Genomic DNA, 72089 nt, shown 5'->3' on the forward strand with positions numbered 1-72089 from the left:
ACTTGGAGCCTATTACTTCAATATGGTTTCCCTGCCTCAGCCCCATCTGACCTCATTGAGTTATCCTTACTAGATGGTGTCTGCCCCTACCCTTATCTCCCCCTCCTCTCAAGCTAGGCGCTGCAGTATCTCTGCACCACTGGATGGCACCCCATCCATGACTCCTACATCTCCCTCCTCATGGATTTTCTACCACCCTACTCCGCATGCAACATATACTCTTCTTGGATGTCTTCTATCCAATCTTTATGCACTTCTGTGATGGTAAGCAATGTACAAGCCCACATTCTTGCGAGTGAATCAATCACCACATTATCCTTCCCCTTTGTATAAGTGATCTTAAGATCATAATTTTGAAGGGCTAGCAACCATCTCCTTTGCTTAAGTGAGAGATTTGGTTGAGAAAGGAAATACTTGAGAACCCTATGGTCACTTCTCACATAAAACTTGCTCCCATAGAGACTCGTGATTCTATTTCTTGATCGCATGTAATATAACACTCATTTCTTGATTATAAATGTGCATCTCTTTCTCTTTGTAATCAAGTTTACGGCTTTCAAAAGAAATTACCCCGGTGGCCTTAATATAACATGGCACCAATCCCTCTTCCACATGCATCCGCTCTAAATGTGAAAGGCTTGGTGAAATTAGGGCATACCAAAATTAGGGTGGAAGTAGGCATTCTCTTTAACTCTTCAAAGATTTTATGAGTCGTTGCATCCCAAAAGAATGCCTTCTTCTTCAACTTATCAGTTCAATGGAGTCACTATGTGGTGACAACCTCTAATTTTGGCACCAAAATTAGCAAAATCAACAAAGTGTTCTTCATATTTTTATCAGGCAGCTTTTCTTGCTCCAATGTCTATCTCTTTCAAGAATACACAGGAATAGAACAACACACACACCAAATTTTCTTCCAATTCTTGCAGATTCCATGGCTAGCCTGGTCGTCCGACAAACAGAACCAAAATGAACATGCTCTCTCCCATCTCTCACAATAGACACAAAACCAAGGTACCAAGGCAACAAAATATATGCTTAGGGCTTAGCCCCTCACCATGAAACCTGCAAAATTTTCTCTATTACCAAGAAAATTATCCCCACTCACTCACAAGAACAATAGCACACAAGAGAAAAAGAGAATTGTGCCAAAATGAGAGAAAGAAGAGTGGAAGAAGCATGCACATAAGGACTAGTCGTGCATAATCTCCTCAACAACCTCCCACTACTTTTCTTGATATTATAAAGAATTGACTACATCTTTGGCCTAAGGTTCATAAGACCTTTCATTTTTTGTAGAATAAAGAACTAAAAAGTATCCCACAACCTTCCACCAAAAGTTGGAAACTCAGATAATGCACAAAAAGAGGGGTTATCATGTGGACATACTTCTCAATGAACCTTCGATAGAATGAAGAAAGCTCCAAAAGTCCTCTTAGTTGAGTGATGTTAATTGGTATAGGCCAATTCTTCACACACTCTACCTTCTTTGGGTCCACTCTAATGCCATTTTCACTGATAATATGACCAAGATACTCGACTTCATTTTCCATGAAAGTACACTTACTCTCGTGAGCATATAATTGTTTGGCTCTAAGTGCATTAAACACCTTGCGTATATGAACCAACGCTCCTCTTCACTTTTTCTATACACCAAAATGTCATCGAAGAAGACCAAAACAAACTTGACGAGATATGGTTGTAGCATCTTGTTCATCAAAGCTTGAAAAGTGGTGGGTGCATTACATAGCCCAAACGGCATCACCATGTAATGATACAATCCCCTTTTAGTTCTAAATATCGTCTTAATCTCATCACCACTCTTCATTTTTATTTGATGATAGCCGGACCTCAAGTTAATCTTTGTGAAGAACTTGGCACATAGATCATCAATCCTAGGGAAAGGATACCTATTTCTGATTGTGATCTTATTCAAATCTCTATAATCAATGCACATTCGAAAGGTACCATCCTTCTTCTTCACACCAACAACACCGGAGATGTAAATGGCGATTGACTTGGTTCCATCCATCCCATATCCATTAACTCTTGAACTTTCTTGGCCACCTCATCTTTCTCCACTTTTAACAATCTATATGGTGGATTGTTGATAGGCCTAGAGTTAGGCTCAAGCTCTTTTCCTTGATCAATCTCACATAGGTGGCAAGAATTTTGGCATTTTACATATATCTTTATACTCTTCCAAGAACTTTGCCATTCCTTCATATGTGACCTTACTTTCATTGCCAATGTTGTTCTCTTTGCAAATCTATAACACATATACTATACTTAAATTCTTGAGTGCCCTTTTAAATTGATTGCAATTGATAAGATTCAGCTTTGGTGTATGGTTGCCCCATAAGGTTACACTCCTTCCATCATGCATACACTCCACATAACCCCTTGCAAGTTCATGGTTATGCATCTAAGAGTAGATAACCAATCATACCCCAAGATTATATCAATGGGATCCATGTCAAGCATCAACAAATCCACTTTGCAAGTGTAATCATGTGAAATCACCAATGCCACATCATGACATACCATTTTGCAATCCATATTAGCTGCATTTTCCACTTTTACTTCATGCAAATTTGTGAAACACATGGGCTGTAATTTGAGACTCCATATGGATTTTGTAATCACAAAGCTATGTGTACTTCTGCTATCCACCAACACATGAGAAATTCTTCAATTGATGTATGCCTTAATCCTCAAAGTATTTTATCCTTTGCACCCGCCATACAGATCATTGGACAATGTGCATAAATTTGGCTCCATGTAAGTATCCTCCAAAGTACACATATGTAATAAGCCATCATCATATTCAACTTGTGAGACCAATGTCTAGTGCCGTCAGGGTTGAAAGGAAATTCACCATCCGGCTCATAATCATGGTCAAAACTCTCCTCAAATTCCTGACAACAATCATTGAAGATCTCAACCTCTTTGTCATTATCATCCTCCACAACTTCCGAGTACACCATAATAATCTTGACATTCCTTGCTTTACAAACTTTCTAATGCTCCTTGTTTCATTTTTCTCCACATTGGAAGCAAAATTCTTGGCTCCTCAATTCATTCATGTGGTCCTCCCTTATGAACTTGCTCTTGGTAACACCATTAGTACCACCATTAGGAGGCTTCCCATCAGCATTTGTAGATTCTTGAGCACGAGAAACATTGCCAAATCTGTAATTTGATCTTCCTCCATTTCCATACACTGTTGGAAACTTGGGCACAAAAGAAGTGGGTTTGGCATCTCTCATTGACTTGTTGAAATATACAAGTGAATGGGTGTGTGCGAGAACAAGCCCTTAACAAGAGGCTGTAAAAGAGAGTCTGTAAATGAGTGGATAGCAGTGAAGAGGTGAGTGGTATCTATTGGGAGAGAATAAAGGGTAGCATGAGAAGCTCTAGGATGTGTGGAGATATTCTGGGAAAAGTGAAGAGGTGGAGAGAATCAAGAAAAAGAGGTGGAGTGAATCAAGGAGAGATCAGTGGGATTATATGCTTGGCATCTTAGCATTAGCCTAATGAGTATTGGCTGGTTTTTGAGTATCCATACGTACATTAAACTATCAGCTAATTGCTCACTAATCTTATTTTAATTATCATCTAATCACTTTGCTAATGATGTGGATTCTTGCATTTGATCCACCATAGCTCATCACTTTGATTGCATTTTAACATGGTATCAAACCCTAGCTTAGGATCCATCCACTTTATGAGCTTATTTATCTTGATAATCACCCTATTAATTAGGATTAAGAGATAATCACTTTTTTAGTCTTTTTCAGCAAGCTCTCTGCACCCCCAGCTAGTGGAGGGGCTTGATCTCTGTCTAGCCTCAACATTAGGCAAGGAGGTCTTAGGCACACATAGCCAGCTCATCCATGCTTAAGTCCATTGCGTCAGATCATCAAACCGTCGTGCGGGCTGTTCCTGATTTTCATGAATTTCCAAGCGCCTCCTTTCTGAAGAAAATCTCAGATCTAGACTTATATAGAAGCAATTGGTCTAATTCCTCTTGGCCCTAGGGGTTTTCAAGGGTGCTCTACATGCAAGTGATATCAGATTTGTGAAATTCTTCAAGGAGAAGTGGCATCAAGCTCTGCATCAAATCTGCAAGTGACTTTGGTAAAGCAAAGATTAAGCATTCAATGTTTGGTTAAATCTTTTGTTTCTTGGCTTGATCCTCTACTAGACTAACTGCTATTGATGCCTTTTAAAGGAGTTGAGCTCATTTTAACTCTAAGGTCCCAAATCTTGCCTCCCTACACACTCTGTTTTTTGCACACAAAACAAGGGATTATTTTACTAATCAATTGATTAATCAGCACTTATCACTATATTTTGGTACAATTGATGGTTCAAATTTACCATTAGGTATTTGATACAGATCCTTAAAACTTCAAATTACAATTCGGAGATGGTTTGATACTTTAACCATTCAGTAAAGTTTTGTTACCCCTGGCTTTATGTAATTTTTGGTGAATTTATGCTCATAAATCTGGTAAACATCATTTAAACACCAAATTTGAGTTGTAAAAGGGTAGAAACTGCCCTTGAATCTTGAATTAGATCAAGAGGTAAGAATCCCTTCACATCATCATGAGCACGGCACAAGAAATAGCTAAATTTAATGGGGAGCAGTTTTATACATGGCAAACAAAAACCATGTATTTGCTTATGAGGAAAAATCTATGGGGGCTAGTTGAGGGAAGAGATGAATGCCCAGAGGTGATTGAGAAAAATGAGTGGAAGAGCAGGAATGAGAAAGCATTAGGACTCATTGCACTTAGTTTAAATGATGAAATCATTCACTACATCACAGGGATACAATGGGCAAAAGATGATGGGATGAACTCAATAAAGTATTTGGCACTCAAGCAAAAATTCAAAGATAAATCTGTTAATTCAATTCTACAAACTTGACATGAAGGAAAGTGAATCTCTAATCACAACTTGAACAAATACAAAAGCATTAAGCAACAATTGGTAGCCATTGGTAAGAAGGTAGAGGATGATGAGGCACTAGCAGTGCTTCTGAAGAGTGTGGACAAAGGTGAATATAAAAATATCGTGGCAACCTTAAAGAATGTACCTGAATTGAAGCTGCATGAGATAGAGGGATCTCTACTAGAGCAAGAGACCAAGGTCAAAGAGAAGAAAGGGGTGGACTCAACAATTGGAGAGGAAAAAACATTCTTCACTCGAGGAGGATTCTCATGAGGATGAGGATGAGGAAGAGGTAGGGGAGGAGGAAGGACCTTCACTTGCCACAACTGTGGGAAGCCATGACACTTGGCAAGAGATTGCTTCTACAGCAAACCCAGTGGAGAAGGAACGACAGTGGCAAACTTCATGGAGACTCCTAAAGGAAGTTGAGTCATATCATCTTTTCTGAGAGAGAAAGAGAGAGAAACCCCACAACCCAATGTAGCCTGCCCCAACAGAGTAAAACCACCTCTAAGCCACCGATGATGTAGGCCATGTGGTAGATGTATGTGTGAGAACTTTAGTCAAGGTCATGGGCACTTATAGTAAGCCTTGGACACATAGAGAGAGAGAGAGAGAGAGAGAGTGTCAAGGACTATGAGTTAGGCACCTGAGGATCTGGTCGCGGGCTACCAAGTAAGAGGGAAACTTGGTATAGGGTCCAGGTGTGCTAGAATTATTCACTTGAGGGGAGGTGTTGAAATATATAAGTGAATGGGTGTGTGCGGGAACAAGCCCTTAGCAAGAGGCTGTAAAAGAGAGTCTGTGAATGAGTGGGTAGTAGTGAAAAGGTGAGTGGTATCTACTCGGAAACGTCCTCGTCGCTCGCGAACACTTGGAAAGAAGAAGAAGAAGAAGAAGAATACTTTTTCTTTGAAATAAGAACCTCTAACATGTTGATTAAGAAACCACAATCACTTCTCTTCTTCTTGGAGCACCACTTGGTGGATTACGATGTGGCCAGCCATCACCTGAAGCAACACTTATGCCTCATCATGATGCAATTAGCCTGCAAATCATCAAACTCATGTTATTAATTCCATGTAATCATCTGTTGCAACCACGTCCATTATTCAAGCCACGCATCAACAATAACTATTGCAACCACGTCCATTATTCAAGCCACGATTAGAGGATAACCAACAATGGCTCTCACATTAGCTATAACTTCATAGTATCAATAGCCACGTCGCCTCCTCAGCTTGCAAATTCGTTGACGGCGGCTACCCTGCACGAAGAGAAAAAATGCACAAGCATGGTGGGGCCAGAGTTTCATAAAGAAAGCTGGGGATTGCCAAGGAGATGTTTAAAAATGCACACATCACACTATGCTTAATACATTTTGAGGCTTAGTTTTTTTTATCTTTTTCAATCAAAAACCAAAGATGTAGATCACATGGGTGGGTCAATGTGCAAGTTGTATCTTTTGTTGGCACAGTGCTTTCATTGAAAAATTTTTATGGGTTTTTATTGGTACCAAAGACGGAGTTAGCATTTATTTTTCTGCTTGGTTTGAGGAGCTACTTTCTTGTAATTTGGAATAGTTCTTTTTGCCTTATCATTTTGAGGTGTGTGAGAAGAAGTTTAGTTTGGTGTGAAGTTTGTGAAGAAGAGTGATAGAAAGGAATGTTTGTGGGAAGTGTGAGAAAAAGAAGTTAGGAGAGTGTAGATTGTTGAGATGTGGTTTCACAATGGCAAAGGAATTTCTCTTTTTTGTTCGTGGGAGCTCACAAAGCAAGTGTGGGAGGAATGAAAACTTCTAATTTGGCACCAAAATTGGCAAAATCAACGAAGTGTTCTTCATCGACAAATTTAATATTTTATGCCTTGAATCAAGGCATTTCTTTGCTTTTGTACTTCCTTTGAGATATCTTTTATAAAATGTGTTTAACAGTTTATTAGCAGGTCCACAAATTTGTAGAAGCCAATGCACATTTAAATTTGTTCATTTCTTTGATAGCATGAGAACCTTAGTCAACTAGAAAAAATGAAGCCTCAAATTGAAACCTTAGGACAAGTGAAAGTTGTACTCCTTTTAAAATTGAGTTTGGGTGGTTGGAGAAGTGCACAATTCCTTTCTCATGAAAAGGGAGTTGTGTCTTTCATTTTTTCCTCTCTTACACTTCTTGTTTCTTACACATCTTCTCTATCTTGTGCAACCATGTCTCTTTTTAGTTATGGAGAGAGAGAACAAGATTTAAAAAGTACCATATCTTAGTTTGTGTATGATTTTTAGACATTTCTTTGTGCTAATCACCTTCTTAATCTCCTTCCCAAAGCTTAAAGCTAGGCTTTCAGCATAAACTTTGCTATCTTTTTACCCATTATTTTGGACTACAAGGAGGGCATTTTGTTTAAATGATCGTGGTAAAAACTCGGCTTCAAAGTGCAAAGTCTATGCATGAGGCTTGGCCTCCTCTTCATCAAATTGCACAAAATTCTCTCTCTCTCTCTCTCTCTCTCTCTCTCTCTCTCTCTCTCTCTCTCTCTCTCTCACCAAAATGCATAACACTCACAAATTGGGATTTTTATCCTCATCACTCTCACACTCAAGAGAATCCGTACTTTCAAGAACAAGAAAGCACAAGGAAGAGGGATAATGAAAAATGTGATAGCAAGAAGATAAGAAAAAGACACCCAAAGATGTCATTCAAAATTTCTCTAACCACTTTTTCCCATGACCTCTCTGCACCCCCACATATATTTATTGAAATATGAACCTTACATTGTGCTAAGGTCCAAAAGGCCATATTCTTTTACAAAAATGAAAGCTACATTTTACAAAAGATATAACAAATGCAGTACAAGGGCTAAGAAATGCTTTGATTCAAAGCATAAAATATTAGATTTGTCGATGAAGAATTCTTTGTAATTTTGGTGCCAAAACTAGGGGTCATCATTCCTCCTCCACTTAAATGGTGAAGCTCCCGTGAGCCAGATGATGCCAAAGAAGATCTTCCATTGTTAGCATAAAAAAAGATCACATCACTCCACCCATCACTTCTTCCACACATTTTACTTCACCATCACTTTCAAACTTCGTAAACTAACCAAAACACAAACCCAATGAAATATAAGGGGGAAACAAACTTCACACTCAACCCTCAAAAACATCACCTTCTTCATAGAAAAAGAAGTTCACCCACCCACCTCGCTCTACAGGTTTGGTCAGAACAGTTTGGTTAGTTAAGTCTCTTGACTACCTTTATATAAAATTATCCTGGAGGAATCGCCCGTGCTTTCTGGGCAAGGGAAGTTTTTTCAAGTTTGGAAGAACCGAGGGATTAGTCTCTTGTCCGAATATCCATGGTGGGTGAGACCCCGAGTGAGAGGCTCTGCATTGCGCAAGAAGTGCTACTTCCGCTGCTAGCACCCCGGTTTCGTTACGTGGAGGGGGCAGGGATCTTTCAGCTGGTATCAGAGCAAATTGGCTAAAGTGGATCAACCAAGAAGCAAGAAATGTCAAAAATTTATGAAGTACCAGTAAGAGATTGTAATTGTGTGATGAAATTCATACAAATTGATATTCAAAATAAAAATTCATAAATTGGTAATTGGTCTTCAGATATGGAAGTACCACAATTGTATGGAATCCTTGACTTTCTTGAGGCCTAGATATGATGATATTTACCTTACTCCAAGGACCGTGACTACCCATATATACCGGGGGTATAACTGCAGCTCTTTATTGATAATATATACGAGTAAATCTAAGACCTTGAAATTATAAGCAAAAATGCTATCCAGATGAATTCAAATGCTGGTTGATATCATTTTAGAATTCTGGTTTAGAATTGCTAAAATTCCCGTGGAGAAATGTTTAGATGGAATTTTTGGTCTGATGGACCATTCGTTGTTAAGAATATGAATGAATTATTCTCTAACAATGAGTTCTGTATGTTCTTTTGTTAGAATGGGTCTTTATCCCATGATTCTATGGGGGACTGACCAAACTAAAGAACCCCAAAATCAGTTGCATCTAAAGTCGGATTTGAATTATAAATAAAGGGACTTAACAAGAATTCTCGTATTGATAGGATCATGGATCGAGGTCATCATGGTAGGAATGATAACCCCCAACTTGATGAGAAAGAGATCGACTTGCATGTTCGTAAAACCCTTCATAGATCACAGCTTGGACCTTTCAAGGGTGAAGGAAAAAACTTAGGCGAGGCTGTGGAGAAGTGGATCGAAGCAATGGAAGAATACTTCGATGTCACCGAGTACAACGAGAAAAGTAAAATGGCTCTTACAAGGCTGAAGATAGTAGAGACAGCCAGAGTGGCATGGAGAAACCACTACGAGACAAACCGTCTAGATCGGAACACCCAGACATGGAATGATCTCAAAATTTACCTAAGGAAGAGATTCTGTCCTCCCGGCTTTTTGGAAACCAAGATGACCGAATTCTTAGAGTTAACCCAGGGGAGCATAACTATTGAAGTGTATCACCAAGCGTTCGCTCTCCTCCTCAAATACTCGCCACCACAGGACGAAGAACAGCTCATAGCCAGGTTCATTCGGGGAGGACTGAACAAACCTTTGAATATCCTAGTGAAGAATTCCAAGCCAGTTTCCATGGCCGAAGCTTTGCAAATGGCGAAGGATTTCACCAACAGGCCTTTGATGTCAAGGTCCCGTCGAAGCCAACACCATCATCTTTCAAAAGATTTCTAGCTCCAAAAGGAGATTCCAACCTTCTATCGCGCCTAAGAGAAAACAAAGTCAAGCTCAGGATAGGGAAAGTTTCAGAATGGAAGAAAGGTCCTTTTCCCGGAACTCAATCCCCTAGAATTCAACTTCAGATCAATTACAAATGATTTAAAAGACCTTAGCCTAAGGGTCAAGATTTTCTAAAAATTTTGGATTATGCTCCAATTAAGGTTCCTATGGGCCAATAAGATTAATCCAAGTGTTGGGATGAGATAAATCTAATGAATAAAAGAAAATATCCAAAAATAAGTAAATGCTCACATAATATGAAGAGTTGACAGAGTACAAGGTTTATTAGTTAAAAATTATGAGATATTACTAAAAAAATGAGATATTTTGGAGGAATGATGAATTTTTGACACCTTGGTAAGGAAGGGGAGACCTTTGAGGTAGGTGCCTCCTTCACATGTGTGGGAGGGTTTTTAATTCAAAAATATTAAGATATTTTTATCTCTCCTCTCTCCTAAATCAAACTAGATCAAAATTGGAGCTCAACTAGTCCAAATCTTGTCCAATTCAGCCAAACTGAAGCTGAAAGTGTCTAGAACTTAGTTGGACTCAGTTAGTGGCCTCCCTCACCTATAAATAGACCCTCATTCTTTTGTATTCTCATCTGTGAGCTAGACCATGCCAGTATTACAGTAAAATAAGCATATTTTCTATTATCCCTTAAAAATCCTCTACTTTTGGAGAGATTGGAGCTTCTCTCTCTCTTCAACAATCCTTGAAGCTTTCCTCTCAACACACTAAACCAATTGATTGGTTGGGGGCTTCCTTCTAAGATAAAGAAGCAAGTAAAATCAAGAGGTGAGATGTAATTTCATGGTTTTCTTTAATATTCTCAATGATTTCACTTCTCAACCCCTCTCAAGCTTGAGAAGTTTCAAATGAATTGTTTTTCAATGCAAGTTAAGCTTTCTATAAGAATTCTAATGATTAATCACAAAAAGTTTATATTTATACTTAATTAGGATGCTTTTTATGTATATCTCTCTCTCCCCAAAAGAATGGTTATTCCTATGACTAATTCTTATTCAAATGGATGCTTCTCATTGATAAATTCTCAATTCAAAAATCAAACTCTATGCTAGTTAAGCTAGAGGTTAGAAAATGGCTTTTTATGCTTTTATGCTAATAAAATTATAGTAAACTTATGATTTAATTCCATAAATTGAATTTAGGTCTAATGATAGTTATTCTATCATAAATGTACTACAAAGTCTTTCTTTCCAAAAATATTAAAAATTATCAGTAATAGCACCGAAGCTATGGAAAAAAATTTAGAAATTAATACATAGCTCATTTTTATGCATAATGATAAAAGAGGAATTCCCATGACATTTGGAATTCAATCATTTAAATAGTAAAAGAGGATTTCTTGGCATATTTGAATTAATGGATATTTTTATTTAAATTTAAAGAGAAATTTTAGATAAATTTAATTTATGCATGAGAAAATTTAAATGATAAAAGAGGAATTCCCATGACATTTGGAATTCAATCATTTAAATGGTAAAAGTGAAATTCTTGGTAAAATTGAGATAATGGATATTTTATTAAAGAAAAGAGAAATTTTAGAAAAATTTATTTTATGATAAAAGAGGAATTTCCATGACATTTGGAAGTCAATCATTTAAATATAAAAAGAGGAATTCCCATGATATTTGAGATCCAAGAAATTAAATGGGAAAAAGATGAATTTTTAGCACAATTCAAATTATGAGTATTTATCAAAAGTGGAATTTTGAGCATTATTGGGAAATATGGGTAGAATTGATTTTTGTAAATCCCATGAGTCTTTTACTCAAAAGAAGAACATTGAATATAATTCATTTGAGAAATTTGAGAAAGAATATGAAAATATCCATCCAGAAAAAGTACCTTTAACTAGGCCAAGCAATTGGCAGAAATTTAGAAAAAGTCCTCTTGGTATCGAAAGTAGAAAATGTTACTAAATGTGAATAGATGTAAATACGATGTGAATAAGATGAGAATATGATGTGATAAGATGTGGTGTGATGTAAATGAATGTGGATGGGATGTGAGGTGATGTAAATAGATGTGGATATGAATGAAGAGATGAGAATGAGATGTGAGGATATGTGAAAGGATGTGATGTGATGTAAATGGATGTGGATATGGATGTGATAAGATGTGATAAGATGTAAATAGATGTGGATGTGGATGTGATGTGCTGTAAATGGATATGGATATGGATGTGATAAGATGTGATGTGATAAGATGAAGAGTGGACTAAGGACCAAAGAAAATAGTTAAAAAACTGATTTTTGACACCTCAGAGTGGGGATTCCCTCTCATGAAGGAGGCATCTTTTTTCTCATCATTACTCCCTATTTTAAATCAATAAAATGAGATATTTCATTTCTCCTCTCTCCTATTTCAAGTCTAGTTCTAAAAAGTAAGCTAAACTGACCCAAAAATGGTCAAAAATTGACCAAACTGATCTGGAAAATTTTAGAATCAGTTTGCTTGGTTTGAGGCTCACGTTTTCCTATAAATAGAAGCCTCCTCCTTTGTAAAAGCTTAATAGTGTTTATGCACTGTTACTTTACTCCTACTACCCAAAGCCAATTACATTGAATTTTCTTGATAATTCAATTGTTTTTTTACTTAATCCTCTTCAAAGTAATTGGTGGCCACTCTTGATCCAAACAAGAGTAGAACCCTCAATCCCTCAAGCCAAAGGAAACCTTACAAACTCCATGTAAGCTAAAATTTTTACTTTTTAATTTCAAATCTATGGTTTTCTGATTTCCTTGTTTTTTTATAGTTGATTAAATTGAATTCTGATGCTATGCATTGATGAAAAGGCTACCCCCTTCTCTTCTTTACAATTCAACCTTTCTTTTTCCTAGAATGAGTAACAAATCAATTGATTAAACTTTTCTTACTCTTGAAATTGAAAATTATGTAGATTAGATTCCTTTATATCTTATTGGGGTTAATTTAAATAGAAAATAGAATGTTAAAATTTGAGAAATGGTCAGCCATACAAAGGAGGTTATGGCAAAATTTTCTTGAATTTTGTGGAAAAGAAAGTTTATTTTTATGTTATTCAAAAAGCGTAATTCCCACCGTTTATGCATTCTAAAAGAAATATTCTTATTTACTCCATGTACATATTCACCTATGACTATGCATGGAATTAATTATTAAAATTAATTTCTATGCATAAAAAGATGCATAATGGAAATTTTTTTATTTTAAAAGTGTTGTTTTCATTGAATTTAATTTCTATGCATAGAAAGATGCATAATGGAAATTTTTTTATTGTAAAAGTGTTTTTTTCATTGAATTTAATTTCTATGCATAGAAAGATGCATGATGGAAATTTTTTTATTATAAAAGTGTTATTTTCATTGAATTTAATTTCTATGCATAGAAACATGCATGATGGAAATTTTTTTCAAAAATTGTATTTCCATTGAATTTGATTTCTATCATAGAAAGATGCATAATGGAAATTGTTTTAATATAAAAGTGTTATTTTCATTGAATTTAATTTCTATGCATAGAAAGATGCATATTGGAAATTTTTTTATTATAAAAGTGTTATTTTCATTGAATTTAATTTCTATGCATAGAAAGATGCATAATGGAAATTTTTATTATAAAAGTGTTGTTTTCATTGAATTTAAATTCTATGCATAGAAAGATGCATAAAGAAAATTTTATTATAAAATTGTTATTCTTGTAAAAATTAATTTTAATGCATAAATAGGTGCATAAAGAAATTATTTTTATTTTAAAAGTGTTATTCCTATTAAAACTGATTTTATGTATTAGAATTCTCTATAGTTTTATGTTTAATTTCTATGAGTATTTGGTAAATAAATAAGTAAATACAATGAGAGAGAAAGTTTATCATTTTATATTCACTCGGATTGTAAAGAGAAATTCAAAAAATCTATCGAAGTCGAAATATTCAAATAAATGATTAATTTATTCCTCATCAGAATTCATGATTAATTTATAAATCAGTTAAGTGAATATTCAATGAATGAAATTCAGTAAAATAGTAACTGAAATATCACCCCTTTCAAGAAAAATAGTTCAAGAAAAATCTTATCAGACTCGAACCCTGAATCAAACTATGACCAAGACCAAACTTTTTTGTCAGTTTCGAGGAAAGAAGATGTGACCAGTTTAGGACAATACACTCAAATCTCTCGCCAAACCTAAAACTAAGTTTGAGACCCTTTGAATTAATCTGTGGATCAAGGTTACAGAATTCAAGAAATTTTGTTATGGAATTCAGAATTACGATCATAAAGTTTTGAGGATACTGATTTACAATATACTCATTGTATTCAAAAGAAAATCAAACTGAAAACTTGCATAGAAACCCTATTTTCTTAAAGGACTGTCTTACGCGCTAGAATGCTGGAGGGAGCATTTGGTATGTGTTTTCCTAAGGAAAGTTCGGTTACAACAGCTGGCGGGGAGTGTTCAAAGGACAGCTCATGCAGCAAAGCGTGCCCAGGTCTTGACCAACCTCGGTATAGTTAAAATGGTGCGCTTTCGGTACGATGGACGAGGGCCAACAAAGCGGTCTCTGAGTGAAGTGCCATGACACCTGAGGAGGATCCTAGAGGGTTCTGAGACGACCAGGCGATGCAGGGACTCGTGGTGTCTAGGACACCCATGCGTATGTCGTGGAAGATTGTATGATGGACAAATGATTATTGTAATCTGTTACTGGATCTCGTTTTGCTGACCAGCTAGTCTCAACGGAAAGTCCAGAGTGATACTATTTTTTTTTAGAAACAAGGATTGGATGAAAATTTTGAGCTATATCTGTAACCAATAACTATTTGTCAATGGATTGTTTTATAAGTTAAAGTTTTAAAGAGGAGTGTGTGCGTATCTGTATTCAAAAGCAAAAGTTAAGAAAGGCATTCATTTATGGGTGGGTGAGTAATTGTCTGGTTCTACCAATTCCAGTGGGTTGGGTGGTGGCTAACCCATGGGCCGGATGGAATCAGTAGAGTTTTAATAATGAAATTGAATAATAGGAAAACACTTAGAACTCGAATAGTTAAACAATAACCTGAAGACTTTCTCAAATGAATAGATCAACGACTATGCCTAATTTTAGTTAGGAAAAAAGCATTGATTTCTTCAAGTTAAGTCTGTAATAGTTTTTCTTCGATCTGGTTTAGTTAGGTGAAGGATACTTTAGTCTCTTGACCTTGTTAGAAAATTCGTTAAGAAAATCAAAAAGGTGGAATCGTCCCCATTTTTTGGGCAAGGGAAATTTTCCCAGTTTCGGTTTCGGAATGACCACCAGATTAGTCTCGTGCTGCCTAAACATTCATGGGCGAGGCCCCGAGTGGCAAACCCTGCCCCGTGCAAGAGGAAGCTACTTCCGCTGCTACCAACCGGGAATTCGGTGCATGGAGGGGGCAAAGGGGTCTCACAGTTGGTATTAGAGCGCTGTAATAAACTTATGAAACAATAGCAAAAATTGCCTAAAATTTTAAAGTAAATCTGGGAAATAATGTTTTCACTTGCTAAGATTATGTTTGAAATGAATTCATAAATTGAAAACTCATAAATTAAACTGGATTTTTAGATGGATACCCCAAATCTATCTAGCATTCCTGGACTTTCCGAGAGTCACGATATGATCGCCTTTGCCTTTGAAAATCTCATCAACTCCTCTACAACCCAAGAAAGCAGAGTGAGACTCGCTCGTCACTTTGAGTATCTATACTTTCCTGATCCAATAGAGAGACGTCAACACATGTGGTTCTCTGGAGGGCGATGTATGTTAATGTCATACCAATCAGCGTCAAAGACTCAGGCAGAATATCTCGCTAGCCATGATCTTGATAAGGCTAGGAGTTATTCATTATGTCCAACTCTATAATCATTCACCCCAGAATTTTAGAATTTCTTGCCAAATTTTTATACCTCTGAGTCGCTTTATTCCTAGGAGCAGAATTACAGCACCATTATCAGTGATGAATCGTGTATATCATAGCATGTCTCCATCGCAGTATCGCCTTTTTATGTGTGCACGATTGAGGCAGTGACTTTTGGAGCCGAGACACTCTATGTATATATCAGAAACTTTTGATAATAAATGATGTTTTACAAAAGATTCCAAATTGAATTCGTGGTTGAGAATATTGGTTAATAAAATTATCAGAATGAATCTTGTTTTTAAGAATTAGGATGGAATAATTATTGTTTAAGAAATAAATCTCAAAAATTAAATAGTCATAAATCTGATGACAAAGTTAAGTTGACAAAAATCCCGTTTTGTCAGAATCACGAGGCACATGGCCCGTGCTAGGCAACCGGATCCTCTTACTGATGATGAAGAGTTAGATCCGGACGTTCGTAAAGCCCTGCACGGATCCCAGCCTAGTCCCTTCAAGGGTGAAGGGGAATAGTTAGGAGAAACAGTGGAAAAATGGATCGAGGCAATGGAAGAGTTCTTTGATGTAACCAGTTATAATGAGAGGAGCAAGATGGCTCTCGCATATTACAATAGCAGGCTATGCATTCCCAATGATGAGGGAACTAAGGGTCAAATTCTGAATGAAGCCCATGAAAGCCTTATAGCAGGACATCTAGGTTTTATCAAGACCTACATGTCTATAAAGAAAAGCTTCTTTTGGCGGCCTGGAGACTAAAAAAGGATGTACTTAATCATGTACGTCAATGCCTGGTATGTCAGAAAGTCAAAGTTGAGAGAGTAAAAACCTGGGAAGTTACATCCATCAGATGAAGTGGGAATGTATCAGTATAGATTTTATTACTGGACTGCCTTCAGTGCAATCAGGTTACAACTCCATCTTCGTGGTAGTTGATAGACTAACCAAAGTTGCCCATCTGATTCCAATAAAAGAAACCTACACTGCAGTGGATGTGGCCAGAGTGTTCCTCAAGGAAATCTTCAGATTACATGGCCTACCCAGGAGAATAGTAAGTGGTCGAGATCCCAAGTTCACATCAAGATTCTAGACTGCAGTTTTCAAAGCGAACTTTCTTGGATCTCAGCACAGCTTACCACCCTGAGACCGATGCTCAAACAGAAAGGGTGAACCAAGTCATCAAAGATATACTTTGGTCATGCTGTGGAGGGAACCCAAGAAGTGGCTAAGCTATCTGCACCTAGTCGAGTTTGCCTACAATGCCTCTTATCACCAAAGTATCGGGATGAGCCCTTTCAAAGCTCTGTATGGACAAGACTGCCTAACACCATTAACATGGTCCGACCCATTGATAAGGGTCGAGATGTCCAGACAGATGCTTGACGACATGAAGCAGCAGATGCAGTCAATCCGCAAAGATATAAAAGCTGCCCAGGATAGATAGAAGCAGTATACAGATAAGAAGAGGTCCGATAGAAAATTTGAAGAAGCAGATATGGTCTTCATTCGAGTATGGCCCAAAAAAAGTTCTCTATCTCTTGGGAAGTACAAGAAGTTATCCCCCAGATACTGTGGGCCATATCTGATTACAAAGAAAGTAGGTGACTTACCTGTGAACTTCTTCCGCCTCCTCATCTCAAAGTACATAATGTGTTTCATGTCAGCCTTCTTAGTATGTACCAAGCCCGAATCATGTGCTTAATGATATGAACTCTTATTTTCTTCAACCCAACGGCTGATGGAAATCCTTGATGTTCGAGAAAAGGTTCTCAAGAATAGAATTCTGAGAGAATTATTAGTCAAATGGAAGTTTTATCCTTTTGAATATGCCACCTAGGAGAAAGAAGCTGAACTGATGCAGGATTACCCCTAGTTTGCAAGATGAGGACATCTCGCATTTTTCAAGTGGGAGAGAATGTAAGATTCCTCCCCAGCCCCTCAAGATGTCCAGTATCTTCCCCTATAATCAATCCCCTTTTCCAGAATAATAAAAGATCTTGTTTCTACCTGTTTCGACCTAGAGAGAGAAAATATTCTAGAGAGAGGTAATTCAGTTTTTAGATATCTTTGGACCAAAAAATATCCTTTCTTCCTAAAATAAACTCCCCGAAACAGAAGTATAAAAAGAAATTCCTAAGGTGCATTAGAAATAAATTATAATCTGCTCAAAAGACCTTAGCCTAGGGTCCAGATTTTTGGAAATTTTTGGATTAAGGTTCTGAGGGACCAATAAGATTAATCCAAATGTAGGGAGGAGATAAATTGAAGAAATAAAGAAAAACCTCCCAAAAATGAGTAAATGTTCATATAAGATGAAGAGTGGACTAAGGACCAAAGAAAATAGTTAAAAATTTGATTTTTGACACCTCAGAGTGGGGATTCCCCCTCATGAAGGAGACGCCTTTTTTCTCATCATTACTCCCAATTTTAAATCAATAAAATGAGATATTTCATCTCTCCTCTCTCCTATTTCAAGTCTAGTTTTAAAAAGTAAGCTAAACTGACCCAAAAATGGTCAAAAATTGACCAAACTGATCTGGAAAATTCTAGAATCAGTTTGCTTGGTTTCAAGCTCACTTTTTCCTATAAATAGAAGCCTCCCCCTTTGTAAAAGCTTAATAGTGTTTATGCATTGTTACTCTACTCCTACCCAGAGCCAATTACATTGAATTTTCTTGATAATTCAATTGTTTTTTACTTAATCCTCTTCAAAGTAATTGGTCCAAACAAGAGTAATTGGCCACTCTTGATCCAAACAAGAGTAGAACCCTCAATCCCTCAAGCCAAAGGAGAGCTTACAAACTCCATGTAAGCTAAAATTTCTACTTTTTAATTTCAAATCTATGGTTTTCTGATTTCCTTGTTTTTTTATAGTTGATTAAACTGAATTCTGATGCTATGCCTTGATGAAAAGGCTACCCCCTTCTCTTCTTTACAATTCAACCTTTCTTTATCCTAAAATGAGTAACATATAAATTGATTAAACTTTTCTCATTTTTTACTCTCTTCAAATTGAAAATTGTGTAGATTAGAGTCCTTTGTATCTTATTGGGGTTAATTTAAATAGAAAATATTTAGAATGTTAAAAATTGAGAAATGGTCAGCCATACAAAGGAGGTTATGGCAAAATTTTCTTGAATTTGTGGAAAAGAAAGTTTATTTTTATGTTATTCTAAAAGAGTAATTCCCACCGTTTATGCATTCTAAAAGAAATATTCTTATTTACTCCATGTACATATTCACCTATGAATATGCATGGATATCACTGATATTAATTATTAAAATTAATTTCTATGCATAAAAAGATGCATAATGAAAATTTTTATTATAAAAGTGTTGTTTTCATTTAATTTAATCTCTATGCATAGAAAGATGCATAATGGAAATTGTTTTCATTATAAAAGTGTTATTTTCATTGAATATAATTTCTATGCATAGAAAGATGCATAATGGAAATTGTTTTATTATAAAAGTGTTATTTTCATTGAATTTAATTTCTATGCATAGAAAGATGTATAATGGAAAAAAATTTATTATAAAAGTGTATTTTCATTGAATTTAATTCTATGCATAGAAAGATGCATAATGGAAATTGTTTTATTATAAAAGTGTTATTTTCATTGAATTTAATTTCTATGCATAGAAAGATGCATAATGGAAATTGTTTTATTATAAAAGTGTTATTTTAATTGAATTTAATTTCTATGCATAGAAAGATGCATATTGGAAAAAAAATTATTATAAAAGTGTTATTTTTATTGAATTTAATTTCTATGCATTGAAAGATGCATAATGGAAATTTTTATTATAAAAGTGTTGTTTTCATTGAATTTAAAGTTTATGCATAGAAAGATGCATAAAGAAAATTTTATTATAAAAGCGTTATTCTTGTAAAATTGATTTTTATGCATAAATAGATGCATAAAGAAATTCTTTTTATTTTAAAAGTGTTATTCCTATTAAAATTGATTTTATGTATAAATAGATGCATAAAACGATTTTCTTTTATAAAAAATTGTTATTCCCATTGACATTGATTTTTATGCATAAATAGATGCATAAAGATTTTTTATATCAAAATTAGAATTATCTTTATTTCTATGTTTAATTTCTATGAGTATTTGATAAATGAATAAGTAAATACACTAAGAGAGAAATTTCTATCATTTTATATTCACTCGGATTGTAAAGAGAAAATTCAAGAAATCTATCGAAGTCAAAATATTCGGATAAATGATTAATTTATTCCTCATCAAAATTTGTGATTAATTTATAAATCAGTTAAGTGAATATTCAATGAATGAAATTCAGTAAAAAAGTAACTGAAATATCACCCCTTTTCGAGAAAGATAGTTCAGGAAATATCTTATCAGACTCAAACCCTGAAACAAACTATGACCAAGACCAAACTCTTTCGTCAATTTCGAGGAAAGAAGATGTGACCAGTTCAGGAAAATACACTCAAATCTCCCACCAAACCTAAAACTAACTTTGAGACCCTTTGAATTGATCTGTGGATCAAGGTTATAGAATTCGAGAAATTCTGTTATGGAATTCAGAATTACGATCATGAAGTTTTGGGGATACTGATTTAATGTGAGATCCCCGTTCCCATCGCGCAATGGATTCGGGGTGCTAGCAACGGAAGTAGCACATCTTGCGCGGGGCAGGGTCCCACACTCGGGGCCTCGCCACGGATATCCGGACAGGTGACTAATTCCTCGGTTCTTCCAAAATCGAACTCGAAAAAACTTTCCTTGCCTGGAAAAAAGCACAGGCGATTCCTCCAGGATAAAATTTTACTCTAACGTAGTCAAGGTCATTACTGACCAAACTGATCCGACCAAACCTAAAGTCACTTGGCCAGATCAAGGAAGAAACTTGCACTTGGACCATAGAGATCAACACTTTTTTCCTCATTGAGAGGCACAACCGCCATTGATTCTTTTCCATAGAACAATTTTTGACCGGGATTTACTTTATCTAACATACCATAACAAAATTGAGTCTCAGATTTAGGGATCCATCAGTGTAGCCTACAGTCCCATGGGTTAGCCAACCGCCCAACCACTGTAGTCATGGGATCCAATTTAGAATTTGGTTAGGTTTTGTCCCGAGTACCAGGGAAAAGAGTTCCCAGGCCCCCTAGCCGGATATTCAAGCAAATTTAACATTAGTCATGCCACTTACACACCTAATATGAAATTGCCTTTTTCACAGATTCAGCCATCTTTAAAACAATCATTTAACGAAACCATAGTATCACTGATCACAATCCTCCAAAATATCCGGTTGAATCTTAATTTCCAATCATTCCTTCATCGGAGTATCTATGACATCATTGGCAACCAAAACGCTCACCACTTGTCCACTCAGGGGCCTTTTCAATAGTTCCTAGCTCATAGTACCTAGCAATATAATCACTTATAAAATCAAGATGGAATCTCCGTTAAAGATCAACAAGATCAACCAACAGATCTATATAAAAGAGCCATGGACTCATCCGTTGAGGACCAACAAGGTCAATCAACCAGATCCATGCCCGGTTTCAGAAAACAACTCTTACTCCTTGTTCCAATATCTTCCATGACGCACATGTGGGTATCTTCGGCGACCCAGAGCCTGAGCACCGTATGGTCAGCACTCTCTAGGATCCTTCGCAGTTCACCTAGCACTTCACTCATAGGCCGCTTCCTTGGTCCCTCATCGACTGTACCGGAAGCTCACCATTTAAATCCAACCGAGGCTGGTCAAGACCTCGGTCGACCATGCTACGCGAGACATCCTCCGTTGACTCTCCGTCTCAGCTATTGCAACTTTAACAGCAGTTAGGTCTCCATGACCTTAACACAAGACGATCAAAATGCTTCCCCAGCATTCTTGACATAAAACAATCATTTACAAACAGGTCACAAATACAGTTTCTATAATGAACTCTCGTCTTTCCACATTATCCCTCATCAGTCCACATTACTTATTCCACATTCCATTCATATGTGTACTCATTCTCATTCAATCACATCATTTTCCATCTCATCATATCAGATTCATTCACATATCATTTATTCACATCCCAATTCACATCTCATCCATTCACTCATATCGACATCACATCATTTCACATACACATTCGCATTCATTATTCCACATACACATCCACATTCATACATCCACATATCCACTTCCACATCCGCATTCATACATACATATCCATATCCACATCCATACATCCACATCCACATTCATACATCCACATCCATACATCCATTTTCACATCCACATCCACATCTATACATCCATTTTCACATCCACATTCATACATCCATATCCACATCCACATTCATACATCCACATCCCCATTCACATTCATACATCCACTTCCACATCCACATCCACATCCATATTCATACATCTCCATTTTCACATCCACATTCATACACCCATATCCACATCCACATTCATACATCTACATCAACCCACATCAAACCACATCATCCATATATCAATCTACATTAATCTACATTATTCACACATCAAACCACATCATCCATTCATCCATCTACATTAATCCACATCATTCACACATCAAACCACATCATCCATACATCCATCCACATAAATCTACATCATTCACACATCAAACCTCATCATCCATTCATCCATCTACATCAATCCACATCATTCACACATCAAACCACATCATCCATATATCCATCCACATTAATCTACATATATCCATCCACATCAAACCACATCATCCATATATCCATCCACATTAATCTACATCATTCACACATCAAACCTCATTATCCATTCACATCTAATTCACATGCCATCATTCATTCACATCCCTTATCATTCATTCATATCACGATTCACATGCCATCACATTCCTTTACATCCTATACCATTCATTCACATCCTAATTCACAGGACATCACATCCATTCATCCAATTTCATTTATCTGATTCATATCACTTCCATCCATCCATTTACATCTATCTGATTCCTATCACATCTCATCACATCTATTTATAGAATGTAAGAGAATTCTAATTTTTTGATATAAAGATTCTTTACGCATCTAATTAGGCATAAAGACAACTTTAGTAGGAATAACACTTTTATTAAAATCCTTTTATGCATCTATTTAGGCATAAATTCAGTTTTAAGGAAAATAACACTTTCGAATTAAAAATAAACCTTTTATGCATTTTACTATGCATAAATTCCATTTTAATGAGAATAACACTTTCAAAATAAAAATAAATCTTTTATGCATCTTCCTATGCATAAATTCAATTTAAATGAGAATGACACTTTTGAATTAAAAATCAATCCTTTATGCATCTTCCTATGCATAAAATCAAAATTGATGAAAATAACTCTTTTGAACTAAAAATAGATTTCTTTATGCATCATTCTATGCATAAAATCAGAATTGATAAAAATAACTATTTTGAAATAAAAATAGATTTCTTTATGCATCTTTCTATGCATAAAATCAAAATTGATGAAAATAACTCTTTTGAAATAAAAATAGATTTCTTTATGCATCTTTCTATGCATAAAATCAAACTTGATGAGAATAACACTTTTGGATTAAAATAAATTCTTTATGCATCTTTAGTATGCATTTTTCTATACCTAGGATGAAAAATAACACTTTAAGAATACATATACGATGGAAATTACTAAAACTTATTTTACACAATTTTAGAAAATTTTGCCATAACCTCCTTTGTATGGCTGACCATTTTTCAATTTTTAACTCTCTAAAATTAATTAGAATTTCACCAAGATTATTTTAGTCATTCTAATGTAAACATTTTCTACTTATTTAAGAGAAACATTATGAAAAATTTGATTTTATCCAATAATCATTCATCTAGGATAAAGAATGATTGGATTTACTAAAGAAGAGACAGGAATGCCTTTTCAATGAGGCATATCATTATTCACTTTAAAGAAGACAAAAATCATAAAAATCATAAAATGAAATAGAAAAGAGAAGAATCTCCAACTTACAAGGAGAGTTTGAGAGCTTTCCTTTGGCTTGATGGTTTGAGGGATCTACTCTTGTTTGAAACAAGAGTGACCACCAATCTTTAGAAGAGGGAAAGGTCAAAAACTAATGAATTATGAGTAAATTCATAGTTTTTGGCTCTTGGGAGAAGCAGGGTAACAGTGCAAAAAACACTATTAAGATTCAACAAAGGGAAAGGCTTCTATTTATAGGAAAAAGTGAGTCTCTAACCAAGCAAACTAGTTCTAGAATTTTCCAGATCAGTTTGGTCAATTTTTTACCATTTTTAGGTCAGCTTAGCTCACTTTTTGGATCTAGTTGAAACAGGAGAGAGGAGAGATAAAAATATCTCATTATTTGGGAGTTTAAAACTCTTCCACACATGTGAAATAGGCACCTCCTTCATGAGGGGAATTCCCCCATACTAAGGTATCAAAAATGTATCATTTCTTCTAAATATCTCTCTTTTTTAACTATTAACCTTGTCCTTAGTCAACTCTTCATCTTATGTGAGTATTTAATCATTTTTGGGAGATTTTTCTTTTATTCTTTCATTTATCTTCTCCCTACATTAGGATAAATCTTATTGGTCCATAGGAACCTTAATTTAAAATTTCAAAAAAGTCTAGACCCCCAAGATAAGGCCTTTTGAATAGATTATAATTTATTTCGAATGCACCTTTTGAAAATCTTTTTGAACTTCTGTTTCGGGGAAACTTATTTAAATATGAAGAGATATTTTTCCATCCAAAAATATCCAGAATCTGAATAACCTCTCTCTAGAATATTTTCTCTCTCTAGGCCAAAACAGGTAGAAACAAGATCTTTTATATTTCTGAAGAGGGATTTGACTACAGGAGAAGATACTGGACATCCTGAGAGGCTAGGGAGGAATCTTACATTTAAGATATACTCATTGTATTCAAAAAAAATTAAACATAGAAACCTTGTTTTCTTAAAGGACTATCTTACACCAAAATGCTAGAGGGAGCATTTGGTATGTGTTTTTCTAAGGGAAGTTCGGTTGCAATAGTTGGCGAGGAGTGTTCAAAGGATAGCTCATGCGGCAAAGCTTACCCAGGTCTTGACCAGCCTCGATACGGTTAAAATGGTGTGCTTCCGATACGATGGACGAGGGCCGGCGAAGCGGTCCCTGAGTGAAGTGCCAAGACACCTAAGGAGGATCTTGGAGGATTCTGACCAGGTGATGCATGGGCTCACGGTGCCTAGGACACCCATGCGTATATCGTGGAAGATTGTATGATAGACAGATGATTATTGTAATCTGTTTTACTGGATCTTGTTTTGCTGACAAGCTAGTCTCAAACGAAGAGTCCAGAGTGATACTGTTTTTTTTTTAGAAACAAGGATTGGATGAAAATTTTGAGTTATGACATCTATAACTAATAACTATTTTTCAATGGATTGTTTTATAAGTTAAAGTTTTAAAGAGGAGTGTGTGCGTATCTGTATTCGAAAGCAAAAGTTAAGAAAGGCATTCAATTATGGGTGGGTGAGTAATTGTCTAGTTCTACCAATTCCAGTGGTTGGGTGGTGGCTAACCCATGGGCCAGATGGGGTTAGGTTGGAATCAGTAGAGTTTTAATAATGAAATTGAATAATAGGAATATGCTTAGAACTCGAATAGTTAAACAATAACCTGAAGACTTCCTCCTATGAATAGATCAACGGTTGTGCCTGATTTCAGTTAGGAAAAAAGAGTTGATTTCTTCAAGTTAAGTGTGTAATAGTTTTCCTTCTATCTGGTTTAGTCAAGTGAAGGATAGTTTAGTCTCTTGACCCCATTAGAAAATTCGTTATTAAGAAAATCAAAAAGGTGGAATCGTCCCCGTTTTTCAGGCAAGGGAAATTTTCTCGATTTTGGAATGACCACCAAATTAGTCTTGTGCCGGGACATTCGTGGGCAAGGCCCCGAGTGGAAATTTTCCCGGTTTTGGTTTTGGGAATGACCACCAAATTAGTCTCGTGCCGCCCGGACATTCGTGGGCGAGGCCCCGAGTGGAAACCCTGCCCCGTGCAAGAGGAAGCTACTTCGGCTGCTACCAACCGAGAATCCGGTGCACGGAGGGGGCAGAGGGGTCTCATAGGATCCATCTTAATACCATCATTGCTCACAATGTGACCCAAGTATTCCACTTCTTGTGACATAAAGGTGCACTTGCTTTGCAACTTGTGCTCTCTCAATACCTTCAACACTTTCTCCACATGCATCAAGTGCTCTTCCCTTGACTTGCCATACACAACAAGTATGTCATCAAAGAAGACCAAAAATGATTTGTAGAGGAATGGCTTCAAAACTTTTTTCATGAGAGCTTGAAATGTGGCCGAGGCATTTGATAATCCAAAAGGCATAACCATCCCATTGTCCTCTTCTTGACAAGTGAGTTCTAGCATGTAAACAAGACAAACTCTTCAACTCTCTCTTCATTTGCTTCATGGACACCAAGGTTAAAGTGTGGCTGCAAATTCCATCCAAGCATAGCTCTTTGCCTTCGTGCATAAACCACATTTTCATGTGCTTCAAATCCATTGAAAACTTGCCCAAAGTGTGCAACCAATCGCATCCAGGCACCACATCAATGGAACCCATGTCAAGCACAATCAAACGAGCATCATAGGCATAATTGGAAGACAAAGAAATCCTTGTTGTGCAACCCAACTCTTGCTCAGCTCATGCTGTCCATTTGCAACCTTCACTTTTAAAGGCTTGGTCATCTTTATTAGGCATAGTTTCAAAGAACTTATTGATTTAGAGTTCACAAAACTATGTGTACTCCCCGAATCAACAAGTATATGAATGGATCTACCCCAATCTTCCTCACAAGCCTCAAAGTATTGAAATCTTTATCCCACTTTAACTTCTTGTGAAATGGCACAAAGCATGGTTGTCCTTTCTTTTTCAAGTTTTCTTTTAACTTCTACCCAATCCTCTCCACCTGGATCAAATGGAAACTCTTGAGAAGGGTCAAGAGTAGGATCTTCTATCACCTAATTTGCACCATCTTGAAATTCAGCCTCATCCACATAATCCAATGGTGCCTCTTCATCTTCAACCGCCTCAAAGATCATGTTAGCTCTTACCTCCTTTGCCTTGCAAATCTTTGTATGCTCAGGACTCCATTTCTCATTGCAAAGGAAGCAAACCCCTTTCTTCCTCTTCTCCTCCATCTTCGCTTTGCCTTGAAGGGAAGAAGATTTAGCATCACTCTTGAGAGGAGGTTTAGCCATAGAACTACTCCATTTCACATTCCTTGGTTGTCCATACACACTAGGATATCATTGTATGGAAGTAGAAGTTGGAGTGAATCTTACACAAGGTACATAAGGTGTTGAAGAGGTAGCAGTTGGCCATTTTACTGCATTTGGGCTGAAATTAGATGGCTTAGTTGATCCCACATTCCATCTATTTGCAACACCCACCTTATACTTAGATTCAAAGACCTCCACATTATCATGGCATCTTGCAAAGTTTGAGGTCTTCGAGCCTTCACAACATCCGCTCCTCCAAGTGATGACTGCAATCCATGTATGTATTTCACCATTTTGTTGTACTCATTCATTCCTCCAACAAATGTGGAAAGCTTCCTAAATTGGTTACTATACTCCTTGACGGAACTTCCCTTTTGCTCCAAATCATACCATTGTCCCACCAATTTAGCCTGTTACAATGGAGATGTGAAGTTTTGAAACATGGCTTTCCTCCACTTATTTCTTAATGTGCTTTTATAAGCACAGCCTGTTGTTCATGCTCAAGGGGATGCACCTTCTTAGGATCTGGTCAATGCCCATCTTGTAAAGATAACTTGCCACCACCACCATAAATAACTTGCTCCGAAAGAGTCAGCTTCTTCCTTTGATCTCTGGACATGTACTCCGAAAAGGACAAGTTGGAGAGGAATTGCAGCATCTCATCATACCAGTTGGGTCTCTCTCCATACAAAATTAATAGCTGAGCATCTGGGAAGTCATCCTCCACCCCATCTAGATTTTCTCCTAACTCTAGTCTAGATAGTTCCTGGGGTGTGCTTAATAGTGAACGCAAACTCTTGTATCTAGCGGCTAATTTTCCTACCAGGTCTAGTTTGTTTACCAAGTACAAGAGTGCTTTTGTGATCCACATGAAATTCAAACACATTTCCTAACAGATAATGCCTAAATTTCTTGATCAAGTAGATCATCCCCAATGATTCTTTCTCTATGGTGGAGTAGTTCCTTTCTGGCTTTAATAGCCTTCTGCTTGTATAGTAGACCGATCAAAACGAGGCCTCTTATGCCTGCTGCATCAATGCACTTCCAATGGCAAAATCTGAAGCATCCACAAATACATGGAACACCATAGCAAAATTTGGATACTATTGAAGAACTGGTGCTAATGATAGTATCTATTTCATATTCCTAAAAGCCTTCGGACAAGATCATGACTAGACATACTCTGCATCTTTCACAGTCAGCAGACTGTACAAGGGTATTGCCAAATTTTCCAAGAACCTCATGAATCTGCTATGCCATTTGATTAGTCCCAGGAATCTAGCAAGTTCCTTGGCATTCTTGGGTGGCTACAGTTTCACAATAATCTCGACCTTAGCCGAATCTACTCTATGAGTCTTTCTATAGACACTATGTGCCCCAATAGAGATCCACTCGTGCACTTGGTTGGATTGAGGCTTAGTTGTTCTGAACTTCTCTAGGCACATCATGAGGTTCTTTATGTGGTCTTCTTTATTTACAAATACACTAAAATCATCCACAAAGACCCTCATGAAGGAGGTTAAATATTTATAGAGTATTTCTTAAAGCATCCTCCAAAACATGGCTGGAGAATTCTTTAGCTCAAAAGTCATCACATTGGAGAAGAGATCCCCCCATTCTATTACAAAGGCTATTTTTTCCTTGTCCTCCAGAGCCATCTGCACACCTGGTTGTATCCACTTAACCCATCCAAAAATGAGTATGCCTCATGTCTTACTACCGCATCCAGTTGAGAATCTATGAACGGTAATGGGAATGGATCCGATATGGTGGAGGCGTTCAGCTTGCGATAGTCTATATAGAATTTGAGCTTCCCATTCTTCTTTGGGACAATGACTTTGGGTGATAGCCATTTTGCTCTATCCCACTAGATAAATGAACCCCACTATTAATAACTTATCAATCTCCTCTTTGACGTTTTTGGCGTAGTTAGGGTTCATTCTATACCTACTCTGCTTGATAATAATTGCATCTTCTTTTAGGTTGATCTCGTGTTGGTAAAAGCTAGGATAAATTCCTTCATGTCAGAGTAGTTCCATGCAAACATGTCCTTGTAGGATTTTAATAGCTCCAACAGGAGTCTTCCTCTAAATTCTTGATTCAGTTTTGCAGTGACTATGAATTTTCTAGGCTCTTTCTCATCTCCTAGGTTTACTTCCTCAAGCTCATCTTCATGGACCCTGATGTTCTACCTCCTTAGTTGGTCTTCTTGCTACTTCAAAGCCATCATAGCCTTCTCTTGCTTGGTATGTAATTCTGTAATACTATCTTGAGTGTCTTCCTCATCTCCTTTGTACTTTCTTCATTTATGAGCACTTCAAGATGAGCGACTACCACCTCAAATAGTGATAGCAGATCTGGATTTTCTTTCAGGATCAACTCTTTCTCGTTGTCTTCTACCCTTCCAAGTAATCTAGGCCTTTTGCATGCAGTGGTCGGCGGCTAGCTAGATTCAACTTGTCTTTCCCTACAACCAAGATGCATACCTTTGTTATCCCCCTCCATATTGTAATCCTATCTGAGTCCCAGTTGTGCTTGATCCTTCCATTTCTAAGCCACGGTCGTCCCAATGACATGGGATATCTGAGTCATCATTAGAACTATGAACACGGTAGTGAACATGCATCCTGGCACTTCAATTTTTTCTCTCGTGATGATTCCAATTGGTTGGAATCTTCTTTGATTAGACATCTAGATCTAGAATGGAGCCGCCTACATATCCGTGATTCCTAGTTTTCTGGCCAGGTTGTCTGATATTATATTACTCCTAATTCTCCTTCTAGAATGACCCTTGACACTGTCTCCCCTCTTATCTTTATGGTCATCTCGAGAACGGATGTGTCACAGTCCTGGAGTGTTTCCACATTCCTGCACTCTATTGTTGGATTTTTTATTTCGTGCACAGGCATCTGCGCCAATCTTTCACTCGGAACTATGGCCTGGAGTAGCTTTTGCCTATAAATTGGGAACCAGATTCAACATTTGGTCCAATGTGATGTTCAGCTTCATCTTGTTGAGATCCTCCCATAGGTCATATTCCTCCACTGTATTATTGCTTGTTTTGTTGTCACTAGGCACATTCTCGCCTATGTACACTCTTCCTTCTTCCTTGTTTTCTTCTCTTTCTTTTTCTTGACCTTCCCTTGTTAGTTTTCGTATTTGGCCTTGCTTTGGATTTATTTCCATTTCCTTTCACATGATGCTTCCATTGCTCTGGGCTGTAATGGGCTCTAGTTGGTACTTCAGCATCCCTTCCTCAAATGTTTTATCCTTGCATAGTGGCTTCTTTCTTGCTACAATTTTCTCCCTCTTCTTGATCAAGCTTGTCCTATCTAGATTTTTGTCAGCATGCTCACTCGGTCTTTCCTCCATTGTCCGCACCATACCTTGTGCACTCTGCACCAACTTGGTGATTTTCTCTTGGACCATCTTTCTCGCTTTTTCTTTTCTGTTCCGGCTCAGAATTTTAGCTTGTCTCACCGTCTTGAGATGAGTCCTTGGGATCTTGTCACCGCCATCACCCTAGTGGCTTTTCCTATTATTTACCTGCCCACCATTGGTCCACTTTTACCATATTTACTATTGCATCAGTTCTTGTTGGGTTTGCCTCTTTTTGTAGCCTCGCCTCTTACAGTTCCTGGTGATGGCGTTGTAATATGGGGTAGTTATTTTATCTATGCCCTGGGGTACTACAGTAGAAGCATACTAGCGCAACTCCCCTCTGCCCAAATCTTCCACCTTCTCTTCCATATGGTCTATTGTTTTGAGGCTCTATGGTGACTTGGTTGATAGTTGGGACTTGTTGCCTGATTCTGCTGCCTTCCACCACTCTCGAATTCATGTTCTGAGTGTTGTAAAAACACAAGTCAATGGTGTGGTTACTCTTTCCACAAATAGCACATGGCTAATGCGCTTTTCAATTAGCACTCTTCCTTCATATTACCCTAATTTTTACATTTTCTACACCAGACGTTCGGTCTTGGTCTAGATCCTGTGTGTCCTCCGGCAATCTTGCAGCCTTCAGTTCTTAAACATCCACTACTTGCTTCCTGCCTTTCTTTTTTCGGGGCTTTTGCTCTTCAGCATCCGACTCTTGAACTGGAATCTGATTATGAGGTGTCCTCTCCAAAATCCGACTCAGAGGTTTCTTCCTCTTTCTTCTTTATTTTTTCCTTCCTTTTCTTTTAGGGATTTTTTCGTGTGTGCTTCAAGATCCCTTTAGCCTTGGTTTCTCCTACCACTACTTATTCAAAGGTGAGGGTTTCCAAATTATACGAGGCCACGGCCGTCTGGAGATTTTCCCTCATACCTCTCACGAACCACTAACTCAGTGTGGCTGGGGCAGGTTTGTTGGGCTAATCTAGATGCATTAGTATTGCTATTATGTCGCATAGTCCTCTGTTGACCTCTTCTTCTGAGTGAGCCTCTACAACTTCTCCAATACTTCTATGATGGTCTTATCTTTCCCAAATCTCTTCAGGAAGGCTTTCTTCAATTCTTCAAATGTCTAGAAGTGCTCCAGACCATATTGTGAATACCAGTTGGTAGCTTTGCCACCAAGAGTTGTGGCAAAGTACACTATCTTTTGCGAAAATGGAGCTCAAGTGGCCAATAATGTGGTCTCAAAGGCAAAGATACGAGCATATGGGTCCTCCTCACCCTTTCCCCTGAACTTTGGGTATTTGAGAGACATCCTTTCCACAACTACCAATTATTTTTCTTCTTGGTCTTCTTGCCTCTTGTTTTGAAGCTCCTTGTGCTCTCTCTCTTGGTTTCTCATAGGTTCCTGATTTTGCAGATCTTGCTGGTGAGCGGAATCCCTTCTGGAAGTCTTCTTAGACCTTCACTCCCTATAACGGCTTTGGATTGTCCTATAGTGGTACCACGTTGCTCTATTTGAGCTCTCTTGATTCTCCATGCACTACCCATTGCACTCCTATGACTCCCTCATGAACATACCCCACACAACTACGCATGCACTCCCTTTCTTGATCTACCCCAACTAGCTTTTCTATTAGAACTAGCCATGCAAAACTAACCTTAGAACTAGCCTCTACCTTTGTACTTCCCTTCTTGGCATACCAACTCCTTGGCAGGATTGCCAAAAGTGTCGGATTCTCGTTAAGGTGGCCAGCACTTACATGGTCCAGATCACCTATAGTAGGCTCCAGAAGAGCACCAACTAATGTATCTGTGCCAAATGCAATAAGCCAATGTTAGAACGTTGAGCTACCTGTCTACCTAAGCTTGGGGAGTTAATCGTGACTGCAAATAGGTTAGTTCCTCGGCCTATCATAATTATGGATAGGAGTCTGCGTCTAGATAGGAATGCACTTAGCACAGAATGGATGTAGAATAGATAGAGCTATGAAGAGTAGAAAACATACAAGATAGAGATTAACCCCTGGGTCATTCTTTAGTAACAGCTTAAACAATACAATGCAATGCCTTAGCAAAAGCTCAACTCATAAACTCCACACCTAACTATCTCTCTAGTTCCTTATCATCTAATCCACAAATATCTCGATAGTCCCCCTTTGCTGCTTACATCCATCTCGGTACTACCTGTTTCCAAGAAACAATTACAAGTTTTTTACAAAAACAAGAAGGCTCAAACCATAATTTGTTATACAACGGGTCAGTCTGGGAGGTGGCAATGTGGGCGACAGCCAAACGGGTTGGTTGGCTACCAACACTTTGGATTTGATAATTATTCTTGATAGAGAATTTATTCAAGTCTCTATAATCAATGCACATTCAAAAGGTACCATCCTTAGCATAGGAGATGCAAAAGGAGATTGACTTAGGTCCCAGCTCATCTTTCCCCACCTTTGACAATCTATATGGAGGCTTGTTCACAGGCCTAGTATTAGACTCAAGCTCTATCCCATGATCAGTATCCCTTTTAGACGGCAAACACTTGGGAATTTGAAATGCATCCTTGTATTCCTTTAACAATTTATCCATCCCTTTGTGTGTAACTTTGCTCTCTTCCACATTGTTCTCATCCTTGCAAAGCTATAATACATAGACATACCACATGGTTTTCCTGTAATGTTATCACCTTACCATGTATAAAATCCATATAACCTTGCTGAAAATTCATGGTAATAGCACTACATGTAGAGAGCCAATCACACCCCAAAATGATGTCAATAGGGCCCATGTCAAGTATTAGTAAATCAGCTTTACATGTGTACTCTTGTGAGAGCTCCAAGTCGACATTGCAACACACCATTGTACAATCCATTCTAGCCCCATTTTCCACTTAAACCTCTTGTAAATTTGCCAGAGAAGTGGGTTGTAATTTGAGACTGCACATTATCAGATTAGGTCTCCGGGACCTCATTCACAAGGCGGTCAAAATGCTTCCCGAGCATTCTTGACATAAAACAGTCATTTAAAAGCAGGTCATAAATACAGTTTCTATAACGAACTCTCGTCTTTCCACATTGTACCACATCAATCCACATTATTTAAATCACATCCATTTCATATGTATTCCCATTCTCATCGAATCACATCATTTTCATCTCATCACATCTTTCCTCATTTATCCTCATCAGATCTCATCCACTCGCATCTACCCATCTCCACATCTCATCACCTGACATCACATGACATTCACATCTCAATTCACATGACATTACATCTCATTTATTCACATCACATTCATTCATATCCCATCACTTTCATTCTCATCATCATCCCATCACTTTCATTCTCATCATCATCCCATCACATACAGTCTACCCACATAACATCTAATCACATCTATCCACATCATATCTCATTCATACACATCTCATCTCATTCATCCGAATCCATCCAATGGTTCACCTATACGACTACCCACATCTATTCATACATTCATATCTATCACTTCACATCCACATATATTCATGTCACATCACATCTCTTTTCATCACATCACATTCTTTCACATACACATCCACATCACATTCTTTCACATACACATCCACATCCATTCTTTCACATACATCCACATCCATCCCATATCATTCATTTACATCCTGATTCACATGACATCACATCTCATCCATTCATTCACATCTATCTGATTCACATCACATCTCATCACATCTATTCACCTCACATCTCATCACCTCTATTCACATCACATCCATCCATCCATTCATTCACATCATCTGATTCACATCACATCTACTCACCTCACATCTCATCACCTCTATTCACATCACATCCATCTATCACATCTCATCACATCTCATCACCTCTATTCGCATCACATCCATCCATCCATTCATTCACATCTATCTGATTCACATCACATCTCATCACATCTATTCACCTCACATCATATCACCTCTATTCACATCACATCCATCCATCCATTCATTCACATCCATCTGATTCACATCACATCTCATCACATCTTTTCACCTCACATCTCATCACCTCTATTCACATCTATTTCATAGAATTTAAACATAGAATTTAAGAGAATTCTAATTTTGATATAAAGATTCTTTATGCATCTATTTATGCATAAAAATAAACTTCAATGGGAATAACACTTTTATAAAAATCCTTTTATGCATCTATTTATGCATAAAAATCAACTTTAATGAGAATAACACTTTTGAAATAAAAATTAATTCCTTTATGCATCTTTCTATGCATAAAATCAAATTTAATAAAAATAACACTTTTGAAATAAAAATAAATCCTTTATGCATCTTTCTATGCATAAAATCAATTTTAATGAGAATAACACTTTTGAAATAAAAATAAATTCTTTATGCATCTTTCTATGCATAAAATCAATTTTAATGAGAATAACACTTTTGAAATAAAAATAATTCCTTTGTGCATCTTTCTATGCATAAAAGCAATTTTAATAAGAATAACACTTTTGAAATAAAAATAAATCCTTTATGCATCTTTCTATGCATAAAATCAATTTTAATAAAAATAACACTTTTATAATAAAAAAATTTCGATTATGCATCTTTCTATGCATTGAAATTAAATTTAATAAAAATAACACTTTTATAATTAAAAAATTCCATTATGCATCTTTCTATGCATAGAAATTAAATTTAATGGAAATAACACTTTTATAATAAAACAATTTCCATTATGCATCTTTCTATGCATAAAAATCAATTTTAATAATTAATATCAGTGATATCCATGCATATTCATAGGTGAATATGTACATGAAGTAATAAGAATATTTCTTTTAGAATGCACAAACAGTGGGAATTACTCTTTTGGAATAACATAAAAACAAACTATGCATAGAAATTAAATTTAATGAAAGTAACACTTTTATAATAAAACAATGTCCATTATGCATCTTTCTATGCAGAGAAATCAATTTTAATAATTAATATCAGTGATATCCATGCACATTCATAGGTGAATATGTACATGGAGTAATTAGAATATTTCTTTTAGAATGCACAAACGGTGGGAATTACTCTTTTGGAATAACATAAAAAAAACTTTCTTTTCCACAAAATTCTGAAAAATTTTACCATAACCTCCTTTGTATGGCTGACCATTTCTCATTTTTATCATTCTAATTTCAACTTAAATTAACCTGATCTAGATGTATAGGACTCTAATCTACTCAATTTTCAGAATTCAAGAGAGTAAACAATAAGAAAAGTTTAATTAATCATTTAACTAATCTTTCTAGGATTAAGAAAGGTTGAATTGTAAAGAAGAGAAGGGGGTGGCCTTTTCCTCAAAGGCATAGCATTTGAATTTAATTCAAGCAACTATAAAATAAGAAAATCAAGAAAACCATAAATTTAAAATTTAAAAAGTAAGAAAATTTAGCTTACATGGAGTTGTAAGCTTTCCTTTGGCTTGAGGGATTGAGGGTTCTACTCTTGTTTGAAGCAAGAGTGGCCACCAATTTCTTTGGAGAGGATTAGGCCAAAAACAATTGAATTATTAAGAAATTCAATGTTAAATGGCTCATGACAGGATCAGAGTAACAGTGCATAAACACCATTAAGCTTTTACAAAGAGGAAGGCTTCTATTTATAGGAAAAAGTGAGCCTCTAACCAATCAAACTGATTCTAGAATTTTTCAAATCAGTTTGGTCAATTTTTGACCATTTTTAGGTCAGTTTAGCTTACTTTTTGGATCTAGTTGAAACAGGAGAGAGGAGAGATGAAAATATCTCATTATTTTTGAGTTGAAAACTCCTCCACACATGTGAAATAGGTGCCTCCTTCATGGGGGGAGATCCACACACTGAGGTATCAAAAATGCATCATTTCCTGTAAATATCTCTTAATTTTTAACTAATAAACCTTGTACTCAGTTGACTCTTCATCTTATGTGAGCATTTACTCATTTTTGGAAGTTTTTCTTTTATTCTTCAATTTATCTCCTCCCTATATTTGTATTAATCTTATTGGTCCATAGAAACCTTAATTGGACCATAATCTGAAAATTTTTGAAAATATGGACCCTTAGGCTAAGGTCCTTTTACCTACTTTCAATTAATTCCAATTGCACATTGGAAAGTTCTTTTTGAATTTCTGTTTCAGGGGAAACCATTTTAGACACTAGGAAGATTTTTATATCAAAAAATATCTCAATTTTGAATTACCTCCATCTAGACATTTTCTCTCTCCATGCCAAAATAGATAGAAACAAGATCTGTTATTATTCTGAAAAGGGGATTGATTACAGACATCTTGAGGGGCTGGGGAGGAATCTTACACCAAGTCTCACACCAAACATGTAAGATACCTCTTATAAGGTACTTTTTGATATAACAATCTAGAGAGAGAAATATCTGTGAATGCAATAAAAACTTTAGAAATGAAAAATTTTAAAGATTCTCTTGAATATTTTAAAAGTGTGTAACCTATAATTTGCAATATTGAGCCTTAGAACCCTAGAATTTAAGATTATCATTCACCAAACGTGTAAGATACCTCTTATAAGGTACTTGTTGATAACGTGTAAGATACCTCTTATAAGGTACTTGTTGATAACGTGTAAGATACCTCTTATAAGGTACTTGTTGATAACAATCTAGAGAGAGAAATATCTGTGAACACAATAATAATTTTAGAAATGAAAAAATTTAAAGATTCTCTTGAGTATTTTAAAAGTGTGTGTAACCTTTAATTTGTAATATTGAGCCTTAGAACCTCAGAAGTTAAGATTATGCACATCACTGTGCCAAAGGGTAGCATAAATTATGAACATTATTGTGTTAGGTGGTAGCATAGACTATAACACAAATTTTAAAGATTCTCCTAAGTATTTAAAAAGTGTATGTAACCTTTAATTTATGATATTGAACCTCAAAAATTAAGATTATGCACATTATTGTGCCAAGTGGCAGCATAAATTATGCACATTATTGTGCTTGGTGGTAGCATAGGCTATACCACAAATTTTACAGATTATCTTGAGTATTTAAAAAGTGTGTATGACCTTTAATTTGCAGTATTGAGTCTTAGAACCTCAGAAGTTAAGATTATGCACATTATTGTGCCAAGTGGTAGCATAGACTATACCACAAATTTCTAGAGAGAGAAAGTCTAAAGGTAGAGGAATAAAATATTTATACACATAATAATAAATTTTTAAATGCTAGGTACACGTAAAAACCTTTGGTAGAAAATTTAATACATTAAGATACTGCACATGTGTATATTTAGTGCACATTATACCTGCACATGTACATATTTAGCATATATTGCACAGTAAAATAAATCAAACTAAGTTTTAAAGTGTACATTATACCTGTACATGTGCATATTTAGCGTATATTGCACAATAAAATAAATCAAACTAAGGTTTAAAGTGTATAAGGAAAATAATAATAATAATTTTAACATGGGAAAATTAACTCCTCTAAGGTCCTAAATCCATGTGTAAGACCAGGGATAAAGGTGGAAATAAATGGATTCATAAAATAATTAAACTAGAGCCTTGGAGAAGTGCACAAATTAAATTAATATGAAGGGCTAAGGGCTAAGGTTCATTAAATTAAAAGGGCTAAGGTTTATTAAATTAAAAAGTTTTAGATCAAAGGCTAAGGCTTAGGCTAAAAGGATGAGGTTCTATTAATAAAGGTAAGGCTTAGGATAAAAGAATAAGGTTCTATTAATAAAGGTAAGGCTTAGGCTAAAAGGATCATGCTCTAATAAAAAAGGGACTTCAAAATTAGAGCATAGGGACCCGTGTGCACATATTTGACCCTTTTTTATCAAAAATAAAGGGACCAAGGCTAAAACAATTAGGATAAGGATGAAAAAGGAGAAAACAAAGGTAATTATAGATGAGAAAAGTGTCGAGCACTCCAAGAATTAGATAAAAAGGGTTATACTTACTATAAAAGCATGCTAAAAATACATGTATGTCCCAAGCTTTTAGGGAAATCATAGGAGGGAACTTGGGCTCAAAAATATGCCCCTGCACCCTCTTTTCCGCCATGCCTCCTTTTGAGAAGAGGTGAGAGTGATTTTTCTATCAATTCAAGTCCCTTTTTGCTATAAGGCAAGTATCAAGTGGTACACTTGCAACTGGAGCTTCCCTTTTTGCATAGTACAAGCAGTTTTGGTATTTATGTGTGCACTTCTCCCCACAGAAAAATTTGTGGATTTCTCTTGGTACTTGAGCTCTCCTTCACCCCAACTTGGCTACTACATGTTATCAAATAGCCACTACTCAATGTTAGTCCCCACTTGTGAATTTAAATTTTTGAATAATCTCTCTTACATGAAGAATACCTTGTACATGTGCTATGGTAAATTTTAAATTTGAATTTTTTGTCATGATTATATACCTATTTTATCTATATATTAAATTTTATGAATTAACAGTAAATAGGATTATTCAATCCTTTAGCCTTAGAACAACTTTTATCCTTTCTATTTATCAAATTAGCCCTTAGTGTTGAGATATCGAGCTCATCTAGTGAGGTGGTGGACACTGATGACCCGCCTAGGGGATAGGCCCCACACTTACACCACTGACATGGTTGGTGAGATCATGGGTGATATGCGGCCACTGGGATGACAGGTTGTGTGAGAGCCATTCTAGAGACTGGCATAGTTATAGCGTCAGCTCATTTAGTTGGGTTCACACTATAGAGAACCCTAGTATGTATTTGGTTGAGTACCTTTTCATATGGTGTGTACTCTTATCCTTGTATATGGTGTGTTGAGTGTTGAGTGAAGAAGAAGATGATTTTCAGCCTCTCACCTTGTGTGTTCTCTTTTAGGGTTTTGTGAGTGTATACTCTTATCCTTGTATATGGTGTGTTGAGTGTTGAGTGAAGAAGAAGATGATTTTCAGCCTCTCACCTTGTGTGTTCTCTTTTAGGGTTTTGTGAGTGTGTGTGTGCTTGCAAGAGCTCAAGCTCTCTTCTCCCCTGCATCTTTTCATGGTATCAGAGCCTGGTTCATGCTAAGGGCTGAGCTGCAAGCAAGAGAAGCACAGGAAGCGGTACGAGAGTAAGAGCTTCATCTACTCTTCCCTATTTGTGTTGGCGGACTACACCCTTGTTAGGAGCTCTACGGGAGGCACCGGCAAACGATCTCTGATTGAGGAGCTTTCTTCGCGGGATTAAAGCTATAGGGAAACTATATTGTCCTATTGGACGTAATTTTTCGGGCCAAAAACGCGTTTCGGGCGCATTATGACCTCTGTTTTTTGGAAAGCAGACGATTTCAAGCACTGCAGGTAAGTTATCGATTCTCTGCAGAACTCTGTTTTAAGAACTGCAAGAAGACAGATTGGTTGTGCAAACATTGTGTGTGCTGCAAGGAGGTCAACAATTGCCATTGGGTGTATGTATGCACATTGAGGTCACTGGTTGTGACATTTGAGTAGTGTAGTACAGTACCGCTATAGAAAATACAGCAGTTTGTGCAGGACAAACCAGAGTGCTGTTTTTGGTAAATTTGTGTGTCTGGCAAGATGTCAAATGATGGCATAAACCAGATTGTTGCTGAGAAGCTTGATAAGAACAACTTCCATGCTTGGAGGTTCAGGCTGAAAAATTTCCTGATGGGAAAGGGTTACTGGGACTATATAGAAGGTGAGCATGAAGAGGCACTGGAGATACCGGAGATCAATCCGACTGCTCCAGATGTGAAAGAGTTCAAGGATTGGAACCAAGGAGCCAAAAAAGTTATGTATTGGCTCTCTATCAGTATACAAGACACCATGATTGCGCACATACAGGATGCCAAGTCCCCCAAGGAGGCATGGGATACCTTGGTAAAACTCTACGAAATAAATACCAAGGCACGAAAGATACAGTTAAAGAATGAACTTCATATTGTGGAGAAAAAGAGTATGTCTGTGAATGACTATGCATTGAAGATCAAGGGTATGTCTGTGAATGACTATGCATTGAAGATCAAGGAAATTGTGGAATCCCTTGCATCTATTGGTGTTTCAGTAGATGATGATGATAAGGTGGAAGTCTGTCTACGTGGTCTCGGGCCACAATACAAAGCGTTCAAGACGTCTATTTAGACTCGGAAAAACATTCCCAATTTCACAGATTTGGTGTCTGTGTTGATTATAGAAGAAAAGAGCTGGGTGAAAACTAGCAGTCTTCACAAAATAAAAACAGTTCAGAGAGCAACAGGCCTTCTACACAAGTTTAGGAAGAGGACGAGGTAGAGGAGGCCGTGGACGCGACCAAGGAGGTGGTCGAACAGGTAATCAGAATTATGGCCAGCAGCAACAACAACAACAGTCCTAAAATTCACAAAAACAACAACACGCAGGTGGAAGAGGCCAATTCAGAGGCAGGGGGAGTCAAAGAGGTCGTGGAAATTGGCAAAGGCAGTATAATGATACACATGGATACTTTTATTGTGGTAAGCCTGGACATGTGCAGGCAGATTGTTATAAGAAGCAGGCTAACATGCAAAATGCAAAATTGCAGCAAAACAACTATGCATCCTCGAGCAGAAACAATGAGAATAATGAAAGGTTGTTTGTTATGCAGCATGTCGTTAATGCCATGTCTAAAAATGTTGAAAAGATGATGTATGGTACGTTGATTCAGGTGCTTTGAACCACATGACAAGTCATGGGGAGTGGTTCAAGGAGATGAAAAACCTTGAAAGACCAGGTTTTGTGGAAACAAGGGATGACACTGCTCATCCAATTGCCTATGTTGGAGATGTGCCATTGTCTATGCAGGATGGCAAAGTGAAGTACCTTCTTGCAGATGTACTTCATGTTCCGAACATAACAAAGAATCTGGTTTCAGTTAGCCAGATGATTGAGCAGGGTTTGCAGGTTCGGTTTAATCCTGATGGTTGTTATGTTGAAGACTTTAAAGACAAGTACAGGTTGGTTGCAAAAGGAAACAGAGTGGGCAGAATGTTTACATTAAATGTAAACATGCTTGAAGTGAGTGCTGCGATGTTTGCAAATGGTTCAGGAATTGTTACAGACACAGACATTTGGCAAAAAAGAATTGAACATGTGAATGTGCAGAGAATGAAGTCTATGCAGACTAAAGAAATTGTGACAGGGCTGCCAAAGTTTAAAGTTGAAGGTATGCTGAAAATATGTGAAGCATGCCAATTTGGAAAGTAAACAAAGCATGTATTTCCACGTGACAGAAATGTGAGTAGAAATGCACTAGATGTTGTGCATTCACCAGATGTATGGGATCCTATGAAGACCATGTCTATGGGAGGCTGCAGGTATTATGTGAAATTTATTGATGACCACACAAGGAAAGTGTGGGTATACTTCATGAAGTAGAAGGGTGAGGTGTTCACTCATTTTCAAAATTTCAGAGTTATGGTTGAAAAGAAAACAGGGAAATATGTAAAGTGCCTAAGGTCAGATGGAGGGGGAGAGTACTTCTCCAATGAGTTCTCTAAATTTTTGAAGAAGAATGATATTCGGAGACAGTTTACATGCAGATACACTCCGCAGCAAAATGGAGTTGCTGAGTAGAAAAACTGGCACATTGCTGAGATTGTGCGAGCATTGATGGGAGAGAAGAATATGCCGCATAGCTATTGGGCTGAGGCTGTTTTTACAGCAGTTTACATTATGAACACGACTCCCAACTGCAGCCATACATGATGTAACTCCAGAGGAGAGGTTTACTGGTAGAAAACCTGATTTGTCACATCTGAAAGTCTTCGGATGCATTGCATATGTGCATGTGCTAGTTGAGCTGAGAACTAAGCTAGATCCAAAAGTTGAAAAATGTGTGTTTATTGGGTATTCTCTTGAGCAAAAGGGATACAAGTGCTATATACCTTCTACACGTGAGTTGAGAGTAAGCAGGGATGTTGTTTTTTATGAGATGAGCAGCTGGTATGCTGCTGAAAAAGAAGCTGTTGGGGCTCCACCCCTTCGTCCAACTAGTTCATAAATAGTGCAATTTCGTTCCAATTGGATGGTTGCACTGCTCTTGCTTGTTTTGTAGCCTGGATTAGACTCCTCATATGATTGAGAGCTATCTCCTTGTACAAATCCTCTTTTCTTGGAACCTCTGTTGCATTTCCTCCTTTTTTGCCTTTTCTCTTTTTGCTCACTCTTGGAAGTCTTCTATCATTCTTTTTTGTTCCGCACTTTCATGGCATGCGCTTTTCTCATTGCATATATATGTTCCTGTCTCGTTTTTAGACCAGCATGAGCTGTCGTCAGCTCATTAACCGTCATCTTGCTCCCTTTTGCTCCTGTGGCCTTGGCTCCAGCTCTATCTATGTGAGACCCCTCTGCCCCCTCCGCACACCGGATTCCCGGTTGTTAGCAGCGAAAGTAGCTTCCTCTTACGCGGGGCAGGGTTTCCCACTCGGGACCTCGCCCACGAATGTCTGGACACGAGACTAATCTGGTGGTCATTCCGAAACTGAAACCGGGAAATTTTTCCTTACTCGAAAAACGGGGACGATTCCACCTTTTTTATTTTCTTAACGAATTTTCTAACGGGGTCAAGAGAACTAAACTATCCTTCACCTGATTAAACCAGATAGAAGGAAAACTATTACAGACTTAACTTGAAGAAATCAATGCTTTTTTCTTAACCAAAATCAGGCACAACCGTTGATCTAATCATTTGAGAAAGTCTTCAAGTCTTTATTTCACTACTTGAATTCTAAGTGTATTCCTATTATTTCAATTTCATTATTAATACTCCACTGATTCCAGCCTAACCCCATCCGGCCCATGGGTTAGCCACCACCCAACCACTGGAATCGATAGAACTAGACAATTACTCACCCACCCATAATTGAATGCCTTTCTTAACTTTTGCTTTCAAATACAGATACGCACACACTCCTCTTTAAAACTTTAACTTATAAAACAATCCATTGCAAACAGTTATTGGTTACAGATGTCATAACTCAAAATTTCCATCGAGTCCCTTGTTTCTAAAAAAAAATAGTATCACTCTAGACTCTCCGTTGAGACCAACTGGTCAGCAAAAACGAGATCCAGTAACAGATTACAATAATCATTTCGTCCATCATACATATCTTCACGACATACGCATGGGTATCTTAGGCATCGCGAGCCCGTGCATCGCCTGGTCAGAACCCTCCAGGATCCTCCTTAGGTGTCCTGGCACTTCACTCAGGGACCGCTTCGTCGGCCCTCATCCATCATACCGGAAGCGCACCATTGTAACCGTACCAAGGCTGGTCAAGACGACCTAGGCAGGCTTTGCCGCGTGAGTTATCCTTTGAACACTCCGCGGTGCACAACTGAACTTCCCTTTGAAAAACATATACCAAATGCTCCCTCTAGCATTCTAGCGTAAGACATTCCTTTAAGAAAATAGGGTTTCTATGCAATTTTTCAGTTTGATTTTCTTTTGAATACAATGAGTATATCTTGAATCAGTATCCCCAAAACTTCTTGAACGGAATTCTGAATTTCATACGAGAAATCCTTGAATTCTGTAACCTTGATCCACAGATCAATTCGAAGGGTCTCAAACTTAGTTTCAGATTTGGCGGGAGTTTTGAGGTATTTTTCTAAACTGGTCACATCTTCTTTACTCGAAACTGAAAGAGTTTGGTCTTGGTCATAGTCTGATTCAAGGTTCGAGTCTGATAAGATTTTTCCTGAACTATTTTTCTCAAAAAGGTTTGATAATTCAGTTACTATTTTACTGAATTCCTTTCTTTGAATATTCACTTAACTGATTTCTAATTTAGTTACGAATTCCAATGAGAAATAAATTAATCATTTATCTGAATAATTCGATCTCGATAGATTTATTGAATTTTCTTTTTACAATCCGTGTGAGTATAAAATGATAGAAATTTCTCTCTTAGAGTATTTAATTATTCATTTTATCAATTTCTCATAGAATTTAAACATAGAATTTAAGAGAATTCTAATTTTGATAAAAAAAATTCTTTATGCATCTATTTATGCAAAAAAATCAACTTCATTGGGAATAACACTTTTTTTAAAAATCCTTTTATGCATAAAATCAATTTTAATAGGAATAACACTTTTAAAATAAAAAGAATTTCTTTATGCATCTATTTATGCATAAAAATCAAATTTTACAAGAATAATGCTTTTATAATAAAAATTTCCTTTATGCATCTATCTATGCATAAAAATCAAATTTAATGAGTAACACTTTTATAATTAAAAAAATTCCATTATGCATCTTTCTAAGCATGGAAATTAATTTTAATGAGAATAACACTTTTATAAAAAAATTTCCATTATGCATCTTTCTATGCATAGAAATTAAATTTAATGAGAATAACACTTTTATAATAAAAAAATTCCATTATGCATCTTTCTATCCATTAAAACTTTAACTTATAAAACAATCCATTGACAAATAGTTATTGGTTAGAGATGTCATAACTCAAAATTTCCATCCAGTCCCTTGTTTCTCAAAAAAAAATGTATCACTCTGGACTCTCCGTTCGCTCGTTGAGATCAGCTAGTCAGCAAAACGAGATCCAGTAATAGATTACAATAATCATTTCATCCATCATACATATCTTCCACGACATGCGCATGGGAGTCCTAGGCACCACGAGCCCGTGCATCGCCTGGTCCTCAGAACCCTCCAGGATCCTCCTTAGGTGTCCTGGCACTTCATTCAGGGACCGCTTCCTCGGCCCTCGTCCATCGTACCGAAAGCGCACCATTTCAACCGTACCGAGGCTGGTCAAGACCTGGGCACACTTCGCCACGTGAGTTGTCCTTTGAACACTCCCCGCCAGCTGTTGCAACCAAACTTCCCTTAGAAAAACATATACCAAATGCTCCCTCCAGCATTCTAGTGTAAGACAATCCTTTAAGAAAACAGGGTTTCTATGCAAGTTTTCAGTTTGATTTTCTTTTGAATACAATGAGTATATCTTGAATCAGTATCCCCAAAACTTCTTGAACGGATTTCAGAATTTCATACCAGAATTCCTCGAATTCTGTAACCTTAATCCACAGATCAATTCGAAGGGTCTCAAACTTAGTTTCAGATTTGGCGGGAGTTTTGAGGATATTTTTCTAAAATGGTCACATCTTCTTTCCTTGAAACTGACGAAAGAGTTTGGTCTTGATCATAGTCTGATTCAAGGTTCGTAAGATTTTTCCTGAACTATCTTTCTCGAAAAGGTTTGATAATTCAGTTACTATTTTACTGAATTTCTTTCTTTGAATATTTACTTAACTGATTTCTAATTTAGTTACGAATTCCAATGAGGAATAAATTAATCATTTATCTGAATATTTTGATCTCGTGTCAACTACCACGAAGATGGAGTTGTAACCTGATTGCACTGAAGGTAGTCCAGTAATAAAATCCATATTGATACGTTCCCACTTCATCTGGGGGGGATGTCTAATGGATGTAACTTCCCAGGCATTTTTACTCTCTCTGCTTTGACTTTATGACATATTAGGCATTGACGTACATGATTAAGTACATCCTTTTTTAGTCCAGGCCAAAAGAAGCTTTTCTTTACAGACATGTAGGTCTTGATGAAACCTGGATGTCCTGCTATAAGGTTATCATGGGCTTCATTCAGAATTCGACCCTTAGTACCCTCATCATTGCATAGCCTGCTATTATAATACATAATTCCTTCATTGAGGCTGTACCCTTGAACTCGGTTCAACTCCTGAGGAGTTTTGCTATCCTGCATAAGTAGGGTAGCAATAGGGCCAAAGAATCTATCCTGCATGATCTTCTCTCTTGCTTCAATAATCAATGGATTTGACACCACAGTGATTGCAAGCAAGGAGGCTTTTCTGTTGAGGGCATTTGCTACCACATTTTCTTTTCCTGGGCAGTACTTGATTTCAAAATCAAATTCCTACAGGGTCTGCATCCACCTTCTTTGGCACATGTTGAGATCCTTCTGAGTGAAGATCCACTTTAAGCTCTGATGGTCTGTCATCATCAAAGTGAATCTTTGATCTAGTAGGTAATGTCTCCACAACTTCAGGGCATTGACCTACTACTGAAAGTAGCTCCAGGTCGTGGTCATCATAATTTCTCTCATGTGTTCTGAGTTTTCGGGATTCATAGGCCACTGCATGACCTTCTTGCATGAGCACACCTCCTAGGGCAAAACCACTGGCATCAGTTACTACCTCAAAGGGTAGAGAGAAATTTGGCATTTTCAGAAGGGGATTGGTTACCAAGGCGGTCTTCAGCTTATCAAAAGCGCTCTGACACCTGGCAGACCATTGAAACGGGGTATTCTTCTTGAGAAGATTAGTTAGGGGGGGAAGCTATGAGAGCATACTTAGGTATAAAAATTCTATACCAACCAATTAATCCCAAGAATCCCTAGACTTCTTTCATTGTCTTTGGTTCAGGCCAGTCTATGACTACTTGGACTTTTGCAGAATCTGGAGAAATTCTATCTTTGGATACCAGAAAGCCCAAATATTTAACATGGTCGACAGAGAAAGTGCATTTGCTCTTTTTTGCAAAGAGTTGGTGCTTCCTTAGAATCTCAAGAACTTTACGGACATGAGCTTCATGGTCAGCTGCATTCCTTGAGTAAATCAGAATATCATCAAAGAAAACAAGAACAAAATCATCCGAGTATTCTTTGAGAATGTCCTGCATTAGGCGATTGAATGTAGCTGGGGCATTTATCAATCCAAATGGCATGACTGTAAATTCATAGTGCCCATAGCGAGTATTGATGGCTGTCTTTGGGATATCTTGATCATTAATCCTGATCTGATAATACCCTGATTTGAGATCTATCTTTGTGAAGATCTGGGCTCCATTTAGCCTGTCCAAAAGCTCATCAATTCTGGGGATAGAATACTTATTCTTAACTGTCAGCTGATTGAGACCTCTGTAATCCACACAGAGTCTTAACGTTCCATCCTTCTTTCTCTGAAAGAGAACTGGCGCTCCCCAAGGTGAAACACTGGGTCTTACAAAACCTTGTGCTAACAGCTGCCTAAGCTATTCCTTGAGTTCAATGGCTTCAGGGACTGGCATTTTAAACGTGTGATGGGCTACTTGGGCTGAGCTCCGGGGGTCAATTCTATTTCATGATCTACTTCCCGAATCTGTGAGATCCCTCTGCCTCCTCCGCGCACCGGATTCCCGGTAGCTGACAGCGGAAGCAGCCCCCTCATGCGTGGGGCAGGGGTTCTCACTCGGGGCCTCGCCCACCAATGTCCGGGCACGAGATTAGGCTGGTGGTCAATAGTCAGAATCAGAGTTTGGGTCTGGAAAGGTTATTCCTAAACTATCTTTCTCGAAAGGTACTATTTCAATTTCTCTTTTTCTAAATTTCGCTCGACGAATATTTGCTTACAGATTTCTAAAACATGGATTTCTTAAGAGGAATAAAATAATCATTTATCTCGATCTCCGACTTCAATAGTTTAATTGAATTTTCTCATTACCATCTTAGTGAATATGAAATGGTAGAATTTCCTCTCACATATTGTCTGCCTATTCATTTTTCCAATTTTTACAAAAATTACCAGAAGATTAAAGAGAACCCTTATTTAATTATAAAGATTCTATATGCATCTAATTATGCATAAAATCCAATTCTGATGAAAGTCACACTTTTATCATCATAAAAATCATTTATAATGAAAATCACTCTTTTAACATGAAAGAATTTCTTTTATGCATATATTTATGCATACAAATCATTTATGATGAAAATCACACTTTTAATATAAAAAATATCTTTTATGCATCCATTTATGCATAAAAACCATTTATGATGAAAATCACACTTTTAATATAAAAAAATGTCTTTTATGCATATGTTTATGCATAAAAACCATTTATGATGAAAGTAACACTTTTATAATTAAAAATAATAATCTTTTACGCATACTTCTATGCATGAAAATCAAATATGATAAAAATAACACTTTTATAATAAAAAAATAATCTTTTATGCATACTTCTATGCATGAAAATCAAATATGATAAAAGTAACACTTTTATAATTGAAAATTAATCTTTTATGCATACTTATATGCATGAAAATCAAATATGATAAAAGTAACACTTTTATAATAAAAATAATAATCTTTTATGCATACTTCTATGCATAAAAATCAAATATGTTAAAAGTAACACTTTTATAATAATAAAAATATCTTTTATGCATAAAAATCAAATATGATAAAAGTAACACTTTTATAATAAAAAAAAAATCTTTTATGCATACTTCTATGCATGAAAATCAAATATGATAAAAGTAACACTTTTATAATAAAAAATAATAATCTTTTATGCATACTTCTATGCATGAAAATCAAATATGATAAAAGTAACACTTTTATAATAAAAATAATAATCTTTTATGCATACTTCTATGCATGAAAATCAAATATGATAAAAGTAACACTTTTATAATAAAAATAATAATCTTTTATGCATACTTTTATGCATAAAAATCAAATATGATAAAAGTAACACTTTTATAATAAAAATAATAATCTTTATGCGTACTTCTATGCATGAAAATCAAATATGATAAAAGTAACACTTTTATAATAAAAATAATAATCTCTTATGCATACTTCTATGCATGAAAATCAAATATGATAAAAGTAACACTTTTATAATAAAATAATAATCTTTTATGCATACTTCTATGCATGAAAATCAAATATGATAAAAGTAACACTTTTATAATAAAAAAATAATCTTTTATGCATACTTTTATGCATGAAAATCAAATATGATAAAAGTAACACTTTTATAATAAAAAAATAATCTTTTATGTCTACTTTTTTGCATAAAAATCAAATCTGATAAAAGTAACACTTTTATAATTAAAAAATGATCTTTTATGCATACTTCTATGCATGAAAATCAAATATGATAAAAGTAACACTTTTATAATAAAAAAATAATCTTTTATGCATACTTTTATGCATAAAAATCAAATATGATAAAAGTAACACTTTTATAATAAAAAAATAATCTTTTATGCATACTTCTATGCATGAAAATCAAATATGATAAAAGTAACACTTTTATAATTAAAAAAATAATCTTTTATGCATACTTCTATGCATGAAAATCAAATATGATAAAAGTAACACTTTTATAATTAAAAAAAATAATCTTTTATGCATACTTCTATACCATGAAAATCAAATATGATAAAAGTAACACTTTTATAATAATAAAAATATCTTTTATGCATACTTTTATGCATAAAAATAAATTAATCTTTTATGCATACTTTTTATGCATAAAAATTAATAATAATGAAAGTATTACTTTTATAATAAAACTAAATTTCTTTTATACAAATAATCAAAAATGCATCTTCTATGCATGAAAATGATGCTTTAGAATATAGAAATCATAAGGATTACTCTTTTAGAATAATGAAAGATAATACTTATTTTCAAATTTTTGAAAAAATTTGCCATAACCTCCTTTGTATGGCTGACCATTTTTCAATTTTAAGTCTCTAAAATTAATTAGAAATGCATCAAGAGTAATAAAATCATTCTAAAGTAACATTTTTCTACTTATTTAAGAGAAACATTATGAAAAACTTGATTTAATTCATTAATCATTCACCTAGGATAAAGAATGGTTGGATTTACTAGAGAAGAGAGGGGAATGCCTTTTGCAATGAGGCATAACATCATTTGCAATGTAGAGAAGACAAAAAGCATAAAAAACCATAAAAACCATAAAATAAATGGAAAAGAGAAGAATCACCAACTTATGCTAATGAATTTGAGAGCTTTCCTTTGGCTTGATGGTTTGAGGATTCAACTCTTGTTTGAGACAAGAGTGGCCACCAATCTTCTAAAATAAGAAAGGTCAAAAACTAATGAATTATGAATACAATTCACTGTTTTTGGCACTTGGGAGAGACAGGGTAACAGTGCAAAACACTATTAAGTTTCAACAAAGGGGAGGGCTTCTATTTATAGGAAAAAGTGAACTTCTAACCAAGCCAACTGATTCTAGAATTTTCCAGATCAGTTTGGTCACTTTTTGACCATTTTTAGGTCAGTTTTGCTCACTTTTTGGATCTAGTTGAAACAGGAGAGAGGAGAGATAAAAATATCCCATTATTTGGGAGTTTAAAACTCATTCAAGCATGTGAAATAGGTGCCTCCTTCATGAGGGAAATTCCCCCATGCAGAGGTGTCAAAAATGCATCATTTCACCTAAATCTCTCTCTTTTTTAACTATTAACCTTGTCCTTAGTCAACTCTTCGTCTTATGTGAGTATTTACTCATTTTTGGGAGATTTTTCTTTTATTTCTTCATTTATCTCCTCCTTACATTTGGATGAATCTTATTGGTCCATAGGAACCTTAATTTAAAATTTCAACAAAAAAATCTTCACCCCCAGGATAATGCTTCTTGAACAAATTATACTTAATTTCTAATGCACCTTCTGAAAATCTTTTTTAACTTCTATTTCAAGGGAACTTATTTTAATGAGATGAGATATTTTTCTATCCAAAAATATTTAAAAATTGAATTACCACTCTCTAGAAGATTTTCTCTCTCTAGGCCAAAACTGGTAGAAACAAGATCTTTTATATTTCTGAAGAGGGATTTGATTATAGGGGAAGATGCTGGACATCTTGAGAGGCTGGGGAGGAATCTTACATTCTCTCCCACTTGAAAAACGCGAGATGCCCTCATCTCGCAAACTGGGGGTAATCCCGCAAACAGATCGGTTTCATTCTCCCAAGTGGCATCTTCAAAAGGATAGAACTTCCATTTTACCAATAATTCTCTGAGAATCTTTTCTCGAACATCAAGAATTTCTTCAGGTTGGAGTTCCATCTGCCCTTGGGTTGAAGAGATTAGGATTTCATCATCATCAAGCACATAATTTGGGCTTGGCACATATTTCTTTAGAAGGCTTACATGAAATACATTATGAACTTTGAGATGAGGAGGTAGAAGAAGCTCGTAGGTTAAGTTACCTACTTTCTTTGTAATTAGATATGGCCCACAATATTTGGGGAATAATTTCTTGTACTTCCCAAGAGAGATAAAGAACTTCTTTTGGGCCGTACTCGAATGAAGACCATATCTGCTTCTTTGAATTCTTTGTCTGTCCTCTTCTTATCTGCATATTGCTTCTATCTATCCTGGGCAACTTTTATATCCTTACGAATTGCCTGCATCTACTGCTCCATGTCGTCAAGCATCTGTCTGGACATCCCGACCCTAATCAATGGGTCGGACCAAGTTAATGGAGTTAAGAAATCTTGTCCATACAGAGCTTTAAAAGGGCTCATCTCGATACTTCGGTGATAAGAAGCATTGTAGGCAAACTCGACTAGGTGCAGATAGCTTAGCCACTTCTTGGGTTCCCTGCCACCCACAGCATGACCAAAGTATATCTTCGATTACTTGGTTTATCCTTTCAGTTTTGTTGGAATTAGGGTTACAGGAAAGCACACAAAGCTTGGAGAAGAAGGAGCAAGAGTGCACACAACACAAAGTATTAGATTGTGTCAATGTACAAAAGATAAGTTAGCCCTAGAAGGATGGGCGTATATACAAGCCGGGGGAAAAAACCTCCTAAAGAGGGAAAAAGTGCTCCGGCGGTCCTAAGTGTGTTCACACACATCACTGCCTATATATATATGGCAACAAATCCCCCCTGGGAGTGATGGTGTGAACGAGAGCTAGCACTCATGTATAGGGGAGTGCCATGCCCGAAGTAGATCAGTCCACAAAGGGGAGCAAGCCCAAAGCTTTGCGGAAAGCTTCGAACTTCTCACGAGGAAGCGCCTTTGTGAAAAGATCGGCGAGGTTGTCTTGTGTTGGCACATAGGCCAAGCTGATCCCTCCTGCTGAGACTCTCTCCCTGACATAGTGATAATGCACCTCAATGTGCTTTGTGCGAGCATGAAAAACTGGGTTTCTTGCAACTGCCAATGCGCTCTGACTGTCAGTGAAGATAGAGGTGGCAGACTCCTGTCCAACACCCAAGTGAGCCATAAGCCGTCTGAGCCACACACACTCAACCGTAGCTGTGAAAGCTGCTCTGTACTCAGCTTCACAACTAGAAGTGGCCACAGTAGGTTGCTTCTTGCTCAACCAAGATATGCATGAGCTACCGAGCATGAAACAAAAACCACTTGTGACACTCTTGTGTCATAGCAACTAGCCCAATCTGAGTCCGAAAAACATGTAAATCTGGCGGCAACAATCCTCCCTTGGGATAAAACAACCCAAGATGTATGGTGCCACTCAAGTAGCAAAAGATGCGTTTAACTGCCTTCCAATGCTGAGACCCTGGGCTATGCATAAACCTGCTCACCTGTGAGACTGCAAACTGAATGTCCGGCCTCGTAATGCATGCATAAATGAAGCAACCAACAGCTGTCTGATAGAGTGTGACATCAAAGTGATCTCCAGCATCATGAAGACTCAACTTCAAACCTGTCTCCATTGGAGTAGCAATAGGCTTGCAGTCTTCAAGGCCAAATCTCCGCAACAATGTCTCAATATACTTTGTCTGACACAAAGCAATACCTCCATCACACTGCTTAAATTGTATCCCCAAATAATGATGCAAATGCCCCAAATCTAACATCTCAAAAGAGGCATTCAAATCAGCCTTAAAATCAGCAATATGACTCTCATTTGGTCCTATGAGCAGCATGTCATCGACATAGAGAGCAATGAGTAGATGTACATCATCCACATGTTTAACATACAAAGTGCTTTCTGTTGGACTATTTTGAAAACCATGTGCAGTCAAATATGCATGTATCTTTTCATACCAAGCTCGTGGAGCTTGCTTTAAACCATATAAAGCCTTTTTCAACCTGCACACTTTGTTTTCCTGCCCTCTTTGAACAAAACCACGAGGCTGCGATACATACACCTCCTCATGCAAATCTCCATTCAAGAACGCAGTCTTTATGTCCAACTGATGTACATTCCAACCATTATGAGCTGCCAATGCACAAATGCTACGAATGGTAGTCATACGACAAGTGGGAGCAAAGGTCTCATCAAAATCAATGCCCTTTTCTTGAGCATAACCCTTTGCAACAAGTCTAGCCTTATAGCGATCAACACTGCCATCTGGCTTTCGTTTCAACTTAAAAACCCACTTACATCCAATGGCCTTTTATCAATAGGCAAATCACACAAAGACCATGTACCATTCTTGATTATAGCATCATATTCACTTTGCATTGCAGCCAACCAATTTTCTGATTTTTGTGCCTCATCAAATGAAAGAGGTTCTTCCTCTTCACACACATACTAGACATAGCCAAAGCATAACAATCTAATGCATAAGAGGCATGCTGAAAACCTGAACGAGTACGACTAGATATAGGTGCATCAATTTTACTATCACGCAAGGTTTGCACCAGCCATTTAGGCATACCTCTAGCCTGCTCATTTTCAGCCCTATCCTCATGAATTACATCCTGTAAATCTACATCAGAAATAGGCTGATCTATGATGTCGTTTGAAATCTGCATAGGCTGAATATTTGCCTCATTAGGAATTACATTTGAATTCCCACCTGTAAAGAGAGGCAACAACGTATCAAATACATCCCGTGAGCTCACACCTGTCTCTTTGGTACATGATAACAAAGGCTGCATAGCATCTTCCACAAAAACAACATCTCGACTAATTAAGATATGCTTTGATTGTGGATGACACAATCTGTAACCCTTGCTCTCAGCACTGTAACCAACAAAAATGCATTTGACAGCCTTATCATCCAATTTTCTGCGTTGTTGCATAGGCACTAAAGCATAGGCCAAGCAACCAAAGACACTGTTAGAATTAGGGTTGCAGGAAAGCACACAAAGCTTGGAGAAGAAGCAGCAAGAATGCACACAACACAAAGTGTATTAGATTGTGTCAATGTACAAACGATAAGTTAGCCCTAGAAGGATGGGCGTATATACAAGCCGGGGGAAAAAACCTCCTAAAGAGGGAAAAAGTGCCCCGGCGGTCCTAAGTGTGTTCACACACATCACTGCCTATATATATGGCAACAAATCCCCCCTGGGAGTGATGGTGTGAACGAGAGCTGGCACTCATGTATAGGGGAGTGCCATGCCCGAAGTAGATCAGTCCACAAAGGGGAGCAAGCCCAAAGCTTTGCGGAAAGCTTCGAACTTCTCACGAGGAAGCGCCTTTGTGAAAAGATCGGTGAGGTTGTCTTGTGTTGGCACATAGGCCAAGCTGATCTCTCCTGCTGAGAGTCTCTCCCTGACATAGTGATAATGCACCTCAATGTGCTTTGTGCGAGCATGAAAAATTGGGTTTCTCGCAACTACCAATGCACTCTGACTGTCAGTGAAGATAGAGGTGGCAGACTCCTGTCCAACACCCAAGTCAGCCATAAGCCATCTGCTGAGCCACACGTTCTTTAGCCTTAAGCTTTGAGTCTACTGGGTTCATTTTGACAATATAAATTTGCTACTTCTTCCTAAGTCCTTTCAACAACCTGGAAGCTTTTACTAACTGAAGGTCTGGGGATCCGGAAACTCCAGTTCCTTGAACTTTGTTCCCGTGAAGGTCATGGAAGGAAATGGTTCCATTGTGACAGTGTATGTTAGCTTGATTTTTGTGGAGCCAATCCATTCCAAGGATCCCGTCAAAAACTCCCAGAGGTAATACTTTAAACTGACAGTCAGTTACATTACCATCTAGATTGAACTGGATAAGCTCTATCTCATGGTGAGTGAAAAGAATCTTCCCACTCGCCAATTCAACTTGCATAGGTTTCCCTGATTTCTGTTCTAAGACTAGCTTACACAAGCATCCAGGGGAAATGAATGAATGAGAACTACCTGAATCAATCAAAAGCTTAAAAGGCTTACCCTGATACTCTGCTGGAGTATGGATGACTGAGAACTGCTGGTTAGGCCCTTGATTTTCAATTGCAGCATAGATCTGCCCTTTTTCCTCTTCTACTACATCTGAAATTGTGACTGCTCTGGCTGCTGTAGTCTGAGAGGTGGAACTCTTTCTCTTTGGTTGCCCCAGTTCTGGGAAGGAGTTCTGAGGTTACTCTGGACAGAGGCAGATGGCTGGGCTGGAGTTCTTCTGGGGTTACCCTGGCTTCGGTGAGATGGACCCAGATTAGTCTGGTATGAAGGGGTTGGTCTCTGAACTCGGGGTCCTTGACTTCCCTGTCCCCTTGACATGGCAGGAGTCGGGCAGTCTTTTAGCTGGTGACCAAAACCCTGGCATCCAAAACATCGGTTTTCAGTTCTGAGCTCATCCCTCTGATTTCTTGAAAGAGGTGGGGCTCCTGAGAAAGTATTCTGGGGGAAGGGTCTTCCTTCACTTCTGAATCTTCCTGCATCCTGATTCTGATTCGGGCCTTGCTGCCTCTTTGGGGGTGGAAAGTTTGAAGTACTTCCCTAGGCTTGGAATCTTTTAAAGTTAGAGGGTGCAGGCTTTGGCGGGACCTTTACTACAAAGGCTTTGGCAAAATCTTTTGCCATTCTTACTGCTTCAGCCCATGGACACTAGCTTGGCATTTTTGACCAGTGTGTCCAAGGGTTCGTTCATTCCCCGAATGAACCTACACATGAGTTGTTCTTCGTCTAGAGGTGGTGAATATTTGAGTAGAAGAGCAAAGGCTTGGTGATATTCCTCGATGGTTTTGCTCTCCTGCTTTAGCTCTAAAAATTCATTCATTTTGGTTTCCAAAAATCCAGGGGGACAAAATCTCTTTCTTAGATAGGTTTTTAGATCATTCCAGGACTGGTATTTCTGTCCAGATGGTTGGTGTCACAGTGGTTCCTCCATGCTACTGAAATATTTTGCCTGAGCCTCTGACGTTGAATGGTACTGATGTTAATACACCGTCCTCCACAGCACCACATATACCGATGTCCCTCAAGAGGATCAGGAAAGTAAAGACTCTCAAAATGGCAAGCGAGTCTCACTCTGCTCATTCGGGTCATAGCAGAGTTGCTGAGGTGATCAAACGCAAAAGCTATCATATCCTGACTTTGAGAGAGAGTCCAGGAATTCCAGATAGGTTTGGGGTGTCCATCTATAAATTTCCAATTCAATTTATAAGTTTTCAAATTTTGAAGTTCATTCACATAGTATTAACAAGTGAAAAACATTTCTTTCCCAGATTTTTATAAAAAAAATTAGGCAATTTCTGCTCTGATACCAACTGTGAGATCCCTCTGCCCCCTTCGCGCACGGATTCAGCGGAAGCAGCCCCCTCATGCGCGGGGCAGGGTTTCTCACTCGGGGCCTCGCCCACCATGAGTGAATGTCCGAGCACGAGACTAGGCTGTTGGTCAATAGTCAGAATCAAAGTTTGGGTCTGGAAAGGTTCTTCCTAAACTATCTTTCTCGAAAGGTACTATTTCAATTTCTCTTTTTTTAAATTTCGTTCGACGAATATTTGCTTACAGATTTCTAAAACATGGATTTCTTAAGAGGAATAAAATAATCATTTATCTCGATCTCCGACTTCGATAGTTTAATTGAATTTTCTCATTACCATCTTAGTGAATATGAAATGGTAGAATTTCCTCTCACATATTGTCTACCTATTCATTTTTCCAATTTTTACAAAAATTACCAGAAGATTAAAGAGAACCCTTATTTAATTATAAAGATTCTATATGCATCTAATTATGCATAAAATCCAATTCTAATGAAAGTCACACTTTTATCATCATAAAAATCATTTATAATGAAAATCACTCTTTTAACATGAAAGAATTTCTTTTATGCATATATTTATGCATACAAATCATTTATGATGAAAATCACACTTTTAATATAAAAAAATATCTTTTATGCATATGTTTATGCATAAAAACCATTTATGATGAAAGTAACACTTTTATAATAAAAAAAATAATCTTTTACGCATACTTCTATGCATGAAAATCAAATATGATAAAAATAACACTTTTATAATAAAAAATAATCTTTTATGCATACTTCTATGCATGAAAATCAAATATGATAAAAGTAACACTTTTATAATAAAAATAATAATCTTTTATGCATACTTCTATGCATGAAAATCAAATATGATAAAACTAACACTTTTATAATAAAAAAAATAATCTTTTATGCATACTTCTATGCATGGAAATCAAATATGATAAAAGTAACACTTTTATAATAAAAAATATCTTTTATGCATGAAAATCAAATATGATAAAAGTAACACTTTTATAATAAAAAAATAATCTTTTATGCATACTTCTATGCATGAAAATCAAATATGATAAAAGTAACACTTTTATAATAAAAATAATAATCTTTTATGCATACTTCTATGCATGAAAATCAAATATGATAAGAGTAACACTTTTATAATTAAAAAAATAATCTTTTATGCATACTTCTATGCATGAAAATCAAATATGATAAAAGTAACACTTTTATAATTTAAAAAAATCTTTTATGCATAAAAATCAAATATGATAAAAGTAACACTTTTATATTAAAAATAATAATCTTTTATGCATACTTCTATGCATGAAAATCAAATATGATAAAAGTAACACTTTTATAATAAAAATAATAATCTTTTATGCATACTTCTATGCATGAAAATCCAATATGATAAAAGTAACACTTTTATAATAAAAAAATAATCTTTTATGCATACTTTTATGCATGAAAATCAAATATGATAAAAGTAACACTTTTATAATTAAAAAATAATCTTTTATGCATACTTTTATGCATAAAAATCAAATATGATAAAAGTAACACTTTTATAATAAAAAAATAATCTTTTATGCATACTTCTATGCATGAAAATCAAATATGATAAAAGAAACACTTTTATAATAAAAAAATAATCTTTTATGCATAAAAATTAAATATGATAAAAGTAACACTTTTATAATAAAAATAATAATCTTTTATGCATACTTCTATGCATGAAAATCAAATATGATAAAAGTAACACTTTTATAATAAAAAAATAATCTTTTATGCATACTTCTATGCATGAAAATCAAATATGATAAAAGTAACACTTTTATAATTAAAAAAATAATCTTTTATGCATACTTCTATACCATGAAAATCAAATATGATAAAAGTAACACTTTTATAATAATAAAAATATATTTTATGCATACTTTTATGCATAAAAATCAAATATGATAAAAGTAACATTTTTATAATAAAAAATAATAATCTTTTATGCATACTTCTATGCATAAAAATCAAATATGATAAAAGTAACACTTTATAATAAAAATAATAATCTTTTATGCATACTTTTATGCATAAAAATCAAATATGATAAAAGTAACATTTTTATAATTAAAAAAATAATCTTTTATGCATACTTTTATGCATAAAAATCAAATATGATAAAAGTAACACTTTTATAATTAAAAATAATAATATTTTATGCATACTTCTATGCATGAAAATCAATTATGATAAAAGTAACTCAAAAATATCTTTTATGCATACTTTTATGCATAAAAATCAAATATGATAAAAGTAACACTTTTATAATTAAAAAATATCTTTTATGCATAAAAATAAAATATAATAAAAGTAACACTTTTATATAAAAAAATTAATCTTTTATGCATACTTTTTATGCATAAAAATCAATAGTAATGAAAGTAATACTTTTATAATAAAACTAAATTTCTTTTATACAAATAATCAAAAATGCATCTTCTATGCATGAAAATGATACTTTAGAATATAGAAATCATAAGGATTACTCTTTTAGAATAATGAAAGATAATACTTGATGAATCGGAGGCATCTCAGTTAGCTCTGCTGGGAATAAATCATCATACTCACTTAACCATTCTGGTTCTTTAGCCTTTAACTTTGTGTCCACCGGATTCAATTTTGATAACATAAATGAGCTGCTTCTTTTTAAGTCCTTTTAGTAATCTAGAAGCTTTTACTAATTGTAGATCTGGGGATCTGAAAATTCCAGTTCCTTGAACTTTATTCCCGTGAAGGTCACGGAAGGAAATGGCTCCATTATGACAGTGAATGTCAGCTTGATTTTTGTGGAGCCAATCCATTCCAAGGATTCCATCAAAAACTCCCAAAGGTAAGACAGTGAACTGGCACTCAGTTACATTCCCATCTAGATTAAACTGAATACGATCTGTCTCATGGTGAGTGAAAAGAATCTTCCCACTAGTGGCCAATTCAATTTGCATAGCTTTCCCTGATTTCTGTTCTAAGAGACTAGCTTACACAAGCATCTTAGGGAAATAAATGAATGAGTACTACCTGAATCAATCAAAAGCTTAAATGGCTTACCCTTATACTCATCAGCTGGAGTATGGATGACAGAGAATTACCAATTTGACCCTTGGTTTTCAATTGCGACATAAATCTAACCTCTTTTCTCTTCCACTACTTTTGCTATCGTAACTGCTCTGGCTCTGCTGCTGCTACAGATTGGGGCATAACTCTTTCTCTTTGGTTACCTCAGTTCTAGGAGGGAGTTCTGAGATTACTTTGAATAAAGGCAGATGGTGGCTGAGCTGGAGTCCTCCTGGGATTGCCCTGATTTTGGCAAGACGGTTGACTGATACGAAGGGGCTGGTCTCTACACTCTGGGTCCTTGAGTTCTCTGTCCTCTTGAGATGGCAGGAGTCGGGCAGTCTTTAAGCTGGTGACCAAAACCGTGACACCCAAAACACCTGTTCTCACTTCTAAGCTCATCCCTCTGAATCCTTGAAGGAGGTGGGGTTCCTAATGAGAAAGTGTTCTAAGGAGGGAAGGGTTTTCCTTCACTTCTGAATCTCCCAGCATCTTGATTTTGATTAGGGCCTTGTTGCCTCTTTGGGGCTAGAAAGTTTGAAGCACTTCCTGGGGGGTTTGGAACCTTTTAAAGTTTGAGGGTGCAAGCTTTGGCGGGACCTTAACAACAAATGCTTTGGCAAAGTCCTTTGCCATTTTGACAGCTTCTGCCATTGAGACTGACTTGGCATTTTTCACTAAAATATCCACTGGCTCATTCATCCCTCGAATGAATCTGGCCATCAGCTCTGCTCTTCATCCAAAAGTGGAGAATATTTGAGGAGAAGGACAAATGCCTGATGGTATTCTTCAATTGTCCAGCTATCTTGCTTCAATTCCAAGAACTCGTTCATTTTGGTTTCCAAGAAGCCTGGAGGACAGAACCTCTTCCTGAGGTAAGCTTTAAGATCTGACCAAGTCTGGTTATTTCGGTTGAGATGGTTTGTCTCGCAATGGTTCCTCCATGCGACCCTCGCCGTTTCCACAATTTTCAATCTGGCGAGAGCCATCTTGCTCCTCTCGTTATAATCGGTTACATCAAAATACTCTTCCATTGCCTCGATCCATTTTTCCACTACTTCTCCTAACTATTTCCCTTCACCCTTGAAGGGACCATGTTGGGATCGGTGCAGAGCTTTACGATTGTCCGGATCTAACCCTTCATCATCGGTAAGAGGATCCGGCTGCTTACCACGGGCTGCCTGCCTCATAATTCTAACAAAGCAATATTTTTGTCAACTTAACTTTGTCACTCATCAGATTTTTGACTATTTAATTTTTGAGATTTATTTCTTAAACAAATAAATATTCCATCATAATTCTTGAAAATAAGATTCACGCTGATAATTTTATTAACCAATATTCACAACCACGAAAATAATTTGGAATCTTTTGCAAAACATCATTTATTATCAAAAGTTTTTGATATATACATAGAGCGTCTCGGCTCCAAAAGTCACTGCCTCAATCGCGTGCGCATAAAAAGGGGATACTGCGATGGAGACATGCTTTGATATACACGATTCATTCACTGATAATGGTGCTGTAATTCTTCTCCTAGGAATAAAGCGGCTAGGAAGTCTAAAAATTCGGTAAGAATTTCTAAAATTCCAGGGTGAATGATTATAGAGTTGGATATAATGAATAACTCCTAGCCTTACCAAGATCATGGCTAGCGAGATATTCTGTCTGAGTCTCTAACGTTGATTGGTATTGACATTAATACTTTGCCCTCCAGAGAACCACATATGCTGACGTCGCTCTAGTGGATCAGGAAAGTATAGATCCTCAAAGTGACGAGCGAGCCTCACTCTGCTTTCTCAGGTTGTAGCGGAGTTTATGAGATTTTTGAAGGCAAAGGCAATCATATCCTGTGACTCTGGGAGAGTCCAAGAAATGCTAAATAGATTTGGGGTATCTATCTAAAAATACATTTTAATTTATGAGTTTTCAGTTTATGAATTTATTTCAAACATAATCTTAGCAAGTGAAAACATTATTTCCTAGATTTACTTTAAAGTTTTAGGTAATTTTTGATGTTGTTTCATAAGTTTACAACAAGCTCTGATACCAGCTGTGAGACCCCTCTGTCCCCTCCGCGCACCGGATTCCTCATTGTTAGCAGCAGCGGAAGTAGCTTCCTCTTGCGCAAGGTAGGGTTTCCCACTCGGGGCCTCACCCACACGAATGGCTGGACATGAGACTAATCTGGTGGTCATGCCGAAATCGAAATCGGGAAAATTTTCCTTGCTCCAAAAACAAGGACGATTCCACCTTTTTGATTTTCTTAACGAATTTTCTAACGGGGTCGAGAACTAAACTATCCTTCACCTGATTAAACCAGATAGAAGGAAAACTATTACAGACTTAACTTGAAGAAATCAACGCTTTTTTCCTAACCGAAATCAGGCACGGCCGTTGATCTAATCATTTCAGAAAGTCTTCAGGTTTTTATTTCACTACTCGACTTCTAAGCGTATTCCTATTATTTCAAATTCATTATTAATACTCCACTGGTTCTAGCCTACAAGGATACCACTGGAATCGGTAGAACCAGACAATTACTCACCCACCCATAATTGAATGTCTTTCTTAATTTTTGCTTTTAAATATAGATACGCACACACTCCTCTTTAAAACTTTAACTTATAAAGCAATCCATTGACAAACAGTTATTGGTTATAGATATCATAACTCAAAATTTCCATCCAGTCCCTTGTTTTAAAAAAAAAATAGTATCACTCCGGAGTCTCCGTTGAGACTAGCTGGTCAGCCAATGAGATCCAGTAAACTAATTACAATAATCATTTTGTCCATCATACATATCTTCCACGACATACGCATGGGTTTCCAGGCACCGTGAGCCCGTGCATCGCCTAGTCAGAACCCTTCAGGATCCTCCTTAGGTGTCCTGGCACTTCACTCAGGGACCGCTTTATCGGCCCTCGTCCATCGTACAGGAAGCGCACCATTTCAACCATAGCGAGGGTGGTCAAGACCAAAGCTTTGCCGCGTGAGTTGTCCTTTTTTGAACACTCCCCACCAACTGTTGCAACCAAACTTCCTTTAGAAAAACATATACCAAATGCTCCCTCCAGCATTCTGGCAGTGTAAGAGAATTCTTTAAGAAAACAGGGTTTCTATGCAAGTTTTCAGTTTGATTTTCTTTTGAATACAATGAGTATATCTTGAATCAGTATCCCCAAAACTTCTTGAACGAAATTCTAAATTTCATACCAGAATTCCTCGAATTCTGTAACCTTGATCCACAGATCGGGTCTCACACTTAGTTTCAGATTTGGCGAGAGTTTTGAGGGTATTTTTCTAAACTGGTCACATCTTCTTTCCTCGAAATCAAGGAAAGAGTTTGTTGGTCTTGGTCATAGTCGACGAAAGAGTTTGTCTAGTTTTGAAATAGGAATAAGGAGAGATGAAATGTCTCATTTAATTGATTTAAAATTGGGAGGTAATGATGAGAAAAAGGCACCTACTTAAAGAGGGGAGATTGCCACTCTGAGGTGTCAAAATTCAGTTTTTTTAATCTTTTCTTTGGTCCTTAGTCCACTCTTCATCTTATGGGAGCATTTACTCTTCATCTTATGTGAGCATTTATCTCCTCCCTACGATTGGATTAATCTTATTAGTCCATAAGAACCTTAATCCAAAATTTTCAAAAAATCTGGACCCTTGGCTAAGGTCTTTTGTGCACATTATAATTTATTTCTAATGCACCTTAGGAATTTCTTTTTAAACTTCTAATTCGGGGGAATTTATATTAATAAGAAGGGATATTTTTCCATCCAAAGATATCTAAATACTAAATTACCTCTCTCTAGAATATTTTCTCTCTCTAGGCCAAAACAGGTAGAAACAAGATCTTTTATATTTTTGAAAAGGGGATTGATTACGGGGGAAGAAACTGGACATCTTAAGGGGCTGGGGAGGAATCTTACATCCTCTCCCACTTGAAAAACGCGAGATGTCCTCATCTCACAAATTGGGGGTAATCCCGCATCAGTTCGGCTTCTTTCTCCGAGGTGGCATCTTCAAAAGGATAGAACTTCCATTTGACTAATAATTCTCTCAGAATTTTGTTCTGAGAACCTTCTCTCGAACATCAAGGATTTCTTCAGGTTGGAGTTCCATCCGCCCTTGGGTTGAAGTTAAGAGTTCATCATTAGGCACATGATTCGGGCTCGGTACATACTTCTTAAGTAGGCTGACATGAAATACATTATGTACTTTGAGATGAGGAGGTAGAAGAATTTCATAGGCTAAGTCAGCTACTTTCTTTGTAATCAGATATGGCCCACAGTATTTGGGGGATAACTTCTTGTACTTCCCAAGAGATAGAGAACTTCTTTTGGGGCGTACTTGAATGAAGACCATATCTGCTTCTTTGAATTTTCTGTTTGACATTTTCTTTTCTGCATACTGCTTCTGTCTGTCCTGGGTAGCTTTTATATCCTTGTGGATTGATTGCATTTGCTGCTCCATGTCGTCAAGCATCTTTCTGGACATCTCGACCCTAATCAACGGGTTGGGACCAAGTTAATGGTGTTAGGCAGCCTTGTCCATACAGAGCTTTGAAAGGGCTCATCTCGATACTTTGGTGATAAGAAGCATTGTAGGCGAATTCGACTAGGTGTAGATAGCTTAGCCACTTCTTGGGTTCCCTGCCACCATAGCATCACCGAAGTATATCTTCGATTACTTGGTTCACCCTTTCTGTTTGACCATCGGTCTCAGGGTGGTAAGCTGTGCTTAGATCCAAGAAAGTTCCTACTGCTTCGAAGAATGCAGTCCAGAATCTTGACGTGAATTTGGGATCTCGATCACTTACTATTCTCTTGGGTAGGCCATGCAATCTGAAGATTTCCTTGAGGAGGAACACTCTGCCCACATCCACTATAGTGTAGGTTTCTTTTACTGGAATTAGATGGGCAACTTTGGTTAATCTGTCAACTACCACGAAGATGGAGTTGTAACTTGATTGCACTGAAGGTAGTCCAGTAATAAAATCCATACTGATACATTCCCACTTAATCTAGGGGATGTCTAATGGATGTAACTTCCCAGGCATTTTTACTCTCTCTGCTTTGACTTTCTGACATATTAGGCATTGATGTACATGATTAAGTATATCCTTTTTTAGTCTAGACCAAAAGAAGCTTTTCTTTACAGACATGTAGGTCTTGAGTGATGAAACCTGGATGTCCTGCTATAAGGCTATCATGGGCTTCATTCAGAATTCGACCCTTAGTACCCTCATCGTTGGGAATGCATAGCCTGCTATATATAATACATAATTCCTTCATCCAGGCTGTACCCTTGAACTCGGTTCAACTCCTGAGGAGTTTTGCTATCCTGCATAAGTAGGGTAGCAATAGGGCCAAAGAATCTATCCTGCATGATCTTCTCTCTTGCTTCAATAATCAATGGAATTGACACCATTGTGATTGCAAGCAAGGAGGCTTTTCTGCTGAGGGCATCTGCTACCACATTTTCTTTGCCTGGGTAGTACTTGATTTCAAAATCAAATTCCTGCAGGGTCTGCATCCACCTTCTTTGGCACATGTTGAGATCCTTCTGAGTGAAGATCCACTTTAAGCTCCGATGATCTGTCATCAAAGTGAATATTTGACCCAGTAGGTAATGTCTCCACAACTTTAGGGGGCATAGACTACTGAAAGTAGCTCTAGGTCGTGGACATCATAATTTCTCTCATGCGTTCTGAGTTTTCGGGATTCATAGGCCACTGCATGACCTTCCTGCATGCGCACCTCCCAGGGCAAAACCACTGGCATCAGTTACTACCTCAAAGGGTAGAGAGAAATTTGGCAACTTCAGAAGGGGATTGGTTACCAAGGCGATCTTCAGCTTATCAAAAGCACTCTGACACCTGGTAGACCATTGAAACGGGGTATTTTTCCTGAGAAGATTAGCTAGGAGGGGAAGCTATGAGAGCATACTTAGGTATAAAAATTCTATACCAACCAGTTAATCCCAAGAATCCCCAGACTTCTTTCATTGTCTTTGGTTCAGGCCAATCTATGACTACTTGGACTTTTGCGAAATCTGGAGAAATTCCGTCTTTGGATACTAGAAAGCCCAAGTATTCAACATGGTTGACAGAGAAAGTGCATTTGCTCTTTTTTGAGTTGGTGCTTCCTTAGAATCTCGAGAACTTTACAGACGTGAGCTTCATGGTCAGCTGCATTCCTTGTGAGTAAATCAAAATATCATCAAAGAAAACAAGAACAAAATCATCCAAGTATTCTCTGAGAATGTCCTGTTGAAATTTGAGCATAATGATGAGCTATGGTGGATCAAACACTAGAATCAACATCATTAACAAAGTGATTAGCAAATAATTAAGACGTAATTAGTGAATAATTAGTAAATAAATTAATGTAGGCATGGATACTCAAAAACCAGCAAATTCTCATTAAGGCTATGCCTCAATTTATAGAGTTTACATCAAGCATCAAATCCCATTGATTTCTCCATGATTCACTCCCAGAATATCTCCACCTTTTGCCTGATTCTCTCCACCTCTTCTCTTTTCCCTGAATATCTCCCAGAATAACTCCACACTCCTAAATTCTCTCATGCTACCCTTTATTCTCTCCCAGTAGATTCTTCTCACCTTTTCACAGGTTCTTTCACAATTACATCTTCTCTTTTACAGCCTCTATCCAAGAGCTTGTTCCCATACACACCCTATTCACTTGTATATTTCAACACCTCCCCTCAAGTGAATACTCCTAGTACACCTAGACCCTATACCAAGTTTGCCTCCCCTTACTTGGTAGTCCGCGACCAGTGTCTACTCCTCCCCTCAAGTTATCTCAGCACACCTGGACCCTGTATCAAGTTTCTTTCTTACTTGACAGTCCACGACCAGTGCCTCAAGTCCCTAAACTCCATAGTCCTTGACACTCTCTCTCTCTATGTGTCCAAGGCTACTATAAGTGCCCGCGACCTTGACTAAAGTGCTCACACATACATCTACCACGTGGCCTACATCATCGGTGGCTCAGAGGTGGTTTTACTTTATTGGGGCATGTTACATTGGGTTGTGGGGTCTCTCTCTCTCTCTCTCTCTCTCAGAGATTTTCACATGGCTCCTCACTCTTTGGAGCCTCACATCTTCTCTTTTCTTCAGTCTTCTTCTCGTGGCAGCATCTCTCCACGCGTCCGTCTCTTCTTTCAGTCTTCTCTTGGGGCAGCTTCTCTTCTCGTGGCAGCTTCTCTTCTCATGTCCATGTCTTCCTTCAGATCTTCTTCTCGGTGTGGATCCTCTTCTTGGGAAGAGATATTCTTCTTCTTTCATGGCTGGGGCCATGAGCTCATCCGTCAGGTCATTTTGCTCCATGTGAGCAACATGTTTCAGTGTTTTGCTGACAGTTCCTTTGGGCTTTTTATGTTTATTTTGTATCATTATGCAATGCAAACCCAAATTTATGCGGGAGGTCTTACCACTTGCCTTATTCTGGACAAGGGCAGTGTCTGTTCCCATATTTACACTGATGCAATGTGCCCAATACATAATGCGTATAGCATCCATTCTTATGCACATTCCCAAATGCAAATCTGGCTATGAATAATCTTGAATTTGAGTGAGATTTACAGGCATTAACCAAAGGTTAAATGCAAAATGATGATTTTCACAATTTTATCAGCACAATTTTACCAAAAATTACATTAAATCAAGGGTAACCAATTTGTACGGGATGGTTGGAGTATCAAACCAACTCCGATTTGAAATCTGAAGTTATAGGGATCTGTATCAGATACCTAATGGTTAATTTGAACCCTCAATTGCACCAAAATACAGTGATTAGCACTGATTAATCACTGATTAATAAATTAATGCTCTATTTTGTGTGCAAAAAACAGAGTATGCGGGGAGTCCAGATCTGGTGCCTTCCACTTCAAATGAGCTCAAATGCTTTCAAAGGCATTAATAGCAATGAGTCTAGTAGAGGATTAAGCCAAGAAACACAAGATTTGACCAAATATTGAAAGCTTAATCTCTGTTTTACCAAAGTCACCTGCAGATTTGATGAAGAGCTTGGATCTCACTGTAGACTTGATGAAACTGAATTCTGTCTTCACCAGCTTGTAGAGCATGCTTGAAAACCCCCGGGGCTAAGAGGAATTAGACCCATTTGATTTGATGAAGTAGAAATCATTGATTTACTGCAGAAAAACGTAGCTTTTTAATCAGCGAAAATCGGAAGCTTCCGTGGGCGGTTTGCGCTTCTGATTTGATGGGCTGGAGCTCCTATGGGTTAGCTATCTTGGGCTAGAAGGGTTTGGGCAATGGTTGAGTGTGCAAGGAGAGGGAGCTCCTCCACTGGCTGGGGGTACAGAGGCTAATTGAAAAAAGAGGGAAAATTATAATTTTCTACTAATCTTGATTAATTAAATAATGGGCTCATAAATCTGATGGATTCTAGGCATGGCTTTGATACCATGTTGAAATTTGAGCATAATGATGAGCTATGGTGGATCAAACACTAGAATCAACATCATTAACAAAGTGATTAGCAAATAATTAAGATATAATTAGTGAATAATTAGTAAATAGATTAATGTAGGCATGGATACTCAAAAACCAGCAAATTCTCATTAGGGCTATGCCTCAATTTATAGAGTTTACATCAAGCATCAAATCCCATTGATTTCTCCATGATTCACTAACAGAATATCTCCACCTTTTGCCTGATTCTCTCCACCTCTTCTCTTTTCCCTGAATATCTCCCAGAATAACTCCACACTCCTAAATTCTCTCATGCTACCCTTTATTCTCTCCCAGTAGATTCTTCTCACCTTTTTACAGGTTCTTTCACAATTACATCTTCTCTTTTACAGCCTCTATCCAAGAGCTTGTTCCCACACACACCCTATTCACTTGTATATTTCAACATGTCCTATATTAGGCGATTGAATGTAGCTGGGGCATTTATCAATCCAAACGGCATGACTATAAATTCATAGTGCCCATAGCGAGTATTGATTGACTATCTTTGGGATATCTTGATCATTAATCCTGATCTGGTAATACCCTGATTTGAGATCTATCTTTGTTAAGATTTGGGCGCTCCATTTAGCCTGTCCAGAAGCTTATCAATTCTGGGGATAGGATACTTATTCTTAACTGTGAGCTGATTGAGACCTCTGTAATCCACACAGAGTCTTAACGTTCCATCCTTCTTTCTCTGAAAGAGAACTGGCGCTCCCCAAGGTGAAACGGGTCTTGCAAACCCTTGTTCTAACAGCTGCCTAAGCTGTTCCTTGAGTTCAATGGCTTCAGGGACTGGCATTTTGTACGTGCGCTAGGCTACTGAGACTGAGCTCCGGGGGTCAATTCTATCTCATGATCTACTTCCCGAATCGGAGGCATCTCAGTTAGCTCTGCTGGGAATAAATCATCATACTCACTTAACCATTCTGGTTCTATAGCCTTTAACTTTATGTCTACTGGACTCATTTTGACAACATAAATGAGCTACTTCTTTCTAAGTCCTTTCAGTAATCTAGAAGCTTTTACTAATAGCAGATCTGGGGATCCAAAAATTCCAGTTCCTTGAACTTTGTTCCCGTGAAAGTCATGGAAGGAAATGGTTCTATTATGAGACAGTGAATGTCAGCTTGATTTTTGTGGAGCCAATCCATTCCAAGGATTCTGTGGAAAACTCCCAAAGGTAAGACTCCCAACTGGCAGTCAGTTACATTCCCATCTAGATGAAACTGAATACGATCTATCTTATGGTGAGTGAAAAGAATCTTCCCACTGGCCAATTCAATTTGCATAAGTTTCCCTGATTTCTGTTCTAAGAGACTAGCTTACGCAAGCATCCTGGGGAAATAAATGAATGAGTACTGCCTAAATCAATCAAAAGCTTAAATGGCTTACCCTTATACTCAGCTAGAGTATGGATGACAGAGAATTGCCAATTTGATCCTTGGTTTTCAATTGCGACATAAATCTGACCTCTTTCACTACTCTTGCTATCGTAACTGCTCTGGCTGCTGTGCAGATTGGGGCAGAACTCTTTCTCTTTGGTTACCCCAGTTCTGGGAGAGGGAGTTCTGAGATTACTTTGAACAGAGGTAGATGACTGAGCTGGAGTCCTCCTGGGATTGCCTTGATTTTGGCGAGACGGTGACTAATACGAAGGGGCTGGTCTCTGCACTCTGGGTCCTTGACTTCCCTATCCTCTTGAGATGACAGGAGTCGGGCAGTCTTTAAGCTGGTGACCAAAACCTTGACACCCAAAACACCTGTTCTCACTTCTTCTAAGCTCATCCCTCTGAATCCTTGAAGGAGGTGGAGCTCCTGAGAAAGTGTTCTGAGGGAAGGGACTTCCTTCACTTTTGAATCTCCCAGCATCTTGATTTTGATTAGGGCCTTGCTGCCTCTTTGGGGGTGGAAAGTTTGAAGCCCTCTGTCAGCTTATTGAGACCTCTGTAATCCACACAGTCTTAACGTTCCATCCTTCTTTTTCTGAAAGAGAACCGGCGCTCCCCAAGGTGAAACATTGGGTCTTACAAACCCTTGTTCTAACAGCTGTTTAAGCTGTTCCTTGAGTTCAATGGCTTCAGGGGCTGGCATTTGGTACGTGCGCTGGCCTACTGGCTGAGCTCTGGGGGTCAATTCTATCTCATGATCTACTTCCCAAATCAGAGGCATCTCAGTTAGCTCTGCTGGGAATAAATCATCATACTCACTTAACCATTCTGGTTCCTTAGCCTTTAACTTTGTGTCTACGGACTCATTTTGACAACATGAATGAGCTGTTTCTTTCTAAGTCCTTTCAGTAATCTAGAAGCTTTTACTAATTTTGCAGATCTGGGGATCCAAAAATTCCAGTTCCTTGAACTTTGTTCCCGTGAAGGTTACGGAAGGAAATGGTTCCATTATGACAATGAATGTCAGCTTGATTTTTGTGGAGCCAATCCATTCCAAGGATTCCGTTGAAAACTGCCAAAGGTAAGACTCTGGAACTGGCACTTAGTTACATTCCCATCTAGATTAAACTGAATATGATCTGCCTCATGGTGAGTGAAAAGAATCTTCCCACTAGCCAATTCAATTTGCATAGGTTTCCTTGATTTCTGTTGTAAGACTAGCTTACGCAAGCATCCTGGGGAAATAAATGAATGAGTATTGCCTGAATCAATCAAAAGCTTAAATGGGTTACCCTTATACTCAATTGGAGTATGGATGACAGAGAATTGCCAATTTGGCCCTTGGTTTTCAATTGCGGCATAAATCTGACCTCTTTCCTCTTCCACTACTTCTGCTATTGTAACTGCTCTGGCTGCTGCAGATTGGGGCGGAACTCTTTCTCTTTGGTTACCCCACTTTTGGGAGGGAGTTCTGGGATTACTCTGAACAGAGGCAGATGTTTGAGCTGGAGTCCTCCGGGGATTGTCCTGACTTTGGTGAGACGGACCTAATTTAGCTAATATAAAGGGGCTGGTCTCTGCACTTTGGGTCCTTGACTTCCCTGTCCTCTTGACATGGCAGGAGTCGGTCAGTCTTTAAGCTGGTGACCAAAACCCTGACACCAAAACACCTATTCTCACTTCTAAGCTCATCCCTCTGAATCCTTGAAAGAGGTGGGGCTCCTGAGAAAGTGTTCTGAGGGAAGGGTCTTCCTTCACTTCTGAATCTCCTAGCATCTTGATTCTGATTAGGGCCTTGCTACCTCTTTAGGGGTAGAAAGTTTGAAGTACTTTCCAAGGTTTGGAACCTTTTAAAGTTTGAGGGTGCAGGATTTGGCGGGACCTTAACAATAAATGCTTTGGCAAAGTCCTTTGCCATTCTGATAGCTTCTGCCATTGAGACTGGTTTGGCATTTTTCACTATCCAATGGCTCGTTCATCCCTCGAATGAATCTGGCTATCAGCTACTCTTCATCCAAAAGTGGAGAATATTTGAGGAGAAGGGCAAATGCCTGATGGTATTCTTCAATTATCTGGCTATCCTGTTCAATCCCAAGAACTCATTCATTTTGGTTTCCAAGAGGCCCGGAGGACAGAACCTCTTCCTGAGAGGTAAGCTTCAAGATCAAACCAGGTCTGGGTATTTCGGTCTCGAGATGGTTTGTCTCGCAATGGTTCCTCCATTGCGACCCTGGCCATTTCCACAATTTTCAATCTGGCAAGAACCATCTTGCTCCTCTCGTTATAACCGGTTACATCAAAATACTCTTCCATTGTCTCGATCCATTTTTCCACTACTTCTCCTAATTGTTTCCCTTCACCCTTTTGAAAGGACAAGATTGGGATCCGTGCAAGGCTTTACGAACGTTCGGATCTAACTCTTCATCATCGGTAAGAGGATCCGACTGCCTACCCCACGGGCCGCGCGTCTCATGATTCCGACATAGCAATATTTTTGTCAACTTAACTTTGTCATCAGATTTATGACTATTTAATTTTTG

The sequence above is a fragment of the Cibotium barometz genome, chromosome 8 (assembly GCF_041138505.1).
Source record: "Cibotium barometz isolate CiBa-2024 chromosome 8, ASM4113850v1, whole genome shotgun sequence".
NCBI classification, from domain to species: Eukaryota; Viridiplantae; Streptophyta; class Polypodiopsida; order Cyatheales; family Cibotiaceae; genus Cibotium; species Cibotium barometz.